This window comes from Rhodamnia argentea, chromosome 3 (genome assembly GCF_020921035.1).
Source record: "Rhodamnia argentea isolate NSW1041297 chromosome 3, ASM2092103v1, whole genome shotgun sequence".
NCBI lineage: Eukaryota > Viridiplantae > Streptophyta > Magnoliopsida > Myrtales > Myrtaceae > Rhodamnia > Rhodamnia argentea.
Window position 1 is genome coordinate 26,283,391 of NC_063152.1, and position 71,921 is coordinate 26,355,311.

Consider the following 71,921-nt stretch of genomic DNA (forward strand, 5'->3'; position numbering starts at 1 on the left):
CTTTATGTGCTTAATATATAGTGCAAAGGGAAGTGGCACTAAAATCTTCTGGATCTTGCCATTAGTTTGATTCACATATTCCCATTTTTCTTCCCTATTTTCATTTAATTGCGAGAGGTGTTACGTATTCTCGGACAGTTCTCATGCACCGGATTAAATTGACCTATCCGGTTCAATAAAGGACAAGCAATCCGCACCAGTCACACCGTGAGATTCTCACGGGATTACACCTTGGGCATAGACCCCGAGTGATCGCACCAAGTAATCAAACACGAAACCTCACGCTTCTTGAAACTCAACGATCCTAGTTGCTTTATTACTCGATCAACACTTTTAGGTCTCAACTTTTATTTTTTTTTTACTATTTTATCATGTAGACTCCCGCAAATTGAAATCTTAATTATGGGGCAAGAAACGGGTTTATTCGATATCCTAGAAATAGTTAGAAAGCACACGATGGATCGTCAAGAATGTTTTTGGTAAGCAAACATTATGATAGTAACCAACTTACAATGATATAAGCAAATTATGACTTTCATCTTTTTGATAAATGGTTGAGGAAGTGAGCCCTCCATTCTTATTCGTAATGATTAATTAATTATTCTTCTACAAAAATGGCAATTAATCCTAGAGAGAAAGATTTTTTTTTTTTTTTAGTGATTTTTCAGTTTGCCAGCTAAAGAAAAAAGGAAAAGATTAACTAAGAAAGGGGGAGGTGGGGAACAGTCCTAGTGCGCTTGTGAATGCGTATCTTATAATTGTGATTTGGCCCGAATTAGAAATTAAAATGGCCTTGAAAAGTTGACCGACTGACAATGTCAAGGTACAGTGGTACCAAATTGAAAAATTGCCGGCCCAATTTTTTAAATAATTCTCGGTCGGATGCTGATGCATGTGGGACATATGTGATCATAGGTTTGAGCCAAGTGTTAGGTGCTTGTCTCGCGAGAATCACAGTAATTTTGTAATTAATTAAACTCTATGATCATTCTGATTAATTGGGAATTATGATTTATATGCACCTTTCTAAATTAGGTGAAAATTGTTCGAGTTCGTGTTAGGAGCTTGTCTCGTGGCCACCTTCCACGTTCTTTCGTCTGTCTTCTGTTGGCGATACAAGATTATCCAGATCCGAGGAAGCTCTTGATGATTTTCTTTCGTTTAATTCCGTCAACCAATTAGCATTTAAAAATTATATTTTTAGGAAGTTTAATAAGATGGTCAATGTAGGAGGTCTCATTTTGCATCTCCATGCTTTGCACGCATTACGAGCGTAACTTTCTCCACATTCTCTTGTCTCACTTTCATTTTGTTCCGCATGACTTTTCGAGAGTAATAATCTCGTACATAGTAAATAAATAAAAATCAAGCTCTTAGAACGCCTCTCCTGATAAATTTCCTATTGCACAAAGTTTTGTAAGTAAAAACATTGAAAAGGAATCTTTCTTGGGAAAAGGAATTATTTCGAATTATTTTTATTCTCTGGGTTTGGAATGGCTTTTTTTAGTGTAATCATCTGTTAAGAAGTAAATCAAATGAAAATCAAGCTATTAAAACACATAAATTACACACATTTTTCTCGATTATGAGAACTTCGATAATTAAGTTGCACGTGATTTTTCTTTTATTTTTCCTGAATACCGATGGCAGTATCCACTATTTGGTTAACCACTCGGACTAAATGATTATCGAGTGTTTCACTTGATTTCAATTACAATTACTAAACTATCAACATTACACAAAGGTTAATTTTCTTAAGGAACAAAACTTCATTGTTTAGTTCAAACATTGTGCATACACTATCAGCAGCTATTTTATAATAGATGTGCTTTGAGAAATTGCTGAGATATGGACCTTACTTACAATTGTTCTAAAACTTGGAGTCATGGTAAGTTTTCAACTTCCGGATGGAATTACATAGTTGGATACTTTAGACTTAGACCAAAATCTAGCCTATGTGCGAAGGAGAGTATTGAAATGTTTAAATATTAAGCTTCACATTTACCGTTTAAGTTTTTACAACAATTGACAGTGATCCTGCAAAATATCACATTTATCTAAATAACTATATTAATAACTATGAAATGAGTTAGAAAATTGGTTTGTATATGAAATGTCAACATTCCGCACTTGTTTACGATATTGTTCATGGTGCAAATTTACAGCCCAATATTAGAATAAGATTCAAGTTAAGGCATATGTTGAGATAAAATTAGAGGTGATCGGTTCCCAATCATTCCGATTTCTAAATGGTCCAATCATTGGACCGATTAATTTTTTTATGGTTTGTCGTTAATTTTCTCGTTAATAACATATTCATCGGACTACCTTTCCTAAATTGCATCGCATTGTCACTAAACATAAAAGTCATGCTAAGCATGATAAACATCTTAGGTTTAAGTTTATGTTTACATTTAAGAATTTTTTTCCAAAACATTAGTTGGTGCGGTTTTCCCCGGATCGACCATAACCGGTTCTAATTTTATGGAATGGGGAACCATACCGGAGCCTCCATAAATTGAATCAAACAGGTCCGTTCACTTTGATACAAGCGATTCTCGGATCAATCGATCCATTATGCTCATGCCCCAAATATAACAGCAAAAAACACAAAAGTCAAGTCACGTCAAGTTGAACTTGGTAAAAAAAGTGTTGCTTCAATCATTGCACAGAAGGGGAGCCTTGATTCACTTGAGTTAAAAGCAAGAACAGTTGCCCTACTGTGAATCTTGTCCCCTTGTGTGATTTTATTTAAGTTAGACGCGGCTTTTACCTCATTTTCGTTTAATTCCGAAATTATTCTCCCGTTAAAAATAAAAATCACTCGCTACTTTCTCTTTCAGAAAGTTACTACTCCACTCATACATGTTTAATTTATTATCCTTTGCAGGTCCACTCAATTAATCAATTGCTCAATTCCTTTCAAAAAAAAATCATTTTTTTCTCTCCATACGTAACTCACAAACGATCACGCAGACAGAAAGAGTGTGCCTCAATAATATTATCTTATCACTCTTCGCAATAGGCCTTTACGTGCAAGGAAATATTTAGCCGTCTGAGATTGTCAAAATAGATAATAGCCTCCACTGAATTTTTCAACTTAAGAACGGAAGGCCGCACTTGCTTAGGCTCTATAAATTACAGGTGAACAGTTCAAGTTCCGGACCATCTATACAGGCCAAAGCCCTGTGCTGCCCTTGCACGATGTTTCACGGGCCTCCGGACTGTCGAGGGCACTCTACGATCGTGCTGCCGGGATTATGAAATCCTACCAAAAGTAAAGCAAGGAAGATTGCTGCATATACTAAATTTCATAGAGCTGTATCCTCCAATTGCTTTTAAGAGCCTCATTTACTATTTGCACGCGGAATGAGATTCTTCTTTTTCCCATCTGAATTGTGCAACTTAGACAACATTATTTGTCTACCTACCTAGCTTTAAACCCTCACGTGGAGATATTCTCATTAGATTCCCTCTTCGATTTCTTTATTTGCAAATTTTACCTGTGAACGTTTCTTTTACTTCGCTACATCTTATCATAATTTTCCAAAATATAATCATTTTCTTTTAACTCGTGAACTACTCTTCTGTAATAGGAAAGTATGTGGGTCTCACTCGTTGTACATTTTACTTTGAATTAATTATATGTCGAATCCTAATAAAATTATCCCATTAACCCTAGTTGAAAAAAAAATGAATTTCTCAATGCCATAAAAAATAGAGAGAGAGAGAATATAATATCACAGTACAATGGCCGTACTCAACCCAACCCTAGAAAGAGAAAACCACCTGTACATCGATCAATCATCACATCTGTACACTCACTCCCTCTTGCCAAGTCTTTTTTTAACTTTCTTTCGAATATTTTTCGAATTTTTGTGAACTATGATCAAGAGCGTCGTCTCTCTTAAAGCATGATTCGGGCAACGTGATGATTGAACCTCGGATCCGCAGCCCTCCGCCGCCGCGAGAACTTGATCTCCTCCGCGCACCGGAGGGCTCTCTCGACCTGGTAGCCGCCGCCGGTGCCCACCTCTCTCTCCAGGTGGCAGCAGTAGCTCTCGAACACGCTCAAGTTCACGTGCAGCTTGAACCCCATCAGGAACAGAAACTCCAGCTCCAGTCTGTTGATCTCCTCGGTCCCCAGTCCCCCGACTCGTGCGAAGTAGGAGTTCCTGTAGTTCCTGTTCCAAGAAGAGAGGGAATCGAGGATCAGACATTGGTGCCCCTTTGATCATCACGTTTTTTTTGGAGAATTTAATGATTTTCCTTAAAAGGGTCGTTTGAATTTGATGATGTTAATGTCGATAACGCATCGTGCGACATTTAAGTCTCCTCAATCTTTCGTCATAATTCGAAATGATTTTCAGAAATTTAACGGAAAGTTCGATGGAAAACTCACATGTCCTCCACGTATTTGGAAGCCACCATGATCGTCGTGATGAGGAGCCTATGGACATTCCTGGCATTGATCCTGAACCCCGGGTTGGCCTGGCAGAACCGGTCTATGTACACGTACGCCACCACGTAGACCGACGGGCCGGCCCTCGTGTACCGGAAGATCCTCTCCAGGTAGCTCTGTATCGTCATGTCTGGCGCCTCGCGGCAGTCGAAGATGCCACGCGGCGTCGTCTTTGCGTCCTTGGACGGGCAGCTCCTCGCGACCCTCTCGTTCCGGGACATGGTGCGCTCGATGAGCGAGGCGAGGACCGAGACGACAAGCGGGGGGGCCTTCGAGTCCTGCCGGTAGGCGAAGGAGTAGAGGTCGGACCGGAGCGTCCTCGGTGAGATCATGGCGAGAGAGGACGAACCCATTTCTTGAAACGTATTGCCTCGTGCGTTGACGGGTTTTGAGCCTGGCCTGGGGGGAGTAAATTTGAAAATTCTTCGGCGTTGATGTTGAGATTGAGAGGATTGGAAGGCTTTGAGGGGGAACGGGGGAGTTTTATACACACAAAATAATACATCCAAGAGAAAATTAGGGTTTTTCTTTTTAAATCTTTTGGAAGGTGGGTGGAAGCAAAGATAATATTAAAGATTGTGGGAGATTGGTGTGGTGTATTGAAAGTACAGACACAACAGCTCAGCTTAGTGAATTGTATAATGCATGGGGGCTTTTAACCTTGCTTTGATTTCATTGGATTTGACCTAATTTTACTCTTTTTTTTGTTGTTTTGCTTTGTTCCATTGAGGAGGGAGACCTATGACAGCTCGCCGACAGTTTGATGTGGGGGCATTGCCTCCTCTCTTCTTCAGTGTCTCTCGGACCAATTTGAGGTTTGACTTTTCTTTTTTCTTTTTCTTTCTTTTTTCACTCTTGGATTGAGCATTGAGACTTGAGAGGTTCTTCAATCATGTAGTATTGAGCACTGTTACGTGATGTTCTTTCTTGTCATGTATGCGGCATTTTTGAAATGTGGGCAAGGTAGATTGATAAGAACTTAGTTGACTGTTTTGGGTTTAGCATCTTCATTGTAAGGTTTGGACGGCCATTTGAATCGGATCGCGTCTATTTACGAGCCATTTGGAAGAGTAAGAACGCGAATGAGACCCTGAGAAATTAGAATGAGCGGCTTCGAAGACGATCCCTCAATTTGTTGCCAAAATAATAAACTAATCAATTGCGATTTGTCACAATTGACTTGGTCTACAACTTTGGATTTCGTGATCCGTTACTTTCAAATCCCTATACGAAAGTCATGAGGAACTTTCGTGATTTGTGCAAGGGCGTTTTTACGTTGTAAATTCAGATTAGATCTTCACGAGGATGATAAACACCTTCGGCCGTAAGTAAATACTATCGGATCAAATTTAAAATGGAATTAACAATTTCTTTTTCAAAGAATTAACCAGTACCATTCTTGGGGAAGATCTTCTTGGACGATTTTTCCCCAAATAAAAACTCGCCGACACTTCTTATGGCGCTCGGAAGAGCCCCACGAGGGGACGAAGGTCCCTGGGGTGGTCTATCGGGATGGACCCGACATTAAATAATCGGACAAAATCAAACTTGCAGCAACCAGGAAAAAACAAAAACAAAAACAAAAAATATAATATAATCAAATAAATAAAAATGGAGATATGAAACGGCAATTATGGAGTAGGAGTAGGACAATGGTCTCGACATTTGTGTCGTTGAGGGGAGAGCTGAGTGACCAGTCACACGTGCACTGAGCTGACTCACTCTGATCCGTTCCAGCCGGCCTCACTCAAAATCTCTCAGATGGTAAATGAAACTTCCCTCCCAATTTCCTCCTCCGTCCGTACGGAGATTCACTGGCTCTCTCTGTCGTTTTTGTCTTTTATTCTGGCCGGCTCCGGCGGACAAATATTGAATGAGCTTTGACCTGATTGATTATGAATTTAGAGATGTCGCGGCACAACTCGAGTGCATGGCGGGCTCGCAATATATGGATATACGCCAAAACGATCTGTTAGACTCGGGTTCGTGAACCGGTTCGCAATGTGGAACTTCTTTGGCCCAAAAAAACAAGAGGGTGTAAAGGAGTACGTAGAAAATATTGTTTATGAGTACATTAACCGGTTTGAAAAGCAAAATGCGGGCGATCGTGAAACTACTGAATCGATTGGACTCACTCGATAGTACCAGCATATAGAATATATAGGACGCGCTAGATGCAATTAGCTTAGCACGTGTGAACATTGAATATCATGGGGGATCGATGTACATATATGTTGCAAGATCTATGTGATTCGAGTGTAGGAAGAGTACCAAAAAAGTCTTAAACATATTATATTGGTACAAATTCAATCCTAAACCTTTCAATTAGACCAATTTAGTCATAAATCTTTTTTGCATTTGTATTAATTCAGTCCATTCGACTAATTTTAGCCGAAAACCTCTGAAATGGATGTCTACCATTCTACATGGCACGATCGGTGCTAAGGTGGATATTTTCATATATATTTTTTTTTGTTACTTTCATTTTGGCCGGCAAGGGTCGCCGGCCAATGGGCGAGGGCCAGCAAGCCCTCGCCGGTTGTTGGCGAGGGTCGCTAACCTCGCTCAAGCCCTAGTCAAATCTGGGTAGGGCCTTCGCAATCCTGCCGGTTGTGGGTGAGGACGCGAAGGCCCTTGCCCAAGGCCTTCGCAATCTCACCGACCAAAATGAGAGAACAAAAACCAAAAAGAAAAAAATAATAATAAAATATTTTTATAATTATTAAAATATTATTAAAAATATCCACGTTAGCGTCGATCGTGCCACGTAAGATGGTCGGCGTCCACGTCGGTGATTTTCAGCCAATATTGACCTGATGGACTGAATTGACAAAAATGTAAAAGGTCTCAAATTAAAAAATTTAAGATTGGATCACTGCCAATGCAATAAACCCAAAACTTTTTTGGTATTCTTTCCATTCGTGTGCACCAAATAATCTTGTACTTACATAACAATCTCGACATCAAATCGATGTGAAAGCTATTGGTCCACCAAAGATACAAGATCTCCCATTGTTGATCCTGTATGGCATGTCGCAATTATTTGGGCATGACATAAGTATCAACGTCAAGCATAAATTATTTTTGCACCTAAATGTTGCGGTGGCTGTAGTCTCCGCCGTGCGAAAGTACTCCACGAAGATGTAATAATCGTGATACTGACGTGAAGAAGCAAGCCAATCGATTGTCAATGTAAAGAAGAAAATTAATCGGCTTTTAGCAAAGCGGTTTACGGTGGATGCGAGAACTAATTCGTTGGATTAGACTTTGTTTACCAAGCATCATCTCCAGATGAATCAACTGTTCTACTACAATTGGAGGTTAGTCGGGAAAGAACTAAAGTCTTTGCTGTCATTTACTTAGAATTCAAGACATGGATTCTGAATTAGTACAAGTGCCTTCCTAATTGCCGAAATTTAAGCAAATCAGAAGTCAATGGAACTAACTTGCATACAAGATTTTGAGAGTTTGCCTATACGATCCCTCTTCGTAATCCTGCATAATTCGAAATCGAAAATTCAAATGTAGTGTACATTCTACTTGAGAGAAGTACTTGGTATGTAAGGAGCCATTAATCGTTGGCCAGAAAAGACTGGCGTATTTGTTGCCAGAGTCATTCAGTTACCATGGTCACACCCCAAAAAAAAATAGGATGAACATCGATCGGAAGTGAGCGAGATTCGCTACCTCCGACGAACTGCCGCTTGTTGCACCCTTTCTTTTGCGACTTTCCTTCTATTCCCAAAAGTCTTCTAAATCAATGACTCGTCTGATTCAGTGAGAACAGAGAACAAAATATAAGACCCCGGAATTCAAAGGGCTTGGATTTTTTAATTGAGTTTTTTCTTTCCCATGTCGAAACAAAATTTTAAGCAGATGATTTCGAAATTGAAATTAAGTTAGACCAGATGAATTTCGAAAGAAAAAGGATATTTATTGATTAATATGTTGGATTAACTGGTGTCAATAAAAGAGGTTAGAATGTGTGACTAAGTGAATGCACTTGAAGAAGAGTCGGTACATGGTCGACTTCATTTTGCACATGCAACATTGCAATGTACCAGTGCACGGTACAGCTCCTATCCTCCACGGGGTTCACGTTTACATTCTTTGGAACTACTTAAAAACAGCAAAATTGCATAACAACCGCGTTGAAAAGAATTGGCTCTGGAATAAGTAAAGAGTTTGTCCTACAATGTACAAAGGTCAAGTACAAGATCCCTGTATAGACCGACAAACAAATAGACAAGGTCTATACAGAGAAGAGTGAGGTAGAAAAAACGAAACTACGGCTACAAATTTACAGTCAGTGTGCGCTGTCAGATATCCAACCAGAGCCTACGCTCTCGTCCACAGTTTTCGGACCCCCGCATGATCTCGCAACGGATTCAAAAAGCTTCTCAATCTCAGGAGCACAGCGTATGAAGGATCGGATCCAAAAGTTGTATCGCGGATTCTGCAAATGGTAGATTGAACGCTTTAATGAACCATGTAAATGGCATCTCACTTCCAGCAACATTAGCAAAAACACGGTTTACCTTGATGAGTTCGATAAAGGTTATAAGAAGACCCCAGGGATGAGGGCGGTTCACAATCAGGCGTTCAAACAAAACTCTCGTAATCTGCTCTTGGACAATCTCTTGCTACAAGACACCAGTATACCAAAAACCCCAATTAAGCAAATGAAAGATTGGATACTAGAGAAAGGCGCAAGGAATAATGATATGGTAAGACTCGATATAAAACAAATTGTTTTGACTGTATGAACCAACACCAATGAAAACCACATGGAAATTAATGTCTCAAGCAGTATAACATTTCGAACAATCATTAATGTTTTATACAGACAAAGGCGGAAGCATTCAAAGCTGAAAGGTAAAAGCCAGCATAGATATTACAGCACCTATGCCGTTGGTTGTGAGAAACCATAGAGGGTGAAATGTCATAATTCTACCTTAAAATGGTATAAGATCTCACGTCCATTATATAGACCTATTTCAGCAAAGAAAATTTACGAATGTCGAAAAACTTCTTCCGAAAGTGAAATTCAAGATTGCAGCTAAAATCACAACAGAGAGACAAGACTATCAAAGTATAGCAACTCATACAAACTATAAGCCTGTGACCCCAAAAAGACAGCTATTAACTATATGCCAACCAAGCATCTTCTCATCATTGTGATTCTTGGTATTCTTAAGAACAATGTGTCAGTCCAAAATAATAAAAAAAGATGGAAGCTATGTGCTTCACTATTTTTCTCTTGCTCGGGAAGAACTCTTGCAAACATCAAACATATTCTACCAACTACAATGACATTTTAACACGAAACACCACCCAAAGTAAGGAAATCAGTAGCACTGCAATTACCTGATTCGCTTCTGCAAATAAGTAGAGGAGGACAAAAGAGAAGTAGTGTGTATGGGTATTTGGGTAACGCAGTTGATTAGCAATTGCATTTAGAAAGAGATAGCGTCCTTCAGTATCCAACTCCAGTATTAGGGTCTGAAAAATATCCAGTGCTGCACCGATCAGGAAAACAGCCAGCGAAGCAGGATTTACTGATGTTTGTGCATGCGGACTCCTCGACTGTAGCTGTTGAATGGCCTGAAATATAGATATAGAAGCCAACAGCCATATGTTACAAAGCAATTGAGAAGGGGCGCTATAATATTCTAGATATATAATTCAAAAGAACTGTTAAACACATAACTCCACACTCCAGATAGAGAATGAACATTGGACAAATACAAATGGGAACATGATGAAAACATCATAAAAAAAATTGGGCGTTATTTTATCCCCAAAGGCTTTATTTTATTACCAAAATCTTTCTGCATAATGGGGCAAAAAAATAAATGATGTTTTATTCCTAAAATATAGTGATGTCCTCGCCTTAACACCATTATGTTAGCCCTCCCATGTTTAAGACAGAAGACATAGATGGAATAAACAACTGGCCATTTCTATAAAAAGAAGTAAATTTCACCCAAGATAATAAAGGGAACAATTCACCGTCAACTACTAAAATAGAATCATTGTAAGCAAGGGTGGTTTAAGTATCTGGAGAAAGACATTCTTCAGCCACATTTCCATTCGATACAAAAACGAGCAGAGGACACACTTTTGGGGAAACTTTAGAAGCAAGAATGAATATGGAAACGTGGGTACTCTATTTCCATCTTCGTAGATAGAACTGAATTGATTTTGGTAGTTTCCAGGTTTTCCCTTCGACTGAAACTGAGGACTAGCATAGGAGAAAGAAAAAGGCCTCAACTAATCTCAATCTACAGTGTCTTCATTCTCCAATTCTAGGTCCGCATGTCTCACTAGTCTCAAGCTTCACCAAGCACCAGACTCCCAACAGCTAAACATCAATGACATTTCAAATTGCGTCTTCTTATTTTATAATCGAAAAGCTTCGCGGTTTTTTTTCCCCCTCTTTTGAATCAATTCTTTTACAACTTTCAAGGAAGTTTCCTTTCAACTACCGAACTGTAACCGAATAATAAGAAAAAGATACCAAAATTTACGAAGGGAACACTAGATAAAAGGCAATTATAATATGTCTGTCACTGAAATGGGCATAATTAGTGCGTCAATTAATCACTTGCATCTATAAGGGGTGATTATTTAGCCAACAAAGTAACTTGTCCTTTTAACTTTACTACCAAAAATTTACATGTTAGGTAGCGTGGTTAGTCTTACTTGTGAAATTTATTATAGTCGGCGAAATACTCTATAGTTTAGTGCTTTCATCGATAAGGATGAACTGATAGCCGATAAATTAAAAATACATGAGCTATTATAAGAAGGTTGAGGTTTGACATGAAATTAAATAAATGTGATGTAAATTGGTAGCTAACAAATTCTAACCATTTTTATTCCCCTGGAAAATTCTCATTTTCACAAAAGAATGTTATAAAGGAACGATAGCTCTGTACAACATAGTCTAGAGATTGTTAGGGTGTCTCGAGAAACCAAGAGGCCCCCCAAAATCCCCAAATAACAGGAAATCCACTTAACACCAGAGGAAGTTACCTGCATCCCAACATAAAGAACAAGAGAATTCATCAACGGCACGTCATATCTGGTGCCAGAGACTGAGGCTTCACTTGGTGGAAGCAGTAATCTCTGCTTCAGATCAGTCAACAATGGTGATCCTTGAGGCCTTGTCTGCTTAAAGTACACAACAGTTTGATATGTCATATAGGAGAAGGTACTCAAAAAAGTAAAAAAAGCATAGTTCATGTGAAATTTCCAATTTCCGTGCTGTATGCTACACTTCCACAAAGAAAACCTCCAAATCCTACTCCAATAGGCAGGCCAGTATGAAAAAGAAAATCGTGCATGTATACCTTCAGATACTCATCAATATCAGCCTTCATCTGCTTTGCTTTTACAGAAGCATCAACTTCAGAAAGGATGCGAGGTGATTGAGTGATCTCAGCAAGCAAATCAATCTACGAATGCAGAACAGATCTTAGTTTTAATATCCGTAACCTACGAGAAGTCATAAGGAATATCAACAATAGACACCTTTAAGTTGGGAGTAGATGGATCCGGAAGCCTCATATTGCGAGGAAATGCGCTAAGGATGATATTTCGCATTTGGATGCAGCTAGGAGGAATCACATCACAAAATGTAAAATGATAATCACAAAGGAACTCTGGAAAATCATGAAGCAGCACAAGCAGCACTCTAAGCGTTCCCTTATACAGAAAATGAACCTGTGCGTGTAAAGGGGAACAGGAATATTAGAATTGTTAATTGCCCATCAAGCAGGTTATATGAGTACCATAAAGATGACAAATTAAAAATGACAAAGATTTAGCCCACCGGCAAACCAAGTACAACATTCCTCAAGCATGGCTCCATGTACTGAAACAAGTCAACCAGCAGCCGCTGGAAGTAAGGCCAACCTTTCTGAGAGTTCCCTGAGAGAATCTTCGGCATAAAACTCCTGTGACTAACCAGTTCAAGCCATGCAAAGCTGCAAAGAGCATGCAAGTATAGTCAATGATCCGCATTGGAAGTTATTTGGCAAACAATGATCCGCATGAAAAAAATTCACTAAACACTCAGAGAAACTCCACAACTCAAAAATTTCTGGCACAAATGGGTAGATAATGACTCTTGATTCTTGGAACCAAAGACCGTGAGCAAATGTCTTTTAACATGCCAAACTGTTTTGTTTTAGTACTGCTGGTATTTGCAACTCATCTGGCCTAGTCAACAACTTGTAGTCGTGGAAATCAGTTGCTAGTACAGGAACAGTACCCCATGGGCACCACGTTTTATCAGCTTTATTTAGAAAGTGTTCATTTACTGGGCCAGCAGCGGTACATGGAATCAGTTGCTAGTACAGGAACAGTACCCCATGGGTACCATATTTTTTCAGCTTTAATTAATAGGTGTTCATTCCTTGGGCCAGCAGCCGTACAAGGGTGGTTGTTTGTAGCCAAAGGCAAGTACTGGTCATAGCCACAATTTCTTGACCTGCACATAAGTGCGACCCAAAGCAAGAAACTTTGAATCATGTCAATGCACGAAGCACAAGTTCTGGGTCAGTGCAAAACCACTAAGCTGTTGAAATAATCGCTCATTTCGAAAACCAAAAGTCCCAAATGATACATTTGAACATCAAAACTTGCAGCATATTCCACTATACACAATGGTGCCATGAAACAAAATCACTAGTTTTCTCCTCAACACACCTGCTAATTATCGTTATACCTAATGAGATAACACTATCCACTTTGTGCCCAACTAAGTTATATTCAATGGACCTAATTGCCTGATTGAATCATTTAATGTGTCCGCTCAAAGATACTTTGATGAAATTCTACAGAAAGCAACAATTGATCGTCTAGACGCAATCAAGCAAAAAAAAAAAAGATGCACAACGATTTCCCCATTTGCAAGCCTTGGAAGTGGTATCATGCTAACCTGAAAGCTGGAACTTTCAGAGGCTGCAAAGCATGGAATGCATTCGCAAACGCTGTCAAAATCTGCATCATCCACTAAATGTTAAGTCAATTAGTTGGGAGCATAATCCATCAAAAAATACCCTTTGATACCTGAAAATGTGCACTATCAATAGCAGGATCTTGGGAATTGAAGTCTAGCAGCCAATTGATAAACAATCTGAAATACGGTCTCGGATTAAAAGAAGTTTTCTTCTCCTCCGCATCCTTTTGGATATATCTAACGGTAACAGCCAGTATCTACAACAAAGCAAATCTTTTTATCATTAACGAAAGGGGATGTAAAGAGAATTTGCATCTAGTGCCAAATTATAAACTGCAGCTACATATATAAAAATGTCTCACCCGTGAAAAAAGTGCATGCTTGCTGGATCCTTGGTCCATGGGACAATACTTTCGAAAAAACACAGGAAGAAATTAAAGAAAAAATTACAATTGGTCAACCAAAACAAGAAATGGAAATACTATGACCACATAGAGCTTGAATTACCTTAACAGCTGAAAAGACAAGTTTTGCATATGTGTCGATTGCAAGGAATGAAAGATTATGTACTTGCTGAGGTGACTGTGTAGTGCTTGAATTGATCACTTCAGAAGAAACGCAATGAGACACAGCAATATGCTACATTAGGAAATAAAAGCCATTGGTAAGTAAAAGGATTGCAACTCGTTTATCAATCCAAATTTTTATGTAGTTTCAAAGTTGTCACCGTTAGAGCACGGAAAAACCGATCTGTCATGTCATCAACTTTAAGAAGTCCACTTTGATATAACTGTATGAAATAATGTGAACAAGCAGCATCATTTGAACCAGGAAGTTCACATATCCTGTACCATTCTGCAAATCGCAAGGATGCCTGCAGACCATTCAACAGCAAGTTTGTCAGAAATTGTTGGTGTAGCTAGAGATTAATGAATGAAAAGTGTAAGCCCGGCAAATGTCACGCATTGTCCACTCCCAACAAATACAGAATACTTGTAGCCAAACTTTCCAGACACATCTAAGACTGCTCGACCCAGTCAGATAATGTGTCTCCTTATCCAAGCACTAAAAATGAATACATAAAGAACAAAGAAAGCCGCTGGCTGCCTCCAATAACCTTTTTTTTTAATCAAAACCTCCAATACCTTGAGTAAGGTTACATAAAGACACAAGTTGCCTCCCTAGCTGATGACTTTCCTAACAGTGTATTTTCATTAGCTGACTTCGTATGAATCAGCATTTAAACCTAGAACTCTGATTTTACTCCCCCTCTGTAAAACATTTAATCGGCAGGTGCACAATGATCTGTTTACCTGCTCACCAAAGCCAGCAGGATCGGGCTCCACAGCATCAACAGTGTTGTACTCATCTCTACCAATGGCGGTAGGGCCAGGAGCCTATTTCAACATAAAGAATTGAGACAACAGATTACAAGAGATCACAACAAGCAAAGATTATCATGGCAATTCCGCCAACCTTTTTGTCCTTAAATTGCTTGGTCTTATCCTCCTTTCCAATAGTGACACTAGCAAAGACATTTGCATTAGCGCCAGGATTCTTCAAAACCTCAACCAGCTGCTGTAATGACTCAGGCATTCCAGGCTTTGTCGCAAGCTACAAAACAAGATTCATCACACAACAGGAAATATAAGACAGAAATAACTCACAAAGAAAATGGAACAAACCTTTGCCAATGCTTCAACAAGACTATGGAGCTCAGAAACAACACTAGATTCTTCAATTGCTAGAGTTTGCAGAAGAGAAACAGCAAACTCTGTAGCCACCTCTGCAGATTCAAACATGGGCTAGTGAGTTGAAATTGCTACAGGATAGAACCCAAATTAAAACGAATCTTAATACTACATACTATTCCTGCCCCCATCTATCAGCTTTGCCATGTGAACATTGTACTCAGCGAGGTTTAGCAATTCACTATGGATCAGTCCCAGAATAATATCTTTATTGAACTTCCGCTCCTCATCTGAGTATATTACCTATAACAAGACAACGATTAAGTAATTACCCTCAGCTTGAAGGTAGGAGTCCACAGACCATCCCATCATTAGACTAAATCTAAGAAGAATGCGGGGAGTAATGAAATAGAGAGAAGGAGGACATAATCCATGAAAGACACACTATCTACAACAAAACAATACACGGAAGGTTTAGCCAAAAAACAAAAACAAAAAAAAAAAAAAATCTCTTCATACATCACAAAAAAAGTTGGAACTGCATTAAATCCAAGACAGAAAAGGGATCATAGTCCTGGCCAGTTGTCCATGTCAAAGCTAACACCACACTCTAGCAAGTTTCCAATGCCAACTACTCCATAGCACTACATAGTAAAAATATCTATCACAAGAAGATACAAATGTGATAAATAGGTATATATCATTTAAATGTTCGACAGAGGGGGAGTTTGATGCCAGTGCAATCCTCCACAAGAAAACCAAGCAAAGCTTGAAGCTTCACCAGTGACTCTGAATGCAACAATACAAGCATCTCAAAGAACCAAAAGTCTGGAGATTACAGCCCGCAAATCACATGCTTTATTCATAAAAAAACGAAATTCTACTCTGCATTAAGTTGAACTAGACATGGTAAGACAGCAGAAGGAATATAAGAGAAAAAGATAAAGCACCAGAATCACATCATAGAAGCATTTCAATGCTTGTATGACATTAAGGAAAACAATGTTGCACATTCAAAGTATTCCAAACTGATAAAAGTACCCAAAATTAACAAAAACAAAACACACATTCATACCCAGCTTGTAACCTCCTTAACCACAAGTTTACAAACATCTCTGATGGCAGCCAAAATTGCAAGATGAGCACTGACAAGAAAGTCATTTGATGGGTTCTCATACAAACCCTTGAAAACCTGCATAGTATCCAGCATGAGCCAACGAGCAAGATAGGAAGCAAAAGAACATTCAAAGGTGATTCTGCGTATAAGAATGCTCATCATAGAACGTAAAAACCTTTTGAGCTACTGCCAAAGCAGCCTCATCTCGACCTCTGCAGCGTAGTATGATCTCAGGAACTTCAGCAATTATTCTCTACAACAAATCACAATAGCATCGATAATTATTTCCTCTATCAAATATATGTCCATGAGACTAGTGCACAAATACTTCAATAAATATTTGAAACCTTTATTTGAAACAGGTTAGAATCTTTTTTTTTCTATCTTAACCAATGCTGAATCAATGACCAATGTAATATATAATATCTAAAGTAAGTAGAATTCTTTGGATTTTTAGAAAGAAACAAAGAAACAACTTTGATCAAAATTCCATATTTTTTTGACTGCTCAGAAAAGTCCTGCAAATATTATTTTGAACTTGGATTAGTGATCATTTTTGTATCTTTTTTGGGGGAATATGAATAGGGAAGAGAGGTAGGATCATTATATTTATATGAAAAAAAGAAAAGGCAAATCTAATTGACCGTGAGAGCCAAATGAACTGAAAGATTCATGCTCGGTTTGGAAGAGTTTATGGAAGTTTTGAAATGAATGGAAAGATAATCTACTTTCATTAAACGGTTTATTAGATAATAAAAAACAGAGGATCTTGAATACTATTCGAAATTCAGAAGAATTATGCGGAAAAAGGTGGGGTGAGGGGCCATTGAACAGCTGGAACAAGCCCAAGCACGTATGCGGAAACTGGAAGTGGAAGCAATAGATGTAGAAAAACATACAATGAAGAGGAGCCACTTCAAAAATTCAGTGAAGAATAATTAACACGGTAATAAAAACTACATCTAACATACTGCCTAGCAGAGCCACATATCACTATCAGAGGCAAGTGCAAGACATACAGAATAAACTCAGACCACACATGCACACAGGAGGAGGAAACAATGACTTTGAATATACCTTATTGCAAACCACAAGAGTTCCACATAAATAAGGAAAAATATGCGACAACAAAGAATACAATGAAAACAACACCAGAAGAATAATACCTGAACTTCTACATCTCTAGCATCATTAGTCATCAAATCTTCCAACTGGAATTAAAACAGACAATTGTCAAAGAGCCACAACTATGATACACAAAAGTATGAAGAACTTACAGGAAGTTAGGAGGAGAAAATCTGTGTATAGTTCTTCAGGTATTAAGGTAAGATTGGGGTTTAAGAGCATACTCATATACAAGAACCACTTCAATAGGACGAAATAGAAAATTAACAAAGCAACTAATTGACAGTTATTATCTGCAGGAAAAGGAATACCATATCTCTCCCTTCCAAAGATAAAAACCAAAACTGAAAATGATTTCTTTTTTTATGACCAAATCCATATTTTTTACTAGACAGATGTGCAATCCGTAATTTGAATAGTTGTAGCAAAGGAGACATTAAGAAGTCCATTTGCACGCAATCCAAGACACCAAGATTATATCCAGTCCATATGGATACAGTTTACATTGATTTTAGTGGTGGTTGTCCCTGAGAAGCCAGTTTTAAAGGAAAATCCAATGCTTGGTTAAACTGCATTCAGTTTATTCTCCATCCTCCATCCCCAAAAAAACAGAGTTATGATGCTCTTAATTAATCAGCCAAATGCTTCAAGGAAGTTTGTCAAAGTGGGGGAAAAGCACAAACTACAGAACAGAATTATTCAGAACCTTCTGTGCAACTATTTGGTATTTGTCTAATGCATCCCTTGGCTGCAATGAAGGTTCTGATATGCTATTTCCAATGCGCTCAGAAGGCACAGGTGAGGGCAATGGCTGTGGAGGAACAGTGTCCTTGCAAAGTTCAAGAAACCACAGCTCAGCAACAAAACTTATCTATGTTATAAAAGTATCAAAACAAAAGAAATAGTCTAACTTTCATAGCACTGGAGGTTTCTTCTGAATTCAATTCAGACACAGATGCAGACAAAGGCAGTGCAGCAGTAACTGCATTTTTGTCAGAACTATGAGTAGCCCCATCCACTGTGCCAATTTGAGTTGAGGACACACTGAAATCACAGAAAAAGCAATTAGCCAGAAAACCTGAATCCTAAACTTCAATTTTAGTGAAACCATGCATGTAAATCCGTCCCAAGAAAAAAAGGAGGAACCTGAGAAATGGAGCTGAATTAGCTTCTATTCCTTCAGAAGGAAGATCCAATTGACGAGAAACTGCTTCAGCTCCGGAGTTCATGTAGGATGGAGCATAGCCAGATAATTGTCCAGACACAATATCATATGTAGTAGAAGGTAGAGAACCTCCAGATGAAGCTGAATGTCCTGAAGGCAGTGAATGTGAACTTTGATTCGAATGGTTTTGCCAGGGAAGCCTATCAAAGTCCTGAAATGGAACAGTTGCAAAGAGATGCTCAAAAAGGCATAATCCAACCCCTAATCATGGCTTATCAAAAAAACCCAAGAGTGGTACCTCATAAACCCGTTGTTGAGATAGGGACAAATGACCAGGCTTGGGGCGGAGAGCCTCCGGGAGAATGCCCATTGAACCTTGAGCAAATACAGGGGCTTCAAAATATGCTGGAGCAACACCCTCCCTATGTTTCTTTAGGTTAAGTTGTTGAGAGATTTCACCATCGATGGTTTGAATTGCCTACAAAAAACACAGAACCCACATCTTCGTGACAATGCAAAGGAGAGAACCAAAAAGCACTTATCTCAAACATGTTATGGACCGTCAGGTATCCAAATGGGTTAAACATTTGCATCTGCACTATGTACTTTCAACTCCCCCACAATAGTATGATTCATCTCAATCCTACCGCCACTATTTACATTTAGTTACACACCGGTGCAAGAACCCTGCACATGCAAGTCCTAGACAAATCTTGACTGGCAAAAAGAACTGTTTAAGTGTTTGAACCGTAATTGATTCTAAGTCCGTCTGGAAAACGAAGTTTTAAGACAAACAATATCCCAAAATAAATCAGTAAAGCATATCCCTCTAATGTCAATTCTGCAAGAGATGCATAACTTGTGCTGTCCTACTTCTATAGACGGATTTGCATGCTCAAACGTTAATTATAATCTGTCATATGAAACACACGCTAGATACAATTATATCACCACACCAACTTAAAACATGTAATATTGAAAAGCAAGGGGATAAAAGTTACAGATGCATGAAGAGCTTCCCACTAAAGCTGCACAGCAAAAAACCTATTGATAACATAGAATGTGCAATCCACTCACACTTAAAGATGCAAAGAAAGCAAACACATGTTAGTCCATTAATCTCACCAAACATTAATTATCATCTAAGTTAAAGCAAAAACAACACAAAAAGCGGACACTTGAACCAACCAAATACTTGTCTTAACGCTATTGGACATACAAGAGCTGAATCCCAAACTTGATAGATATTTCATAAGCTTCACATGTAAATTTACTAATGCATAGTCTATCTAAATTATGTGCACCGTCAGTAAATATCATGCCAATCATCTTATGCTCGGTTATCATTGTTTTCAAAAAAAAAAGCGAATATGGAGGGGGAGAAAACAATAAGGTATAAGCTAATAAGAATTGGATTTCTAACCTTATCAGCTGCAGCCCGTTCAATGACTGCACAACCAAGGTCAAGATTATCATTGGTTGCCAGTTGAACAGCCTGGTCAAGAAGTTCGGCAGATATATTCAAGGCCTGAAGCGAATTTTTTAGCTGATTTGATATTGAAGCACGCAACGGTTCCTGCTGTCAAAAGGCAGATCACAGAGGTTACTCTTTGGAGAAGAAAGTATTCAGCTCTTCTGAAATAAAAAAATGAGAACGTAGTCCACTTAACTTCTACAATCAACAACAGTACCTTGCATGTCACATGAGCTAGACTTCCAGCAAGGCTGGCGACCATTTTTCGCGCTGCTTTATAGATTCTTGTCTCATCTGACTCCAGAGCATAATCCTATCATCCCATCCAATAAATTGAACCACAATATGTTTACTCAACATAAAAAAAGAATTATTTCCAACCAGAATGACTAATTAGACATTGTGGACTCCCAAGAGCAAACATATCCCCAGGCCCAGCACCCTGCCATAACTAGAGCATTTTTCGTTCTACTCATTAATAAGTTAAAAATCACAGGATACCAAGGGATACCACCCATAAGAAACAAAGGGTGACAATTATTTCTATGTAAATCTAAAAATCAGAAGCTGTGCCTACTAAAATTTTCCGAAAATCGATCCAAGATTTCTAGTTTGTAAATGCCCAAAGATTTCTCTCTCCACTATTATTAAACAAACTGAAGGTATAGCAGATACAAACTGATGTGAGAACATAATATGTAATGCAACAGTTATAGAATTGCCCCAATTATGATTCAACATGGCATGTGCAATAGTAACGGCTTCAAAAATAATAATAATAAGGCAATCAGGTGACCACATAATTGTATAGAAGTCAAAGGCAGAAGTGTTAAGTGTGATTGATGGTAAGCAAGTTCCTGTAATGATCTAAAACAGGTTAGACAGAATTAAGGCTAAGTAGGCTGTTACTGAAGAGTTGAGCCATGGTACTGGCCAAAATCCAAATGGTAGTGCGATGGTAGGGATGTTTTAAGAATGAATTATTATCATATCCACATGAAAACTGTTTTGGCTGATATTTAGCCGCTCTGGACAATTTTACCATATCAAAAATTCCCAAATTATCTAATTATAAAGGGGACACAATGAAAACACATCCGACAGAGTACAAGGTCAACATTCAAAGAAATTTTGAAAAATCAGAGCCTTAAAATAACACCTTTAAAACAAGTTCCTTTGTTGTTTGAGTTGCTATGGAAACACTACGTTGCACAATCCCAGGTACTATCTCCTTGATAGCTCTGTCCATTGCTATCGGAACCACCCTGCAATACGTACAAAATAATTTATTCAGCAATATTCAAAGATATACATTTGGAACATTATGGATTCATATTTCAAGGGAGCTCATGGATGAATAGCTGGGTGTATCAATGGGTGTTCATGTACAGAAGTCACGTGCCCGACTATGTGTGCATGTGCAGGTACATAAATATATAGTCACGATTTTCTTAAAAACAGGAGGGTTGAAAGAGAGAGATACATGTAATATTAAATGTGTGAAGGGATTACAACAGCAACATTACCTCTGGAAATGCAAATGCAAGCCAAGACCAGTTAACTTTTGGTTGATGATAACATGAGTTCCAATGTTAAGAATTGGAGAAGGCAGCTGAAAATGACAGGAAACTGGAGTTGTTAATAACATAACACCAGTTATTTGTTAATAAACATAACACCAGCTATCATCCACAACTGAAATAGCAAAAATGCACAGCCACCTGACTGACAGAGAATGTTGACTGGGACTGGGCAGCCTGTAAGAGTCCTTGAGCAGAGGGGAGTTGATCAGACAAACCTAAAGCTGCTAACTTTTCATCCTCGATCAGTGCACCAGATGATAGTTGAAGAGGAGCAGCAAACTGAAGATCCGCATCATGTCAAATTACGAAATACACGTACAATTTCGTATCCCAACCAGATAATAATACTATTAATACCTGAGACAATAAGTGTGTATGGCCACTAGAATCAGATGGACTAGCAATCTTCAGAGGTAATTCCACTTGATTTATTGGTGATATAATTCCAGATTTAACATCCGCAAGAATCTGTGGTTGGGTTGCGGCAACATCTTTGTTTGAAAAATCAGGGTTTCCTTCAACTTCTCTTATACGATCCTTCAGAAGTGACGTAGGTGTCATGTCCTTCAAATCCACCCCAAGATTTTTGAACAGGACCTATGGTCAAAAAGGCTACGTAAGAAGAGAACTAGCATCTTATTTCAGGCTAGACAAAATGGAAAGACAAGATTTTTCCAGTCCAACTTTGTCTAACATGGTTTTGATGTACCTCAATATCAAATTTGAGGTTCATTTTCAAGTTCGGCATCAGATAAATTTCAGCTAGTAATCCAAGAATCCCCATGGTCCAAGGATTAGGTGGTTGGTAGGCTAGACTGTTTTGGCAGGGCTCAAGAACCTGCAGAAAGAGTAGAGTTAGCAATGAAAAGTCAAGGGCAGAGGTAATATCCCCCACAGGAGCAGATTGAAAATCCTACCTTTGAAGTAAATGGGATAACTGCAATCATTTTACCCTTCTCATATGCCTGCAAAAAGTAAGTATTTAAATAATTTAAAACACAAATCCTTAAAGGGTTGCATCTCATAATCGGAAACAGAAAGAGACGAACAGAAGACATAATGCAATTAAACCAAAGAATAAAGTCAAAAAAAAAAAAAAAACAATGCATAAGACATTAAAAGCCAATGAACAAAGAAATTTGCCCGAAGCACAAGCACCTCAATAATCAATGATTTGGGATCTATTTCGCGAGCCCTTAAAACTTGATTCCTGCCAATGGTTAATTTCCCAAGCCAGCTACCCAAGTTCTTCAATAGTGAGCGCTCTTCTGAACTTGATTTTATAAGCTCAGATCCTAGAAGGACCTAGAAAGCAAAAAATCCTGTGTCATCCCACTTGTAGTATCCATCAAATGCAGAACCAACCAAATTAGTGGCAACAAACCTTGCAGTTCTCATAAGTTGCTTGAACAATCTCTTTATTTAAGGCCTTTGAATTGATTTTGTCCAAAAACTTCAAGTAAAGGTCATGAAAATTTGGTTCAATGCTTGCTCTGCCACAAAAATTAGAAAAAAGTAAGGCATGACTAATATAAATGGAGACAAACCCTTCATGATATCTCAGGATTACTACACACACAGATGTTACAAAAAGAGACCGAGAAAAAATATCGGAAGACAAAAATCCTTGAAATAAAAGGATTTTTTCAATTTCAGGATGGGGTATGGAGGCTGTTAAGATGGTTAGGTGTCTCTGAGGAACAGAATAGAAGGAAGAATGCATGCAACTAGACTTCCTCAGTATAAGATTCAAGGCATGAAAATATATTGGTGCATGCAAAAAATGCTTAAACGTGCACTCAGTTGTTTAAACTTCAAACCTTTTCATGACCATGTACTGCGCAAACCATGGGTAGAACTGCTCTTTAAGAATTTCAGTCAACTCTTTTGCTTTAGCTTCAATATTCGCCACTGAAATGTTGTTGATAATGAATGATATCTTGTCTTGAACTTCTGATGCTGGAGCCTGCATACATTAAGTAAACACAAAGAAACAGATTTAGTGGACAAATGATCCTAATCACCAAGCTAACCTAATTAACTAAGCACATAAATGAGAGTAAGCAGTAACTCAAATACACAACCCAAGTAGACTCTGACAATCAGCACTCATATATCAAGTCATCAAGATATAAGCCAGTGAAATCAATCAGAAGAAAATACAACAGAAAATTAAACTGCTCACAACATATTTTGTGCCCCAGGCATACAAGGTATTATGATCAATGGGAAAGTAGGTGCTTTAATTTTGGCAAGAGACAGCTAAATCAGGTTGAGATCGCAAACACATTTTCAAAACTAGCATGACTGAATGTTCTCTGATACAACACAGGGATCCAACAATTTTCATATATACTTATAAGAGCTAATTCAAGGGGACAAACTAAATAGTTTGATGTAAGCCACAGTATATACCATTTGACAATCAAAATAACGTAAATTAACTTCTGACACAAATCATTACATTCCAACATCATTTGTAGGACCACGTGTGCATGTGAAGGCCACATTCCAAAGCAGTGGCCATCTTACAAAGCCTCATGCTTTTCTACAAAAAAATAAATGCTGTTGAAGAAAGAATTTTCAATATAACACCCAGAAGTCAGTGATCTTTGCCGTTGCCTTCAGACATGATCGACTAATTGTCTAGACCATCAAAAACGTATTGACTCAACAGAATACAAAAACTTTAAATCGCACTACGCACAGAAATCATCTTTTTCCGTAAGATTACTTGGAAGACATCACAAGACTATGAGAGGGAGCAACAGTTCCAGGAAAAAGGAGCATAAAATGATGTCAATTCACGTGGCTTTTCTGACACTGAAGAATCTCCCACTTGTACGAACGAAATTAGATGCTTTAACTTTTGAGTGTGCAACACTATGCAATCTTGACCACAGAAGCATTCCCAAGATTTCAGTCAACACTATGATGAAAAAGCAGTCTGGAAGATGGGGACAGGAGAAGTACCTCTATAGGAGTATCTCGTTTCTCAGCAGCAGCAATGAGTGTCTCAATGTTCAAAGCAGAGCCAAATCCTACATCAAAATAAGTCACAAGTTTAACATACTCATCAAGAGTTCAAATAAATCCCTCAAATAACAATGTACATGGCCTTGTAGGAGTGTAGATAAGGTGATTATTCCCCTCATACATCTTTTCATGCTTTTTCTGTATAACCGAGCTCAATGAGAAAGCACAAAATTTATTAGCCCATCAGAAAGAAGTTCTTATTTCACTGAGATGGTCCATTGACTTTCTACCAGAGGCGTAAGCACAATGTGGAATGCTGCGTGCCCTAGACAGAACATATGGACATTAGTTTCCATCTGTTAACCAAACAATGGCCTACTCGCTAAGAATATATTTAAGTGCGCTCAATGTGAAGAATCAACATCAATTTTGACTTCGCAAGGGCCAAGAAGTGATCCTCGTTGTGCATCTTGATCCAATGGATCGTTTCCATGTCCATTCTTGAATGAAGCACTTGTACAAGTCACTCAGACATCAGACATACAATAACAAGTGCAATTTATACAGTAGTAGTAGGAACCTACGGGCGGAAGCAGCAGCCCTTGAAGGACGAACAAAACCAGGTGATGAAGACAATGTTACAGCAGTACTCCCTGCATTCTGGGTCTGCAACTTACAAAAGCAATTCGGACTTAGATGTCAGCAATGGACATCAACGGAAGGGAAGGTAAAATGCAGCCATGGCCCAGTAGCAAGCATACCTTCTGGATATTTGAAGATTCACCTAACGTGCTAGATGGAGGTCTCCCTGCCGCAGGTACCACAGGTTTCACCTCCATTACTGAAGATGCATGAGTCCTATGCCTGTCGTCCAGGGGTGCTTCCTGTCTGTGTTGAAGCTGGAATGGTGAAGGAAGTTGCTGTCCAGCAAGAACGCCCGAAGTGCTATTCACCTGCAACATTAAACCAAACCTTTGAGGACAAACTCGATAAGTTCATCCAATAAAATTGTCAGATAATGTTAAGTACATTAAACAAAAACGCAATTTCAGAAGACACGGAAAATGTGGAAGCAGCTTCAACGGGCTCTAACAGACCAGTTCAGGATTTTATAAGAACATCACCAAACTTCATATCAAAGGGAAAAAAAAGGAAAGAACACACTTTATGCTCTAACATAAGATGTCCTAAGATAAAACTCAATATGACCTGCTGCTTCAATGAAATGGCTTGATTACAACAAAAAGGACATTGCCCCCATACTTCACAATAGAAGCATCAGCAATCTCACAGGTATGAGAGTAATCCCAATTGCATAGGTCTGTATTGGTTTTGTGACATCGTGCTCACATTAGAGAATCACAGTTTCCAATAAGGATGATACAGCCACAGCCAGGTGCATGCTTTTCACAGATGATAAAACAGACGTAGGCAGAAACTTTAACGGGAATAAATGTGAAGAAGTCAACTAGAACAATGAAGGAATTGAATCCTATGGCTTTGGTCAAAGTGACTCAAATAAGCACTGTTTAGAGAACAACTCCAGTAAGGTGACGGTACCAACAGACAAAAGAACAAAGAGGTACATGGAACATATCCCTGACGAAATTAATGAAAATGATAATGCCATTAACTAGGGTGCTTGGAATAGGAGGCTTATCATGCCATGAGTCATCTCAAATCTACTCCCAACATACAAACAAAAAATTATTCCAGTGAGAACCCCCCCTCCAGTCTAAAAAACTTTAATTCTAATCCCAAAAGAAATTATGATTTCCATGCATGCAACATGCCAAAAAACAACCACCGTTCTGACCTCCATATTTGCAGCGCCATATTGAGGTGGACCATGATGAACACTAGCAGGATTATTGTCTCCATCAGGATCTGAATGACCTGATGATATTCGCGCAAGAGTTCTCTCAATAAAAGCAACAACATCTGAGTGAGTGCCCCGAAGATGAGATATTTGTAGAATATGATTGCAATACTGTGGCCATTCAATTAATCGATCCACAAACTGCTCCAATGCCTTGGTTCCAAATACAAACATCTGCGTGCAGCCAGGCACATCAGTGCAGAAATAAATAAGTGGAACTATTTTTCTCAAATAGACAATACGAACCTTTGAATCTGGAGGCTTACGAAGCGCATCTAAAACACAACGTAGGGCAATCCCGAGCGTCAGATGAGTTACAAGTTGGTGCTTGATGACAGAGCCTGGGCAAGGTTTAGAATAGCAGTGTAAGGAAACAGTTGAACAAGAAGAAAAAGGCAGATTCTCAAATTAACTGAAAGCCAAAACACCCAAACTGCATACAAAAACTGTAAGGAAAGGTCAACAAAAACTGTAAGGAAAGGTCAATTTACTTTAAGTGTGCAACCATTATTCTTTTCAGATCGACATAACTACTTCTGAACTGTTTAGAATTATGGAAAATACCAGCAGAATTCTCAGCCGCAACACAAATATGAAGGTAGAGCAGGACTAACAGACAAACACCAAAAAAAAAAAAATTATACAGTACATCTTACCAACGTCTTCATTAAGAAATGAAAGGATTCCTCAGCAATTTCCAGTCAAAAAATTTCTAGTAGTCATTAAAGCAAAACAAAAAAGTCCTTATAACAGATCATGTTATGATGAGATAATTCCACTTGCAATTATTTGGAGAACTTCTAGTTCGCTTAACATTAGAATTTCCTAGTCCAATGTCCATATCTGCTCAAATACCAAAACAGCAAAATACACCCACATTTCACAAGAATATCAAAGTAATTTTTTACCAATAAAGATTCTGAATTAGCAATATTTCCAAAGGCTTGCCTAATCTATCAAGTTTTTTTACAATTATGCGAATAATTCTGCCCCCAAATATTAATTCCAATTCTGATTCTACCCCAGTAACCCTACTGTCTGCACTCGGCTAATCTGGGCCATTCAGTGCTAATGAGACTGCTAAAAGAGAATTCTCAAGGCCCCCGATGTAGCATTGACTGCTTCACCAATAGCTCTATGATGCACACATAATCATACAAAGAGCCATATCAGCATAAGAAACAGAGAAAGGCATGACTAAGAACCTCAGCAGTGGGTTCGTACCAGGAACCCAAACCATATCCTCTCATTCACCAGATGAACTTGACAGAATTTATCCTCATATATTGTTTGTTAATGAGGTTCAGTATGTCTCCATTCCATAGTCTTTTTAACATTAAAAGTAGTTATAACGGAAAATGAAACCATGTGTATAGTTAGTGCGATATCATTGTCATGTCAGGTCAGCTGCCGCTGCCAGCATCTACCGGTCATACTAGCTAACAGTGTGATGACATTCACACAGACAACTTTTGAGGTGAGGATTATTGTCACTTCACTTGAAGACTGCCAAGCAATTAAGCGAGCCTCTATATATTAGGAGAAAACAACACCTATATACAAATTTATGCAACACAAGCACTCTCATGTGCATTAAGTAATTTCTAAATAGTAGGAGATAGTCATCAAAGATATGCTTGACACCAATGAAGGGTACTGCGCAACACAGGTAAGCATCTCTAGTCCTACAATGGATTGCACCCGACAATGATAGCATATATTTTTGTACCACAGAAAATTTTACACATAAGAGGTCCTTTCCACAAGACAAATAGACGGACAGAGGATTTACATACACATCCGTGGATCAAAATATCTAGATCGAACGAGAAAAGAATAGCAAATGAACGAATTAATTGATTGATATTTATTTAAACAAATAAAAAAAATGAAAAATAAAACATAAAGTATGGATCCTCCCCTATCAACATAGCAACTAAGAAGAATGGAAAGGGCAAAAAACCTCCATCTCATTCATATTTTGGATACCCATCCAACCACTTAAGAATGTAGAAGTTACCGAATCCAGGAAATTTTCTCCATGGAAGTTATCATCAGACATAATTATAAATCAAATTTTCAGTATTTTCATAAATATGCACTCTAATTTCACACTTTGAGTACATAAGCAGGCCAACAGACGGGAAATATACATATGGCAAGCCAAGTGCTGGAAGAATGCATTATCTATTGATCCAGGAGGTCCTATTCATGAGACTTGGATATAACAAGCTCAAATAAATAGTTCATATTATAGGTAAAAGAAACAAATGACTACTGTAACGGTGTACTAAAACAGATATCAGGGATTCAAAATGGGGAGCAGGTGTGCATCATGGCTTCAAAGAGAACAGGTGAGACAGCCATCAACAATAATTGCCACAATGACACTCACCAAACAGTACAGCAGCAATTTTAAGTTGCATTTCTGGATACTTGGGAAAAAACTTATATTCCTCAAATAGGTTGGCGATCATGCACTCAAAAATAGCTTGCTCCCTGCAGTTATCAAAGTAGCTCAAATCAATTTTTGCAGGATTAATATGAAGCCAACATTTGAACATTATATGAAAAGTGTCAAAAGAGAGACTCCAAAATATTTTATCGACCTGATTATCAACAACTCATAAAGCAACTACATGACTTTGACCGCGTTAATAAATATACCAAGAAACAATCAGCTTCATGCTTTTGCTTTCCTTGCATTCTCGAATCAAAGTGATATCTCTCAATGTTAACCTATCTAATACTATTCAATCCTTAACAACATAAATGGATAGCACATCATAAGCTTAGATCTACCCACAATACCGATGATGAAATAGCTTTTAGATTATTACAGAATGTCATGATTGACAAGTTGTTCCTGACTTATAACCGTTCGCAGGATATATTGGTCTTAACAGGAAACACATCATACTCTAACCAATAACATTGTAAAAGTCTTAGCCAGTGTTAAGTGAGACTCTTTCCTAGCCAGGATCCAATCCAATTTAGTCGGTACGCAACTAAGCAAGTCTACATCACATAATTTTATCTTTCTATCACTAACTTTCATGCTTGACAGAGTTGAAGAATAGTTGCATTATTGGTATGCATCAAAATGGTGCGCAGTAAAATTAGCATCATATACATTTGAATGACTTATGCTATTTCTTCCACGCTGATTAAGTTTCATAAGTAACTTCTTTGAGAAAAAGGTCCAATAGAAGTAGTATATGATGACCAGACTAGACGACAGCGTACCTTTTCACAGAAGATTCCTTGAACCGAGTCAGCATTTGAACCATGGCATCAATCATTAACTGGCCAGAAAACATTTGCTGGAAATATGAATTTGCTTCTGCCTCTATGTCCTCAGCATATTCCTCAGAGGACGCTGAATCTGCAGTCCCACCATTTTGAAGCCTCATAGTTGAGGTTGTAAGTGCTATACGCAATTTCTCCAATTCCTCCAAATGTTGGTGGGATGAGATCGAGCTCGCATGAGCCACAAGCGTCTGCAAAATGATAGTAACGAGATTGAATATTACTAAGAGATAAATTTACACATAATTAACTCATATGTCCGACATATAGCAAAAGCACCTTGAAGAAGATAGGAGTTGCATCCAGATAGAGATTCAAAAGACCGCCAGAATGCAGAGAGCCCTTGGCGGTAATATCCACTGATTCACCAGATTCCATAAGCTTCAGGAATTGAAGACACTCCTAGACAATTATATATGTATGCATCTCAGAGAACAATAGCAGCTCTTCGGATTTAAAATTCGAAACTAGAAATACATTATAGCATCACAGCATCACTTTCTAGAACAATCACTACCACTTCACAGCTAGGGGAAACAAACTACTACCTCAAAGAAAATGTGCTTGTAAGTACTCAGATTATTGTTCAACCAACTTTCAAGGTCTATGAGTTCCTTTCGTGAAGCAAGGGCAGCCAGTCTGATGCCAAAGGAAGAAGGAATCATCTCTAGAACTTGGGAAAGTATCTGGCATCATTAGCAAGCCATGTATCAGTGCAACAGATAAAGGAGCAAAAGTCAGAACAAAAACAAGTTTCTCTGTCAACATAAAAGAGAAACAAAAAAAGCAAACAGAAGAAAATGAGCCCAATCAACTCAACACGTCTACCATCTCTCCAACTATAAAGTTGGGACATATGGGACCATTTTCATATCAGTTAAAAAGAGGTCCACAATCTAATGCAAAATGAAGGCAAGAACTGTCGGGTATCTGAACAATATAATGCATAAAAAAATCCTAGAGGGTAGATCAGTAAAAACTTCCGGCTGTATCTTACCTTAAGCTCTTCGCAGATGTCCAGTATTCTAGTCATGCAGTCTGGATCAAGACTTGCAGCATCAACAAACCCCCTCAACACAAGAATTGGGTTAACGTGCCAGAGGTAAAGGATCATGCCAACACCCCCCATGTTTTTCATTATCATGGGAAAAACGGCAAGGGAGATTTCAGACTGCAGGAGATTATATACAGTCTGCAAGCACGAGAAAACATATATTAATCTTCAGGTAGATTATACCAAGACAAATGATGAAAATGTCAATGCACTTCCAATTGCGGAGGGAGTACATTAATATGTGCCATTGCAAGAAGCAAGACTTCTGGACAGTATTTAAGAGGGTATTCAAGAATAGCGTGAACAGGTCCAGCGTAACCAGCCTCAGCAATTTGACACAACACATCTAGGAGGTCAAGGCACAACCAAGCATGATTTGCATGTCCAAGCTGGAGTTTATGACCATTTATCGCATCAACATAAGCCTACACAGAATTTAACATATAATTAGAACCAAATAAACAAGAAAGAGAAGAATTACAAGTTCTATAGCACATACCAGCTGCCTCCCAGAATGTGCAAAGGTAAATACTTCAGGAGGAGCTGACACAGCATATTTTAAGAATGATATCTGGCCCTCAACATTCTTCCAGATAGAACCACATATGGCCTTGAGAGGAAAAGGATCCTGCACAACCCAAGTTCAAGATTCCATAAACTTCAGGAAATATATTGTTAGAGCTCATTATAGAACTTCATGTTAGCAAAATAACTTTGAAAAACCAGCCAAGACAGGCAAACACACCTGACAAGCACATCGATAAATAGACATGAAGAAAGAAAATGCTTCCTCATTAGGCAAGTAGAATCCTTCATGATCCAGGTTTTCAATTACTGATGCCCAATTGATTCCAGGCGCCTGTATTCAAAGAAGTGCTTCTAAGAATGCACTGTAAGCATACCATTAAAGCCAATGATTGAATCAGAAATGTCAAACTCACAAGCTGCTTGATTGAATCTACAAGAATATCAATGTTCCAAGAGCTTGGAGATGGAAGATCAGACCAACTGCTGTTGCCAAGTGCCATAGCAAAACTCGAAGCTGTGCCATGATTATCTTCCAAACCAATATGAGTACGGGCGATAGTACCAATTATTCTAGAGAGAGTGACTTCGGTTAGAGGAGAAAACAGAGATAAGGTCTCTTTACACTGCAAGTCATTAACTGTGCAGCCATAACCTAACTCCCTCATGACATCTCCCATGCCAATCTCCTTCTCCATTTCCGCCAAGATAGCATCAAAATCATCTTCTTTGCAATCATACAGTAGATCCAAGCTCCTACAGCAGAAAAGTATTAAGCAGATGAAACATTCTAGTTCAACAAAATCAAGACAACAAGTTGAGTATAACTGGCACCTCATTGTATTGACATCACGCAATTCATCTGAAAGTAAAGGGGTTAAAATGAATGAGGCAACATCTTTAGGCTGCACCAGAGACAACATCTGCATGAAAGAATCTACATGCTTGCATAGGTCTTCTGAGTGCTGAAGGAACAGAATAACTCCCTGGATCTGCTCAGCAGCTTTCAAAGAAGCCGGATTTGCAGACAATTCCTCAATCTGAGCCATACAAAAGTTCTTCCCTGGGAATCATGTCAAATTGTGCCATTGTTCAGCAATAAAACATTGCGTTAAATAAAAACTTACAAAGACAACTCATTTAAGAGTGAAACTTACCACACTTCCTAATTTCAAGATTTTCAGAACTTGACAAAGCAAGACCAATGCTAATTTTTTCACACAGGGATAAGCATAATGTATCAGAAAGATTCTCCAGAAAAGCTTCACTCAGCACTCCACTTTTTAATGAAAGACAAAAGACCGTGCTAAAGTTCGGCTTCTCCAAGATGTACTTGAAAATTGACACTAAAGCAGCTTTCGCATGCGCGTTCAACTCTGCCCAGTGAAGATTCAGGTAATCCAGGCAGGTTTGGAGCAGTAAAATGCTTCCTTCAACGCCATAGCCAAGAAACTGCAGGGAGTACAAAAATGGTGTCAGAAAGAAATGATGCATGCACAAGCCAACAAATTAGTAATGTTCCCCCGCCTGAAGTAGAATGAAGACTTAATGACCATATTGGTGACAGCTGTTATCGATGGTTAAATGAGATGATTTTGGCTCATTTGGCAAGAAAGAAACAGGAGAGCCTGTCGAGGAGAAGACTCCTCTTCGGACCCTTTTATAGATGAGTGGATATGTACTCATGTACTCTTCACTTTTAGCATAGTGGAAAAGTTCAATATGAGTTTTTATTGGTAAAAAGAAGAACTTTAGCGCACTAGGAGTGCAAACACAAATTCCAAAAAGCATAAAAACTAAAGTCACATACAAAAGAGCTCTCAAAAACAAAAGGCAGCTCAATTGCAGGACAGATCATCAACTATATGGACGAAGGCATTTACATCCTTATGCAAGTTTCCACTCTACCAAAAGTGTAAAACTTTAAGCCAATTTCCAATAAAAAAAGAACTGGAAGATCACGCCATCAAAATCAATCTTGCTCCATTCTTCCAAATCAACCAAAGAAAAGAGAGAGGAATTTAGGTACTTTTTCTTTTCTTGTTGCACTGGCAGTGAATACCCTGCCAAGCCCAAATTTCAGGATTATAGAACCTCCGATAACCCTAGATAATCTAGTGCAAGCATAGAAAGCAGTCCAAACCATACTCGTCCAAGAGCAATGAATAAGGAGATGCCATACGGTATCAGCCTCCTTTTTGAAGAGGAAACAGCTACTAAGCAGTACTTTGCCTCTCTGTTGTAGGTTATCTAAAATAAAGATTCATTGCGAAATTGCTTCCCAATCAAAAAGAAGAAAGAAACTTGTCAGAACCCTCACTTTTCAAACTGCTCTCCCACTCCAGTCTACCACTAAAAGCCTTTCTATATGGCAGCTTGTACTAAAACTTCCAATTAGATTCCATCTCTTCCAATGGTCCACACTAAAATCCTCAGAATCAGTAAAATAATACTAAACATAAAATAAAAAAAAAAACAAAAACAAAAACTCCAAGCCCCAATCTTGAGCTTGCTTCACGAAATTGATATCCCAAATGATCACACCGTCGTTTAAGCGATAACAATCCAGCATGAAAGCCTCCTGTCCCTAGCGATGTCAAACAAATTGGAACCAATCTTTTATTGCCACGTCCCCACACCAAACGTCAATCAAAAACTGTATCTTATTTCCGTTACATACTTTAAGTGAAGTAAGAAAAAGGAACTCACTCCAATCCTCTCTAATCCTCCTCCACACACCAGTGCCATGTGAAGCTCTCCTATCCTTAGTGATCCGGCCTGCCTTTTTAAGGCCACATTTTGCAACCGCTACTTCACATTAAAGATGTTAATTTTCGGCACTAACAGCCAAAGCCATTTACTGAGAGGAGCTTTCTTGAATAGCAAAGGGAGCTCATGGCTAAACCAGTCTCACTTGTCTGCCTGCTTTCCAATCTACCCAATGGAACTTGCGAGCCTCCTCAGTGGGAAAGCTCAATATCATACTTATAGCTTACTGGAAATAATAGAAATGGTCGTTTGTTCCTAAGTTTTGTATACAGGAGACATCCCTTCAAAGTCGTTTGTAAAGGGTGGTACTCCCTTGGTAACTACTTCAATAGTATTTGTTCGGCCTTCAAAAGAAAGAAGGGGGAACAAGAGGTTTAGTAGGTGTTTGATCTGATTTTTACCATGACTTTTGGCTTCTTCTTTTTTACTTTTAGAGGATGAATTTGGACTTTAAAAATGTTTTAACTTTATGCTATCATTGAAGTCACCCCAAACCTGTTCAATATTTTAAGATTAAAATATATGTTTTGGGGGGGAGTTCTCCCGTAGCTCATTTGGTTAGCTTAATGCCAAACCAAACAGCCTGCACTTTTTATCATCCTATGCTAAAGCAAATGGGACAATTTTCTCTTTGACTACCTGGAATATAGACAAATTCCCATCTGCTAAGAGGAAGAACTATTCCAGCCACTAGTTATTGCTTAAAAAAAAAAAACACTCGATTTTATACAATTTACTGGGGCAACATGTTAAAACACGTCACTGGAGATGCATGCAGGAATTATTTTTAGCATGGAAAATGGGTGCTATCTACTCTTTTTTACTTGAGAATGTTATTAAGTGCTTCTTGGTTAAGAAAGGAAGTTTTGGTTACAGAAGTTATAAGTAATAACAGATGGATGCAGTCAGCTGGATGCTATTGAGGCCAATTACAGGGACTTTAACCTGATCAACCCCCCTAGGATAGAGTTAAGACATTCTGCTTCTATAAATGGTAAAAACTCTACTGCAGCCAATTCAGAATTGTTGAAAAATAGAGGCCCTACAATTTATTGGAAAATAATAATTTGGTTTACTACGGTCAGGGTTAGGTTGTCTCAAGCACAGAAAGAGACCTCTGGAATACCATGTTCAATCGTTTTGTTTAAATGTAAGATGAGATGTCAAGAGGAAGATAGGACTTGCACCAAGACCTCTTGAATCTTGGTGAGTTAGAGCACCAATAAACAAAGCCTTTGTTTACTTCGGGTAATGAAAGTGATCTGAAGGAGCCACCCTCTATAGATGGAAAACAAGCTCAGCATGTTGTTTAGGATAGGGAACTTAGAAGGAATGTTACTACTTTATCTTAAGGCTGCTAATGATTTCTATGGTACCCCAAGGATGCTAGATAAGAAACTGAGCCTTACAACCTTGGAAGACAGTCTTATGATCTTTAAAATTTTCCTCCTCATCTATTCCATTATGCTCTGGCAACCAGCACTGATACCAAAGTTTCCGATCAATCTTCAGCATCACACAATCCTGTGAGCCATAAATGATAAACTATCCACCATACCCCCATGAGAACTCAGCGACAAATCAAGTGTTTATTAGAAAGGAAAAAAAAAACATTAGAGCGACAATTGTAGAAATCAACGATCCAATAAAAGGAAGTCAACCAAAATTTGATAGATCAGCCACCCAAAGTTGGGGTTCTTCTATGAAAATAACCCAACCTGACAAATACAGAAGTTCTCCACATGTATCCTAGCTAAGCCCCGAATAAGCAAAACCACCCTAACAACCCCCCAAAAAAAAAAAAAAAAAAACAACGGACGGGACCCCAAAAAGCATACAAGAACCAAAGTAATGTTCAATGTAAACTTACAGAATCAGCTAATCTAAATAGCTCGAATCATCACAAAAACAACAGTGCAGGTAGCAGAGAAGCTAGGGTTACCGACCACAATCAGCACAGACGCCAATGCTACTCCCTAAATTATACGGGAAATTGAGAGACAGGGAAGGCCTGAGCTTTACGCAGGCAGAGACTAGGCTTGATATAGAGAGAGACAGAGAGAGACAGAGACAGAGACAGAGACCTGGTAGAGCTCGCGCAAGACGGAGTCGAGGTTGGATTCGTCGACGCTTTCGAGCAGGAAACGAATCTGATTCGAGACGATGTCCGAGAACTTCAGCATGGTTGAGCGTGGATCGCGAGTCGCTAGGGTTTTAGAGTGCGCGCACGGAGGCACGAGAGAGAGAGAGAGAGAGAGAGAGAGAGAGAGATTTGTGGTGAGATTACGGAGAAGACGAAGACGAGAGAGTGAGACTCCGATTGCGCCCATCAAGAGTGATAATAGAGGAGTCGTCAGTGGGAGGTGACGGGCGGGTGACGGACGGGTCATTTTAGGTAGGCGAAAGTTGCCTCTAGCTCAGCCACGTGGCCATACAAGTGAAATGGTCTTCCGGCCCAAGGAAAACGCCCTAATCGTTTTGGCGTAATTACCATACAAACCCTGATTTCAACCCCAAAATTTCACACCAAAACTTCCATTTTGTTCACACCAATTGCAGTTATCTTCATCCTGCAGAAAATGGGTTAAGGAGGGTAGAATTGCAATCTCTGAAAAAATTTAGCTCTATTACAAATTCAAAAATCGAGAGGTATAAGCTATTTGAAAGGGCGAGAATGCTTTGGTTACGGTTATATCTTAAGTAATTTGATGATCAGACTCGATCTTTAATATATCCTTGTGCATGTTCGACAACTGTTTAATTACTATAAATTCAGAAGAAAAAAAATGGCACTTAATGAGATTAAGCATGTTTGATTGGTTAAGTCAAACGACGTCTTAATGAAATAAGTGCAGAACGCGTTACTTCATTCATTGCGTAGAAAATGTACTCCGTGTCATTTAGAGTCTTGCCGTAAAACCACGTAATGATCGCAATTCCATTCCCAGTAAGAAAGCTAATATTACTCGAGGCTGAATTTTGAATTATTATCAAATTGCTTTTCATTTTTACTTACAATATTCAAAATCGTTCATGCTTAAAATTTGACGGTGACGTGTTTAATAATCTAATCACTTGATGAAAATTCAAGCTCCAACGCTTAATGAGATCCAAGAATGTTTGCTAGCCTCAAACAGAACCGACTCAAAATGGCTCGATAAAATAAAATATCCAGTTAATTTGGTAAATCGAATAAGCCCTCGACGAAAATATCTCGAATGGTTCGAAAATCCAATTGACCATAAAATTGAGAGTTTACCAACACCGCCATATATTTACCGGCACTCGTGCATTTTTCAAGGTAGAGTCTGCCTTATTATATCTTATGCCAATGCCGTGAATTACCGTGTATTTATTATACTTATCAAGTGCCGTAATTTTATTGAACGGGCCAACAAACTCAATTACGTCAGAGAACTTTGCAAAGCTCACATCCGCGAACGAGTTAGGACGTGTCTCGTGGCGTCATATTGAAGTTTTCTCTCCGTATTTAAACGGGGTTCCGTTTAGCATCGAAAGAGCAGATCGAATGAAGAGAGATCCAGCTTGTGTAACCGCAAAGACGATCACCGAGCCCATCCCAAAGGGGCCCCGTTGCTTCTTCTGACACCTCGTCTTGTCGCAAGCCGTTCCCCATCAATCAAGCCCATGCCAAAAGCCCGTCGGGAGTTTGGGCCGTAAATTAGTCCGCCACGAGCCAAGGCCCCTTTCCGAATCGCTCCTACAATCAAGTGCTTGAGCACCTGGCTATAATCCTCGTTAAATTATAATTTTGTGAGTAAAGTCAGGTAGCCTCGCAAATTAATTAGGTTCAAAATTGACAATTCGACACTATTTATCTACACACGAGACTCGCAAACACCGGGCAATATTAGGCCCAACAGGAACCTGATATATTCGACTGGCTTTCCTTCGGAAAAGCAAAGAAACCGAATAAAAAAGAGAGAAAATAAAAATAGGAAAAAGAGGATGGGCACGTGATGCGCAACGATACACGGCGAGTCCTTCACTCCCTCACATGGGGAACGATGCGGCGTCATCCCGTAACCAACCGCGCCTGCCCCGTCAGCAGACCCCGAAGTCGCGGGGGTGACCGTAGGCTTGCCCCCCTCCTCCCCCTGGCCCTTGGTGGCGGTGGTGCTGCTGCTGCTGCTGCGGCTGCGCCTGCCGCGCCTCCTTCTGCCGCCGCAGCTCCATCACCTTCCGGTGCGAGTTCGAGTGCTGAGTCAGCACGAACGTCAGGCTCGCCGCCGGCCTGTACTCCGACACCAGCCGCCCCGACTTGTACCGCACCCCGCACGCGTTGCACAGCGTCTTCGGCCCCAGCGGCCCCGCCCTCCACTGCGGCGTCTTCTCAGACGCGCAGTGCGCGCACCGCCTCGCTCCTCCTTCCCCCTCCACTAGCCCCGCGCCGTCGGTCGGTGGCAAGCGGATCCGGCTCGGAGCCGCCCGGGAAGCCCCGGGCTGCCTCGAGCGCTTGCTCCGCGGCCTGCTCCCGGAGACCGCAGCGTCCGGAGAGGGCGGATGGGGTCCCGTATAAAGAGTCCTCCGGGATGTCGGCGAACGAGTCGTCGACGAACCGGGAGAGCCACTCCAGCTCGGCCGCGTAGTCGCTCTGCACAGAGGAAAAGCAGTATAAGCGAATGCTCTGAACGGAACGCACAAAAAGCAATCAGTCGAAATCGCGAAAACCGTCTCCAGAGTGAAGCGGCTCTCAGCAAGACGCTCAAAGCGAAAATAATCCAAACGGACACCCAAAATGTGCAATTAATCTAGGCGAGATTCCGGCGAATTTGACTGAAACTATGAACGCGAAACAGAAGGTCGCGATTTCAATTTGTCTTTTCCCGAGCGAAACGAGGAAACAGTTTCGTGCCGACGTCGAGCGACTTCACGACCGATCGCGAACTCCAAAATGAAAAAAAAAAATCTCGTAAAAACCAAAAATCCACGACAGCAAAGCTTACGGGGACGCAGAGCTCGTGAGCGAAGTCGGTGGAGAAGGGAGGGAAGACGGCCGAGGAAGGCGGGGAAGAAGAGGAGGAGGAGGAGGAGGTGGAGGAGGAGTCGGCGCGGAGGCGGTGGGCGGAGGAGGGGGAGGGGAGGTCCGGCGGGGGAGGGAGGAGGTGGTCGGAGGGGGAGGAGAAGAGGTCGTCGTTGGAGAGGTCGAGGAGGTCATCGATGGGGAAGGCGTCGACCGGCGCGGAGAGCCCGTGCAGGTCCATCATGAAGCTTCGCAGGGGGGGAGCGACAGCGAGAGCGAGAGCGACAGAGATGGGCTTGTAGACAAGAGAGAGAGATATGGTACGGTGGAGAGGGTGAGGCTTGTGGGAGGGAGGGGGATATATTGAGGAAGGGTGGGGACATGGGAACGTGCGAAGAGGATTATATCAAATGGGATACGGAGCTGGCCTTTTCCCCTTTCATTTCTTAAAGAAAATTACAGTTTTGATCCCCTGAATTTCACTTTTTTCAGCGATTTCGTCCTTGAGGTTGGTGCAATAAATAAGTACATGTATATATGCAGACCATAAATACTGGTTATGGGCATTAAAGGAAAAAGCGAAGAAGAAACAATGGAAGGACGAAACCATTCGCTCAAAAAAAATAAATAAATAAAAAGAACGGATAGTTATAGAAATGATACCTAAACTTTGACGTCAATGTCGCCCTTGAACTTTTAATCTATTCCGCTTTGCAATATGATTACTTCTTCTTATATAAAGTCCTCTGCAAACGGCCCGATCAACGTCCGTGCCTTACAATATCAACAATCCAGTAATTTACAACATAGGGCAACATGTACGAAAAACACCGACTTTTCTAATGGGTACTATTGAAGGATTCCGCGTTGTTTGCCTATTGGATTACAATGGGTATTGTATTCACGCAATCTCCCTCACTATATTTTCAACTGGACACTCGAAACATCATCCCCGTGACATGGACTTGCTCGGAAGCATTTTGTAATTGCGGAGTCTCGGCTTGGATGGTTCTACAACTCGGTCCCAAAAATCCATTTCTCGCTATTCTACCAGCCATTAGATTAAAGACCGGATTCAATCGATTCTCGAAACATTTTCAAGTGTTCCACCGTTACGACACTTTTAAATAGTGATCGGTACCATACATTGCAATTTTTTTTTATCTGAAAAAAAAAAGGGTAAAGGTTTAATGGCCTCAACGGTGCCGATGGAAAAGGTGGTGGTCATGTGGAGGTTACGTTGCTTATGTTGACTATTGCAGGAGAGGCAGAGGAGAATCGAGTCAAAGGGTGATGGAAGCCTGCATTTCACGAGGAAATGCACCTCTTCTTATTGCAGATTTGCTGGGGCTGGCCTTTTTTGTCCACCTTATAGTAATGTTTCGCCAAGGCCAAGCTAATCTCTTTTTCAACCTAAAAAAAAAGGGCTAATCTCTTTAGGATCGGTGCGGCTAGCGGCTAGCGGCGACGGAAACAGACTAGGCGGGTCGAGACTAGAGCGATTTTCGGCACGGCCCAAACGGACCGAACTAGACTTTACTTGGCTCGGTACGTTGGGCGGGCCTAGAATATTTTGTTCATTTAATTTTCATATGTGTTATCAATGTCAAAACTCAGCACACACAATTGTCAAGTAACAAACGCAAAATTGCGCTTGAAATTCACAGATTTCATCTACACAAGTAAAATCGGTATAATATCGATCTTGATGTACCGGGACTTTTAACGAGCCATTTGAAGTTCGATGATTTAACTTATTATTCTTTATGACTCAATGGAGGTTTAGAAACAATAAATCACTAACTTTCAAATTTGAAATCGTTTTGTTTTATACGTTTAGATATATGTTTAAAACATTTTGGGCCTGGCCAAGCCGGATTGGGTGGGACCCGAGCATCTTAGGCTTGAAAGCTCTGGCCGAATTTACCAATGAGTAGTTGGAGACCCGCCCCCGCCTTACTCGGGCTCGAAAATTGGAACCGGTTTAATCCCTCCACATAACATTGAGCCGACACATCGTACGCATTCCGTTATCGAGTGTTCCGAGACACGTATTAAGTAACCAATTGAGAAATTTTACAGTTTCTGATGCTCCGATTGTCCCTTGTCACACGTAAATAATATTTCGAAGGCGGACTAGTTCTCGTTCGATGCCCTCGTTAAGTGTTTTGGAAAAAAAGCTAGTAGCTGGCACAAAGTTGTAGCGAAGTGGACAAAGCGACCGTCGGGGACGACAAAAGTGCGAGGCGGTGAGCGAGCGCACATGTCAGGAAGCGTAAAGCGGGGCGGGCGTACTGCCCCGGTAGGACCCGGGTCAGGGAAGATTGCAAAATCGTACCCGCCTTTGTACTTTTTTGTTCTTTCCGTCCCTAGTTTTTTTTTTCTCAAATATCCTGCATTCCTGCCCCACTTCCTTCTTCAATTTTCATTTTTCCCTTCCTTGGCCATTAATTGATGCTCATTTATTTTATGACTGAGGTTATCTTTGTATAATTGGAGTTACACTACGTAAACGATATCGACCTACTTCTTAGTTCTTCGTCTCTAATTATAAAAAAAAAAAAAAACCCGTCTTGCCGGTCTTTGATTATAATTTAGTTCAACTTGCGAGTAATTATAGCGTTCTAAAGAAACTCGTATTAAAAGTGAAACAAAAGACAAACTCAAGTCGGTTCTCTCTCTTCATTGCTTTCTCTCTCCACCTCACGTTTACCCATCGCCTTGTTAGCTCTCTTCTCCCATTAGGTCGCCATGGCCTCACATCGACCCGAAATTCGAGGTTTTAGGTCGTGGACCTAGGCAATCTCAAACAAAAGATGATGTTTGGTCGCCGGTCTTAGATTAGTCTTGATTTGTAATTGCTTTGGCTAGATTGGCCGGCTTGAGCTCAACCTGAATGTAAGAACCTTTGCTCCATAGCTCCTTAGCTCAACCCGAAATCCAAGGATTGAAGCCTGTATTGCTTGCCCAAGCTCACTTATCTCAACAAATTAATCAAACCTTATTCGATGGATATGTCTAAGATCGTTCTCCAGGTTCACTCATAGGATGAGCTATCACTAAACTCACCTTCATGTAATTACTTAGTCTCTTAGAATAACAAGCAATGGTTTATTATAATTTCATATGGTATTAGAGCAAAAAGTCTTGAATACAAATCATTCAAGGCCTTAATTACACCTCCCCGTTTGTGTGTTTCCACCCTTCAATTTTTGCCAAAGTTCAGCCTAAGCAGGTAGAGAGGGGAAGTGCTAAAGTATCCGAAGAATGATTGGTAGAAAATACCAACCCAATAACATAAATCGTAGTGGAGAGAGCGACCACATACATATAAAGAACATATAAACCATGTTGTCAAGCGATGTGTGATATTTCAACACCCCACCTCATATGCAAGTCGGATTTGGAGCGGCGCGTGGAATTTGACTAATGGGTGAACGCATATGCGAAATGATAGAAACCTCGCTCCTAGGCCAGTTAGAAAATGCAATCAAAAAATTTAAAGTTAAGCTTCATTCTCGGGCAGTGTATGATAGTTCAACAATGATTACTTTTACATTTGCCTAACAAATTAAGAAACTTTTCAAATAGTTATTGATGCTCCCACTGTCACCAGTCTTTTGGTTGGCAGGGACAAATGAAGTAATTCCTGAAAAAAAAAAGGACCACTTTTCACGGGGTTCTTAAACAAATAGTGTAGCCGACACGGCACATGATCTCCGTGGATAGGGAGCGACGCCTCCCTTTTCATGAAGAGGGTCACTTCCCACAAGGAAAAACAAAAGGACATCGACTAAGTTTCGGGCGGAGTTGATCAAAAACATTGCAATTTCACATGACATTACCAGTTTTTTTTTTTTCTTTTTATGACAATCAGGTGATGTCTCGATTCAGTTTTTGCACGAGAATTTACATTCGCCGCCTCGATTCCATCAAAGATCATCCATCGATAGTCGATTTTATTGGGGTTCTTTCTTCGATAACAACGGAGATGTCGCCATGTATCATTATCGGGTAATGTTGCTTGTGTCTACTTCAAGAAATTTTCGAGCAATTTTGCTCTTATATGTTTTTATGGCTAATAGCAAATTATGCAATAATTTCGTTTGCACGATATCCGTAAGCTTTAATATATCGCGATAACAATTCAACGATCCAATTGAAAATTTTCCCAAATAACAATACATAAAAAAGGATTTTATCCCCTTCATTTCTTTCCAAGAAAACGACACAAATGATCTTTCAACGTTTGGCCAATGTACAATGTGGTCATTGAATTTCATCCCAATGTGTAGTATGGTCCCCGAATTTTTAAATTATCCAATGTGATCCATAAACTTTTGGTACATGTTTAATTTAGTCATTGAACTATAAGAAAATATTCACCGTTACTCATGAACTTGAATTAATGAAAGGACAACATTAAATATTTTCATATAATTCGGGGACTAAATTGGATATGTATCGAAATTTCGGGGACTACATTGAACAAATTAAAGTTTAGAGGACTACATTATATCTTGAACCAAAATTTAGGGACCATCTATGTCATTTTTCCCTTTTTTCCCTGATTTTTAAAAAAATATAAATATAAATAAAATGTGAGTATATTTATTGGGCAGAATTTGCCGACGGGGTGAAAATTGAAGTGGAGAGGTGAGAAATGGTGCCAGAGAATAATGAAAGATTTGAGAAGATCGATGGAGGGTTTTCCCTTTGGGCATTGGTTGGAGGTGGAGACCTCTTGAATCACGTGACTCCTTGACAGAGAAACTTTGGCGATCCCGAAGAGAGCAGCACGTGCGCTGCCCATGTGACCCCGCGACCCGGATTTGTATTAAAACGCTGCGCTCATCAGAGCCGCAGGCACGCGGGATTAAGCATAATCCGCGGCATCCATCCATCTTTTCTTGTTAATAATTTTTAAGGTTCCTACTTTTTTAGATAACATCTGTTCTTTTTTGTTCCCTCCATAATGAAACAAACTCATCGAAATTGCCGACTAACCCATGCTTCGCACTTGAAAAAAAAGAGGAGGTCTCGAATTCAATCCCTACTTGGTGCAACTGCTCGGGGATCGAAGTGCGATTTCTCGCTAATCCTCTAGTCCTGCTGTCGACAACCCGCCTTCATTGGACTAGAGAGGACGTATTAGTTTGGTGCGCGAAAGCTAAGTCCAAATACCACCTCCCGATTATATATTATGTGGAAAAACACAAAAAAAAAAAGGTTACAAGTACGAAAATCCCGATTTATCACGTTTATCCTACGCTTTGTTTTCTTCAATATCTAGACAAATCCAAACCGTTGATAACATTGCATTCATAAATCCATGATCGATACCTATTGAGGCACCACGAGAATCACCAAGGCGGCTTGACGATTTTCATGTACGATTACTTCTTATTCTCGCTCTCCCGCGTTCAATCTATGTCTTAATGTATAATCCATCTCAATCCAAGTATCGATCTTGACATATATCCGGTCATCGTATATCATCATTGGTCAAGTTCAATGCAGTGGAGGTAAGAGACAGTATATCAAATCTCTCACCATCTCCAGTTTTCTTGTGTCTAAAAATTCGAGTATTAGCCTACTGCTAGGTCGAGTCGAGCTCAAAGACACTCCTAATTAAAAGCCGATAGGCAAACTCCATTTGTGTATTCTTTTTGCAAGCATGTGCTAGAACCGCCACTCTCTCCTAAATCAAAAGGTGACCACAGTTTGAGGAGACCACAAAAAAAAAAAAAAAAAACAAGGACCGACACGTTCTCTTAAGTCCTATCGGATGCACCAACGTTGACCGGATTATTTGTTTTTCCCTCGAATTTGAATTGACAGAAATTAAGTGAAAAGGTTGGGAAACAAGACGCACGTGCGAGGCATTTAATGGGCCGTGTCGGTGAGAATGGGCTGCGGGCCCATGATCACAAGGGGGAGACAAGTACAATCAATGAGACATCACTAGCCGCACATGGCTCGCCTCTCCCCGAGCAGACAACTCCATCAGGCAAAAACCCCGGGACATTGCATCTTGCTCACAATGGCACTTTGACGTCCCGAGTTCAAGAACCGGACCGGACCAATCAGTTTGGAAAAGGGTACCTGGCGATTTCTCAGTATGATTTTTATGATCGATTCATCTAGATACGGGATACCACATTAAGTGGATATCGGATACGATCGTGAGAATGATGTATCACACGCGTCAAACATTCAAAGGATCGGATGACTCAATTATGATGATTTCTGTTTGTTGAATAGAATTGCTCGGCCAATAAATCGAGAAGCTCCAATCAATCAAACAACGACTCCTCACGGCGTGACCAATTCGGGGTGGGGATATATAAGGAAATACCATATATGGGTGGACACGTGAACGTGATGGAACGAAAGAGCTTGTAATTTCGACGTGATGAGAAAGCATCATTCGCATTAAAGGGACCATGTTGGGAGAAGTTTTTAGGTGCTCATGGAGGACCGCGGTATCCATCCGCCCAATTGATCGCGAGGTGATTTTTGTCTCGTGACTACCTAGAATTTCTTCCTTTCTTCTTGTAAAGACGATATCATCGACTCTCAATAACTATGTTCTTATCATGGTGATCGATAAAATAACACCACGTCGAGACGCGATTTCGCCGACAGATAAAGCGCTTTCTTGTCCTATGGAGACCGGACTCCTTGTCCTAAAGAAAGAAACTGGGGCTCCTCCGGGCCAGCCCGGGAATCCAGCAATTCGATTCCACGTTGCGTGGAGGCTAATCAAGAAAATTAGGGGGTCAATGCAATAATCAAAGAGGCCACGTGAGACCGTACGATGATCAGCAGAGGCAATTGCACGTGCGTGGCTTAGCATCATCACGTGCCTCTGCGAACAATCGGTGCTACTCAATTTGCATGCATGTGCATGCAGCTACTTGCTTTTGCTCGGTTGATTGATGGAAGTTTAAAAAATTTTCAAGTAAATAGCTATTTTGAAAAATTTTAAAAATTTTGAAAAAATAATAAAAAAAGAATAGATTGATGAAATTAGATTTTAATATTAATCTTTTTGCTCATACTTTTAGATAGTTAAACTCAAATGCTAGCAAAAATCATGAAAACGAAAAAGGGAAAAAAAAAAAAAAAAATTAGGATTTGGATCAAATGGCATCGTTTTAGTGCTTTACTTAACATTAGAGCTGCCTATGAAAAAGAAAATCATAAAAATAGCCACATCAACAATTTTCATTAGTCAAGTTAGACTAAGTTAATAAAAAATTTGTTGATTGCATCAATTTGACAAGTTTTGTGACTCGATTGTACATTTTTCAATTGCACATGAGTAGCAAGTTTTAGAATTTCTTGTGCACTTATCCCTTGATTTCAAAAATGTCAATAGGTAAGCTTCAATCCAAGAACTTTTTACAAGGAGAAAAGTCGAGTCCTACCTTTTTTTTTTGGGGGGGGGGGGTCAAAGGAGTCCTACTTTAAACTTTTGACCTTTTACAAATTTACATAACTCACACTTTTATTTTTATTGAATCCGGAACACTTAAAACCAATTGAGATTCTCAAAAATTGACATGTAGAGCTGTATATAATTTTTGTTCTTCAAAATTTTCCAAACCTTACATGATATAAAGTTCAAGATTTTTATTTTGAAGAGGAAGACATAAATAAGATATTAGAAGTAATGGAAAATAAAGTTGTTAACGGTTTGGTTTGGTTCTCCATGAAAGCCGATCCGAATCGAACCGTTAGTATGAATGGCTAAATCGAACCGTATCGAATCTCGATCAGAGCCGAATCGAAAAAAAATTTGGTTCAGGGTTTTTTTTTTAGGGTTATATATTATAGGAGTAATTTTAACCCCCCCCCCACAAACCCACCCTCTGTGATTTGATGATCTCCGAGAATGTCACTGAAAGGATTTGCACTTCCTGAAGATTTCAACTTGACATGTTAGGACTGAGAAATAAAGACAAGTAGGAGATAAAATATAAGACATTAAATTAAAACAAAAAAAGAAGCAACCCGAACTGTGATGATTTTTAGATGATCTCCGAGAATGTCACTGCACATTTAAAACTTTTTGTGACACAAAAAGGATTCGCACTTCCTGAAGATTTCGACTTGCACATGTTCCATAGTGCAATTGCTGAGGAAATAAAGAAGGACAAATAGGAGAGAAAATATAAGACATTAAAGATATTAAAACAAAAAAACAGGACAATCTCATGAAATATCCGACTTGTTCTTAAATAATGTTCTCTACTCAAAAAAAAGGAAAAAATTATTAGTTTTTCTAACCCCTATACAAACCAGAAAATAAAACAACGAAACAGAAACAAGAACGGTTCCGAACCTTAAAAGCGAAGAAAATGCAATTTATACGGGCGCCTTGGGTTTTATGTACAGAAAAGTTTGGGGTAAAGTGTTAAGTAAAGTTTTTTTTTGTCACAAAAAATTTGGGTAAATGTTCTGGTTTTGGGTTTTTTTCTCTTTTTTTTTTTTCCTTTTGGGGTTTGGTTTGGATGACACGTCATTATCCCGAATTAATATTTCGACTCAAAATAGAAACCAAAATATATTCAATTGGCAAGGAAAAGCCAAATAAGCCGAAAAAAATAGAGAGAAGGAAATAATGGAAAGAAAAATAACATAGAAAGGTCGCCCCTTCAGTGGACCTCCAAGTCGAGCGGGGGACGGTAGGCTTGGCCTCCTCCTCCTCCGTGGTGGTGGTTCTGCTGCCGCTGCGCCTCCTCTGCTGATGCAGCTCCATCACCTTCCGCTTTCGGTGCGAGTTCGAGTGCTGAGTCAACACGAACGTCGGGCTTGCCGCCGGCCTGTACTCCAGCACCAGCCGCCGCAAGTTGTACTGCCCCCGCACGCGTTGCACAAGCTCTTTTGCCCCAGTGGCCCCCTCTTCTCCAACGCGCAGTGCGTGCACCGCCGCCTCGCTCCTACCCCACCTCCTTCGGCCTCCGTGAACCCCTCTCCCTCGTTCGGAGCTGCCGGGGAAGTCTCGGATAGCCTCGAGCGCTTGTTCCTTAGCTTGCTGCCAGAGAGCGCAGCCTTCCCGTGCGAGTTCGAGTGCTGTGTCAGCAAGAATTTTGGGCTTGCCGCTGGCATGTACTCCGGCACCAGCCGCCCTGACTTGCACCGCACTCCCCGAACGCGTTGCACAGTGCCTTCGGCGCCAGTGGCCCAGCCCTCCACTAGGGCGTATTCTCCGACGCGCAGTGCGTGCACCGCCGCCTTGCTCCTCCCCTGCCTCCTTCGGCCTCCGCAGGCCCCTCTCCCTCGATCTTTGGTGACTGGGTGCCGGTCGGAGCCGCCCGAGAAGTCCCTGGCAGCCTCGAGCGCTTGCTCTGTGGCCTGCTGTCGGAGAGCGGAGCCTTCCTGTGCGAGTTCGAGTGCTGAGTGGTCAAGAACGTCAGGCTCACCGCCATCCTGTACTCCGGCACCAGCCGGCTCAACCTGTACCGCACCCCGCACACGTTGCACAGCGTCTTCGGCCCCAGTGGCCCCGCCCTCCACTGCGGCATCTTCTCCGACGTGCAGTGCGCACACCGCCACCTCGCTCCTCCCTCGCCTCCTTTGGCTTTGGCCTCTGAGGGCCCCGGTCCCTCGTTTGGAGCCGCTGGGGAAGTCCCGGTCAGCCTAGAGCGCTTGCTCGGTCGTCTGCTGCTGGAGAATGCGACGTCTAGGAGGGCAGAGAGCGTACCCGTGTGGGAGTTTGCTGGAATGTCGATGAAAGACTCCTCAGCTCCCCTCGAGTGCCGCTCCAGCTCCATCGCATCGTCGATCTGCACATAGGAAAAGCATCAGGAATCGCAGCGCAAAGCAGGAACTAAGAGCAATCAGTTGAAATTTTAAAAAATCGTCTCCAAAAATGAAGCAGCTAAAGCTTGGAGATACACTAAATCTTATATATTACTGTCTTGTGCAATTCCAATTGACAATGGCAATCATCACCTGGGTCACATAAGAAGATCCTTGATCAAGAAACACAACGAATTCTTGCTTCATCATTCTCTCAAAATTCAGTTTAGCTCGATCCACCGTTTGTCGCTCTCATCGCAAATCTTCCAGCAGTTTTTCCCTTTTCCACTTCAAGTCCTCCATCTGGTTTTCCATTTCGTGGTAATTTGCGGGAAGACCGGATGCACCCGACGTTGCTGGAAATCTCACATCCACATCCTCCCTTAAATTTGATAGCAGGGACAAGGGGACAAAAGCAGATCCTGAGTTTACTCTTAAGCTAGGAGAAACAACAGAGTCTCCAAAAATCATAGACCTTCTTCCAAGTCTAACTATTTATGCTTGGAAGTATTAACTGACAGCCGGACCTAAAGGCGTACTCAACTTAATTCTTCGGATAATCATGGTCAAGAATCGAGCAAGAACAGGGCTTCCGTATCTATGAGAACACAAATGATTACAGATGAGCTGATGCAACCAAAGAAGCCAACATCAACATCAGGAAACCAGGCGGGCATTCCCCATTCGGTAATCTGGGCTTTACGAGATCGAGCCTTCTTCGTGGATCATCAGCTACAAAATCTTCCAACATATGGTCTGCCCAAATTAAACGAAATAAATTCCACACCATTCATCAAGACGGATAAGAACGACACCTTATGTCTTATAAGCAGATGGCGAGGAATCTCCCATCTAAAATCCTCCCGATGGAAGAACCAAGCCCATGAAGACCAGCACTTTTATCTATACTGCCGTCTTTATCATATGATTCTAGAGCCTTAACGCCTTCTCGAGTCTTGCAAACAAATGGCAAGCATGGTCTCCGCTCCTAAATACTCGGAGAGAAGCCTAAACCCCAGTCAAGAAGAGACGAATCGAGATTAGAACAAGATCGTGAACTAAAACAACGCAAAGTTCAATCTAGGAAATGCACCAACGAGTCAGAGATTATTAGAAATTGTAAGTTTGAACTACACCACTTGCTTCAACCGAAAAACATAAAAAAACTACACCACTTGCAGCCATATCTCATGAGCATTCACAAGACACAGCTCGCTGCTTCTATTTCAACAATCTACGTATTGGTCTCAACACATCAACAAATGCAGTGACTTCTAATAAATAAATAAAAAAACAAATGATTCAATTATTTCCGACAAAAGGAGTTTCGGTTCTAATTTCTAGCTACCGAGGACAAAGTATACAAACCTGCTAAGATTTTCCTCATCTACTTTGCCTGAAGTAGCAACTATGCCAATGACATCCTTGGATAAATCAAGAGTGAAAGCCTGAGTGCCATGACGAGTTTTGTGCCGGCACAAAATTGCGGCGGCAGATTTATCATGCTTCAGTATTTGTTCAGTTGCTTCCTCCTCGCCTCCATTGAAAAAGCTATCATCTTCAGCTCTAGATGGGGGCAGAAGAATGATACTTCCCAAGGAGTACTGAGAAATGACAAGTCCGCACTAAACGTGTCAGAAGATGCCTTAATAATCAAAGAAGTGGGCACTGCACTTCCCTTTTCCTTTAACTAAATCTATGACCTCACTCCACTTCATGATGTGCATACTATGCTAACTCGGCACGGATGTATGGGGCGCGTCTTCAAGGTTTTGACTTCTGATCTATTTTTACTAATGCTCTGTATGATAAGTGACCTTATTGCAAGGAAAGAAGCCCAGATTTCAACCTTCGTTTAAAAAGGTCTCCAAGGTGTAATAGCCATTCACGCTGCAAGCATCAGATTTCGGATAGCATACCTTCCTTATCAAGAGTAGAGCCATCTAACATGTTTTTTTCCGAGCCTTTAGAGATCCTCTGTTGTCCTCGTGCTGTTTGATTTTTAGACCGAGAGACCGTAGATCATCCTTGAAGGCTTTGTAGAAACACAGGTGATTAGCTGGATTGAACAGTTCAATTTAAAATAAGTCCTCATCCCTGTTTTTTTTTTTTTTTTGGTAAAGGTTCTCATCCCTGTGCTGATATGCACAAAAGTCAATATGGGTAAAAATCATGGTGCCTAATAGCCTAAAATGTGGATGAATGTTTGACTTGTATGACTCTCCAAGAAACACTAGTCACATTTCAAATTACAAACCTTAGAATTGTCGATCAGCGTATCTGCCTGTACACTTCGTTGTTCGCATCAGTAGATCCTCCATTCTGATCAATAACCAGAGATACCAATGAGTCTTGGCCAGCTAATGCTGTTGTGTTGACGGAAAGCTGCAAAGAGGTGGACATCATCAATTAATCCCCCTGCATAGGCAAACGAACGAGATGAAGAAGGCAGGTCGTGAGATATGGAGTAAACTTGCGCTGTAAGTATCAAAATGAGTATATAACCATCGCTCGTACAAAGAGAAATTCCGGAAGACAGTGTAAGATTTGAGTAAAAACGTTTGAACTCTTCTTACTTCAGATTGTCAATGGTCCAGTAACAAGTAACAAAATATGTGCTTGAATAGAAAGCTTCTCATGTACAAGAGAAGCCAAAGAACAAAACTTTTGATACCTGAAATTGCAACAAACTAACTTTCTCATGTCGCGACCTAAAAATTCAAAAATTTCAATTTTAGGTTAATGGATTACCAAATTAATTAATTAAATTAACTAACCTAACTCTCTCAAGTTCAACCAAATTGTGACTTTTGGTTCAAGTGATTATCTTGCAAAAGATTTTTAATTTTTTAGAGCCACCACTAATCATTTTTTTGTAGATTGATTAGAAACTTTTGTAAATTAGTGGGAGAACTAATTACTTCTACGAACCAGGTAGGGACTTGGTTACATTAATTTTCAATTAATGCCCTTCCAGTACCAATGTCATGAAAAATGCTTAATTTGGCAATTTTGATGAATTCTAACTTGGAGTTGAAAGGTGTAATTTTTTTGAATTTTCTTTTTATGATTTTTTTTTGTGTTTGTGATGTATTTTTGAAATTAAAAATTAAGGGAAAACGAGAGTGAATTGGTTCAAGATTATCTTAAAGTTTTTGAATTTTATTTGTATTAAGCCCAAAAAAATTTAAGAGAATCTCTTAACCCTAAGCCTACATCTTTTAAAGATTGAAATGGATTTGAAAATATTTTTATTCAAAGATGCAATCTATTAGATAGGATTTCTAGAAAATCCTATCTTTCTAAAGATGATGAGATGTGGTTTTTAAGGAACCATTTCTTGCTATATCCTTTTTTTTAAAAAAATATTCTAAAATTTTGTGAGAGGAATTAAAGATGAGCCATGAAGATTTCTTTTTAAAAATTTTTTGAATTTTTATTTTTATTTTTTGTGATTTTCAGTTTTTATGAATGATAAATTCAAGTTGCGAATCTTTTAGTAGTTATCGCAAATGCTTTCGAATTGAGTTTAGATCTGAAGCCTTGTAGATCGATCCTAAAATTTGAAATACCAAATGTGGAAATAAAGACTTATTTCCATGTGTGCGGTTGTGGACTAGGCGATCACATTTTAAAAAGATTTTAATATCTTCAGTATCTTGGATATATTCAATTTTTTTTTTTTTGAATTAACAAGATTATCACCAAGACTCCAAAAATATCTCAATCAAATCACAATTTTCAAAAATCAAATCACAATTTTCAAATTAGGGAAGCAATACCACAAGATATATTCAAGAATATTCAATGTTTGATTTTAACGTGCAATTTCCAAACTAGGCAAGTCACATATCGCAACATCCTGAAATTTTCGAAAAGATATGCTAATATGTACAAGATATGTAAAATTTGCAAGAAAATATTGAATTTAGAAATTTTCCTTATCTCGCGAAAATTGCTTTCTAAATTTGAATTGGCGAATTGGCTCGAGATCACGGTGGCGGGACGCTTGCGGATGAACCAGCGGAGGACGCTCGTTCAACGGGTGAGCTCGCGGTTGTTTGCGACTAGTCGGCGAACGAGATAACTTGTAATGCTCATGGATCGTGGCCGCTTGCGGGGTATTGCTTCGTTCTCCAGTAACCTACAAGGAAGAAAAACGACAAAAAGGAACCTCTCCACGTTTCCTGTCCTTTTCTTATATGTATTGGCTTAACACACCGAAAAATTGGTGTTGTGGACACCTCGTGGCAGCCAATTCCTCGGGTAGAGCTCGTGCAAAGTGAAGCACGAAACACCAGCAACCTCCAAACTTTTTTCGATATTCCTTCTACAGGCTTCTCGGTCTGGGACATGGGAGTCTCAGCTCATGCATCGGTTCACTGAAATCACCACCCAACTAACCGCCTTCCACACAGCAGAAGTTTGCGATCTTTGTTTGGGAATTAAGCCCTACATACTGACACAATACTTCCCCACCTTCCTCCGGTATATCACTGGCAGTCCCAACGTCGGGTGGTCGACGATGGACGAGTAACAAGAGTGACAACTCGCGTCGGTTCACAGGATCGATAGGCGCTTGAATCGCGAACAAGGGGTAGTCGGTCTCGAGAATATTGGCAGTGTCGATGAAAGTGACCACACTTTGACCAGCTCTGGGACGCCCACAAGAACCCAAATCCACGTGTGGAAAACCACCAAGGTCGTCTTGGGACGCGTTGAAGCAACTAGCCGCAGGGGGAGCGCCGTTACGCAACATCGCGGAGAAGTAATTCGTAGCGGAACTACGAGAGGCTTAGCGAGGACGGAAAATTCTCTTGAAAAATTATCCTCCATCCTCTGTGCAAAACCTCCCTTTTGTCCTCTTCTCCCCAACTTTTCTCTCGTGTGTTTTCCTTTGACCGTGTACCAAATTTTTGTGTGGCCTCCCTCAAACCCTAGGCATAATGCTTGTATTTATAGATAAAAGAGTTGCAAGCTTCGGGCCTAAAGTTTCTTAATTTTTGCAAAATAAACTCGGGCTCAAAATGTGACTCGAATTAAGTCCCAAAGGGCTAAATTGCATCAAATTAGTCTAGTTTTTCTCTGAAAATTTCGGCACGTATTCCTCTATATTGACAAAGATTTGTGATGAGTTCTAGTCCAAACCGCTTGTCAATTCAAGCTGATTTTGACACCGCCGATCCAAAACAATGCTGATGTAATGCATGAATGCCAAAAAATGATTTAATCATTTTTTTTGTGAGAACTAAAAGATTAGCTCTAATTTTCTATGCAAAAAATGATTAAAAGAATTAGTCAAAATTTATGTGTCAACATATCTGAATTGAAAGTTTGATAAAAAGCATGAAGCTTATAGGTGTCAACACATCTGTGCATAACCCCCCTTTTGTCCTCTTCTCCCCAACTTTTCTCTCGTGTGTTTTCCTTTGGCAGTGTACCATATTTTTGTGTGGCCTCCCTCAAATTCTAGGCATAACGCTTGTATTTATAGACAAAAGTGTTGCAAGCTTAGGGCATAAAATTTCTTAATTTTTGCAAAATAAACTCGAGCTCAAATTGTGATTCGAATTAAGTCCCAAAGGGCTAAATTGCATCAAATTAGTTTGGTTTTTCTCTGAAAATTTTGGCACGTATTCCTCTATATTTGACAAAGATTTGTGATGAGTTCTAGTCCAAACCGCTTGTCAATTCAAGCTGATTCCGACACCGCCGATCCAAAACAATGCTGATGCAATGCATGAATGCTACAAAATGATTTAATTATTTTTTTTGTGAGAACTAAAAGATTAGCTCTAATTTTCTATGCAAAAAATGATTGAAAGGATTGGTCAAAATTTAGGTGTCAACACATTTGAATCAAAAATTCGATAAAAAGCGTGGAGCTTATAGGTGTGAACACATCTGTGCATAACTCCCCTTTTGTCCTCTTCTCCCCAACTTTTCTCTCGTGTGTTTTCCTTTGGCAGTGTACCAAATTTTTGTGTGGCCTCCCTCAAATTCTAGGCATAACGCTTGTATTTATAGATAAAAGTATTGCAAGCTTAGGGGCATAAAATTTCTTAATTTTTGCAAAATAAACTCTAGCTCAAATTGTGACTCGAATTAAGTCCCAAAGGGCTAAATTGCATCAAATTAGTTTAGTTTTTCTCTGAAAATTTTGGCACGTATTCCTCTATATTTGACAAAGATTTGTGATGAGTTCTAGTCCAAACCGCTTGTCAATTCAAGCTAATTCCGACACCACCGATCCAAAACAATGCTGATGCAATGCATGAATGCTACAAAATGATTTAATTATTTTTTTTGTGAGAACTAAAAGATTAGCTCTAATTTTCTATGCAAAAAATGATTGAAATGATTAGTCAAAATTTAGGTGTCAACACATTTGAATCGAAAGTTCGATAAAAAGCATGGAGCTTATAGGAGTTTGCAAATACAGCTTGTGCTGAAAGTAGAGGTACGAAATTCACCCATATCAAATTAAATTGGCAACAAAAAATCTAGGCAACAAGTTAAATTGGCAATGTTCAAACTTTAAAGTGATCTTCCTAATCAATGAATCTAACTGGCTAATTAATGTTATATGTTTTATACCCATATTCAAACCAATTGGTTAAAAACATATTAAGCATCCCCATCAAGCTCCTAATTTTTCTTTTTTCTGTCGAAATTAGATATACTTTAGCAACTGCATTTCTCTCCGAAATTCACCCGAAACACCATACAAGCTCGAAAGCTTTGAAATTTCACAAACAATGTACCACAATTCTCCCAAGTAATCAACCAAATTGTCTATTCCAGACACACATTACCAATCACGACTCCAATTTTCGACCAATGGCAGGGAAATCGAATATATACGAAATCACCCACGTCCAGCTCCACCGAGATCGTATCAACGTCAAACCCCTTTAAATTCTAAAGCTTTTCTTTTGTTTGTTTCTTGTCGCCCCTCCTTTGTCAAAGTTCCACACGACGAGTGTAAAAGATAATCGCGGACAAGAGCATACGACATAAGCAAGCACAAAGAAAGCGCGAGGAAATCTGAGGAGTGGAGGACAGAGATTGGAGAATGGATTTGACGGGCCTGAGAAGGAGACTCAAGGGACACTGGACGGGCTTGAGAAGCAAATCTTTCTCTCGTCTCCTTCAATGGCTTCCTGTCGTGTAATGGACCTTTTGCTAGTGCAGCGACAAAGAAGACGCTACTACTGTTTGGAATTGGGAAGGTTCACTTCGGCGTCCTGGATGAGACCGACAGTGTGGTTGAGATGATGATTGATGATTTCTTCTTCTTTTTACCTTTTCTTCTTTGGGATAATATCAACTAGATTCACTGAGCAGTTGCAGAGCATCTGGTGGATTTCTTTAGGGTTTACCTTTTTTTTTGGTCAAATATATTTTGAGGGTTTACCCTTTTTTTGTGGCAGAATATTTTGAGGGTTTACTTTTCTTTTCTTTTCTTTCGAAATTGAGGGTTTTCTTGAAGTTCTCGATTTACGAGGTCATTGATTCACACAGATCGGTTCGTGAAGATTTGCGTTAGCTTGTTGAGGTGGACGTGCGTGTGGTTGGATTTTGAAAATGTATTTTGGAGAAATGCAAATAGCATTTTGAAAAAAATCTTTCGAAAAGCAACTTTGAGCTAAGTAATATTTAATTAAAAAAAATTGCAAAAGGGTTTTGCTACATTATTTTTTTAATTAAAAAAATCAAACCCTACAGGCCGCTTGGGGTTGGGCAACCCCCGGCAATGGTTGCTTGGGTCGCGCAACCCCTGGCTAAGAGGCTTGAGGTCTCGCAACCTCTAGTGGGTTTGGTTGAGCTTTCCCAAAGCCCCTTAGAGAAAATGCAGAGCATTTGGCAATCATTCTCAAGAGGCTTTGAGATGAAAGTTGGCATTGAAAATGATGAAAGCTCATTGCAGGTAGGGACTAGCTTTGAGCTTTCAGCATTTGGTAGTGGTGGGCTTTCTTGGTGCGGGCCCTCCCGTGCCCATACCAAATCGCGACAGCAGTATTTTCAAAGAAAATTTCATCGATTGATCATCGATCGGGTTCGACCTTAGTGGGGTCGTGTGACATGTGCAACGTGTGCATGCAAAAAGGAGTCGCCACCGGCCATTTTTGTAAGATTGGCCGAATACCTCACCGAACGATTGGGAGAGATCGTTCGGTTCGATGAAACTAGAGATTTTGGGTTCGGAAACTTGGTTACGTCCATATTTTCCATCAACGGAATTTCGGTACCTAACGTCGAGTGATTATCCTAACTATGATTTCATGCATGCATAATTTTCGAATGAGGTAAGCCTAAATCTAGGTATCATGCAAATCAGAAAGACTAATCCTATTAATCACAATCAATAAAGTATGTGCACAACCAAGGATCCAAAAGTGACATCAAGATAAGTCAAGGCATCCCTAGTATAGCCCTAAAGGCTTTGAAAAAATATCATTAAGGATTAGGATTGATTTGGGAAAAATCGGGGACGATTCGCCAAAAAAGGCAAAATCGTCAATTTGGAAGGATCGGGGGGTCAAGAACACTAAAATAGGTTTGGCTAGTTGATTGTGGTCATTTCCTATTTTTTGGGATTTTTTTTTTAATTTTCTGATTTTTTAATGAGTTTCTATTTTCTATTTTTATTTTTATTTTTAGTTTTATTTTTATTTGTATTTTTTTCTAATTTTTATTTTAAAAAAATTATGAGGATCAGGCCGACCCGACCTGTGCCTCAAGGGCACCCGATCCAAATTGTAAGGGTTCCGAGTCGGCCTAAACGACAACATTTTAAGAAAAGAAAACATTTTTTGACCTTTTTTTTTTATGGAATTTCGCTCAATCAACGGAGCACTTTTCGGGCAAATATCTTGGCCCTTGAAAATAATTAATGAAAACCGATCACATCATGGGAAACTTGGAAGAAAGGGGTTTTCAAAATGATGGACGTCTTGAGAAAAATATGGCCGAGTGCTTCGTAACGACGTTACCCACTTGATGACCAACACCTAGAAAAATAAACCCCCCTAACCTTGCAGCACATTAGGGCATTTTCAGAGGAAATTATTTTAGTGTTCAAATTAAATCAAGGGACATTGATCACACCCCATAAAAATATGTATGATCTAGTTTCCAAAACAACCGACGGCTCTGGAAATGACCAACCGAGCGCGTCGTATTGGCATCGCGAAGACAGCTTATCGCAAGCCCAACACAACAAAAAATCGAGCCTCATTTTGCAGTTCACCGAGGCAACTTTGAAGGCAAATATCTCGGTGCACATAAACAATAAACATAAGATATTAATGCCACATGAAATTAGATTAAACAAGGTTTCTGACGCACTTGGCGGCTCATAAAAATTCCACCCGAGCGCACTATACTAAGGACGCAAACATGCAAACCCGCAACTTCCTGACAAAAATTTCAAGCCTCACTTTGAAGTTCACTGAAGCGATTTTGAAAGATCATAACTTAATCCATAGAGATAATCAAACCAAACCCGAGGTATCAACGCGGAGTGCTACACACAGATAGCATAATCAATCAAAGAACGACCTCAAAAGCTCGAGAAATCATCAAGAAAAGCAACCTCAAAATGGCGAGTTCGCACTATTCCAACACAAATTTTTTCAAAATCCAGAATTAGTTCATGGTAGCAAATTTGGAGGATAATAACTCACACCTCGATTATAACTAACAGGGAAGCAATATACTAATACGAAGAGCTACAAACCAAGAACAATATGAAATGAGAATCGCCCTTAAAGCACGTAAGACCAGAGAGAAAATCACCTCAAAATTCGGGGGTTTGCATTGACTAAAACTCCAACACTTTGAAAAAATTTTCAGATCTGGAAAAGCATAGTTCATAAAGGCGACTTTAGAGGGACATAACTCATATCTTGACCACAACTAGAGGACAAATGATATATCAACATGAAGAACTGCACAAGAGGAAGGGATTAAGCTAAGAATGACCCATAGGGCACGTAAAACGGGAAAGAAAAATGACCCCAAAATAAAAAGTTCGAATTGTTTTTAGCTTAAGACAAGGCAAATGGCTGGTCAACAAGCCATGTTCTCGAGCTCATATCTCAATATCCACACATCACCAGTAGCAAAACTAAGTATCAATACGAAAAACTACACACATAAAACGCAATAAGACTAAGAACAGTAAAAAAAAATCACGAGAATGCATTGAAAAAGGAGCTCAAATTAGCGTATTTGAACAACGACGGACATTTCATCGAACATGTGACATGTAACACAAAAAATACTAATCCGGGGCATTGTGAGCAAAACCAAAGCATGCAATCATTCAAGGGACATGTAATAAGCATATAGGCATGCATAGGAGTGGCTAGTTTGGCCCCATTCGACCCAAAAGTCGAATGAAACCAAACCGGGAAAAAATATAACAACTAGCAGGGGGCCAATGGTAAAGGGGTATTCGGACTACCTTTTCGGGCGGATCCGGCGATGATAGGTGGTGGAAACGGGTTTGGTGGATAGGTGGCATGTCGGGGAAGCTCAGCTGAGTGATAGTGTTTCCTCAAGCTCCTTCACTCACTTTATTTTTGCCTTTGAAGACCCTTTGTTAAGCAACCCGAAGCTCAGCCATGGCCGACCCTTTCTCTCACAAATTCGGCCAAAAATCGTGGAACCCGAACCTCCATAGCCCCCCTCTTGTTTTATAGACTCGGCCCCCGTCCTTTTGCGCACATTTCCTCTTTATACGTGGCCAATTTTGGCAGAAATTCCCCTAATGGCCTTTTTTGTCGTTTTTCATTATATCGAGAGCCAGCCGCCCAAATTCATACCATTTTTGTACGAATGCCGCGTCCACAAGACACCAAATGATGATAAGAACATTTTGAAGTAAGGTTGGGAGGATTACGTAGCGTGGGTGTCGCGAAACGGCTGCGAATTTGGTCAAGATTCGACTAGTTTGGGAGGCAGGTTGCAACTTCGGGCAGTGGCTAAGAAGGGCTTGGATATCCTGGCTCCGGCGATGAGAGGTTTCAAAAATAGGTTTAATGGAATCGGGATTGAGTTGGCTTCAATGACCAAGTGATTGTGTCGCTAATCATGCCATTTTTCTTTGTCAATTTTGTCAATTTCCTCCCGAGGGTCATGCTGTAGACGCAATGGGGTTGAGGTTAAAGATAATGAACAAGAACCAGGTCGGTGGGTCGGATCCGCCCGGCCCCGCCGACCCGATTTCCCGAAAATAGCTGAATTAAGCCCCAAAACAATCTTTTTTCATGAAATTAAACCTGAAATTGGGTTCTAAATTTTTTTTTCATCTAAGAGAGATCTTCTTGAGATTAGAAAGTTTGATTTAGAGCAAAAACCCCAATTTTTAAATTCTACCCGAAAATGATTTTTGTAAAAACCAAAGCCTAAACGGCAATATCGACCCAAGCCACCCCCACTAATGGATGTAGAATGATGAAAAATATAGGATAGTGGACTTATATTTTCATGGGTACCCATAGAAAAATATTAATTCCATTTTGAGCGAAACCAGGGACTAAATTGAAAAATATTTGTGCATTTAGGTCCTTTTGATCAAAATTGAGCAATTCCGTGAGTATTTAGACCAAAATTAAATATGAGCTATTATAAGCAAATGTCATGACTCAAAAAATGTGAAAATAAAAATTAAAAAGGCTCGAAACGTAATTTTTAGGCTTAATTTTGGGGTTATATTTATGAAGGATCATGTGATCCCGGACTGAATTTTTAAAATTTTACATCTCAGATATGAAAAGGGAATTAAAATAAAAATATTGACTATTTTTTTACATTTTCTTGACTATGAATACTATGTTTGCTGATTTTCGGCTATTTTTTATAATAAAGATAAATCCGAAAAAATGTCAAAAATTACGAAAAATATTTTTTGTTCAAAATTGGTTCTTGAGGCTAGGCCAAGGCTTCCAAAGTTGATTTTATAATTTTATGAATTGTTTTATTTTTTAAATTAATCTTTAAAAAATAAAATGATAAAAAATTTGGTGTCAACACTTGGGCCATGTGACCCCCGCGAAGGACACTTAGGGTCGAGCGACCTAGGCAGCCATCACCTAGATCGGGCCACCCCAGGCCTCATTGCTAGGGTGGTGCTACCCCGGTGATGGCCACCTAGGGTCAAGTGGCCTAAGCGATCATCGCCGGAGGTCGCTCGACCCCTGGCGGCCTCAACCGACGACTGCGTGCCTTTGCCTTAGGTTTGATTGTCCTTTTTTAATTATATTTTATTTAAAAATAAATTTAGCAAGAAAGCCCATTTAAAAAATTTTCTTGCCAAACACTAGCTAGGCCAAAGTTGCTTTTCAAATTATTTTTTATCAAACGCTATTTATATTTCTCCAAAGCTCCTTATGCTAAAGGTATTTACATTCCTCCAAAAGCCCATTTGCAAAGCCGTACCAAACCCACCCATCGTCGGCTCTCGTCGGCCACCTCTCGCAAAGAAGATGACCATTCGTAATTTTAAGTGGGCAATTTTCATATCAAGATTTATATTGATAGTCTATGTTTCATTATACTATTCGTAATTACCATCAATATTAGCTAACTAAACAAATAAAACATAATTTTTAAGGTATATTTATATATGAATAGGGAGGGACAAGCCATACACTAGGAAGCATGGACACTCTTTGGGTGGCTCTACATCAGTGTTGGATGCGTGTCGGACACGAGTTCAACAAGTGGTCAACGTGTGTTAGACTTTCATTACGTGATGAATTTTATCGGACACGTAGCGAAACACAAGAGGTCAATTTTGAAAATTTTTAATAGTTTATGGGTAAAATCAGGAATCTATCAAAACCTAAAAGCTTCCACTTAATCACCCCAATTCCACAAACCTAATGGTGGAATGTGCATTGATTGTTTTTTTTTCCCTCTCCCCAAGTTTTTATGGGTTATTAGAATAGAAATGAGTTGAATTTGTCAGTTCAAAACAATGATGATACTAACAAGTGATTGATTAATGTTTGCATCACGTGTCGATGTTGGTGCTATTTAGCTCTACACTATCAGAATCCCTGTCACCCATTTCTTGTGGGGGAGAATTTGACCTGTTTGAGTCAGGCCCTGCAATCATTGCAACCTCTTAAATTTGAATATGAGACTATAGATATTCAGAACGATAGCCCCAAACCAAGAAACCCTAAAATCCCTGTCTTAGCCTTACGAATGCTAAATCCAAAAAGGGTCTTCTTTATGATTTGTATGAATAATTTTAGTTTATTAGGCCAAATTAATTTTTTGAATACCAAAAATTTTAAACTGGTACACTTATAACAAATTTACATTTCCGTTAGTTTTTATTAAATTTTACCGTCAACTTGCTGAGTTTGATGACACGTGACAGTTGACGGATGTATCATTTTGAGACTTTTACTCTTTATTTGTCACATGTGTATCAATTTAGAATTTTTTATGATAATAACGCAAATTAATGGAAACTATCGGAGAGTAAATTTATCATTAGTATGTAGTTTGAAATTTTTGGTGGTCAAAAAATTATTTTAGGATAAATTTGTTACCTGTATACTAGTTTGATGTTTTTAGAGGGCAAAAAATTAATTTGTGATAAATTTTTCTTAAGTCTATTAATTTAAAAATTTTCGTGATACTGACCCTTATTTTAAAGCGCCTTTTGGTTATGTGTATTTCTCAAGTCTAATCGTAATCGCCTGTTCTTTCCATCATCTTCAATTGTCTTTTCTTGATTTGATTGCGGAGGTTAAGCTTGGTTAGTGGTCTATTATGTCATGCTGATATTCCTAGTGGTCGCAATCATCAAAGCAATTCACTCCTAGTCGTATGTTGATATGTTGAATTTTGAGGCCAATTTCAAATTATTTAGATAGTTATGGAGCAGTGAGTAAACAGATTAGATTAAGTGAGATAAAAGCATATGTGGATTGGACAACCACCAAATCGATCCTCAAATTGTCGCGAGATGCTTACGAGGTTCAACTTCGTGTTTTGAAATAATCGCAAATCACGAAAAACTCATTTAAGATCCATTATCATGATTAATTCGTGAAGGGTCTTGTTCTAATGGGGGACGGATCGAAGAAGATTATGTAGGCATAATTATTATCTAGAAGTGGAACATACCATTCACGAAAACAAAGGATGAGTTCATGCTTTGCGAAAACTTTAAATTGAGAAGCTGTATGAATAATCGGTCTATAAATAAATTGACCATAATAATCCATAGAGATCATTAGAATATATATTATTGCCATCATATTGTTAATTCGACAAATCAAATCAATAAAATCAGCCTATCACGTAGTTTCTGCTTTTTAGTCCAATCAGAACTATAAGAAAGCTTTCTTTATCTTTATGGATAAATGAATCATTCTCAAATGCAGTTGGGAAACTTTACCAAAGAATTGGTTAAAAAGATCGAAAAGATTGGATCGTGGGAATAGATTTGATACCAATAGGGACTACCCATTTCAGTTGTTGTGTTCCTGTACGAGGGTTGATATACCGCTCTTGTTGTTAATAGGATTCACGAGTGCAATAAATCATTTATATTATTAAATTACAAAGTATCGATTGATGCATTCGAAAATTATCCAGTATGATAAGTATAAGTTGAGCATGTAGCATGTCATAAAATCAAAATAGAATTATCTTATGCTATCACTCTTAATGCTAATCATGAGTTTAATACTCCATTAATATCGTGATATTATCGGACAAATTATGCAGTTTTATCTAAGTATTTAATAATCAATTGATGGCTACGATTCAAAGTTAATCATGCAGTAAGTTATTTTTATCAATCATATGAAATGCAGTAGTGTCCGATGTAAACAGAAACTCCAATAAATCAAACCTTTGAAGGTGTCCTGAGGAAGAGTCCAGATGATAACACGAGGCCAGAGAAAGAACCCCACCCAAAAGAAAAGAAAAAGAAGAAGCTCTCCTCATTTCACGAATCTCCAAAATTGTACGTGCAAATCTGGAGGGAGACCCCACAGCCTCTGCTTCCCTTGATATCTTGTGGGTGCCCCCAAAGATCGTTGCGACACACATGCAGTGCGGGCCTGGGCCCTCTCCTATAAGAGGCTGGGGATGCATTTTTCTGGGCCCTACACACAAAAATAAAATAAAATAAAATTGGAAACTTTTCCCCCCGTAAAATCACGTGCACTTTTCATCCATAAACTAATTCTTGAAAATCTACAATTTGCATCTCCAGACAAAATATACCAAGCTGAAAAGAACTCTCTCTCTCTCTCTCTCTGCCATCATCGTCGAGCTCGACATTGGCAGGGCTCGCCCTGGTTTAGGTTTCTTGGCATGGCGGGTGGCGATGCTGTGCGACAGGTAGGTGGCTCTACTAAGGGCAGTGGTGGGGGTCACGGGCGGGGTCGGGGAGGAGGGGCAGCACTTGGATTGTGTTAGGGTTTCGACTAAGGGTATGTGGATTTTGTTTTGTGGTGGGTGAGTTTGGAATGGTGGGAGGGGTAAATCTAGAAGGACAACGGTAAATTCATAAATAGCAATGAGGAGGGATTTGTGAAAATCATCTTAAAATTGCATATATGGGTTTTCTTTGGTCATCATTCTAAACACGCAAATAAAAGCTTTTACGCATATATGGATTTTCCAATGATCTCGTCTCGGCTATCATATTTGCTCAGAAAAAGTTACCAGCTTGAAAATTACATATATGATGGCAATTTTACATGTGCAAATTGTACAAAATTCATAGGACTTCGAGATAGTAAAGCAGGTGCCTAACCTCAAATATATGTTTTGCAAACAAAGTATGTGGCCTTGATCCAAGCAAGAAAAGAGGATTATGTCTCGAAGGTGAAGTCCATGCTTGTGGTCCAACCAGTTAATAAATGAATAATATAACTCAATTTGAGCTTCATTTGTTTCGTAAAAAATTAATGATCTTAAAAATACTTTCTTAAAATTGATCTCTTGAAATAATAAGTTAGCAGCAAAAAAATATCTTTATTATCTATAATAATTTATGTCTAAATATATTTATGGACGTTGACTATATATTTTTTTAAATAATTTATTTTTCACGAAATAAATGATCTGTTAATGATAAAGTTAGGACCGATTCTTTTGTCATCTTATAATTTGATCTGCCCTAGTGTGAAAGTAAAGCAAGTGGTTAGCTGCAGCTATTGCCAACCAAACCAGCCTAAAGCCTCTTCTAAATGTCTCCATCATCCATCATAACTTTCGTTTTTGCTGTCCCACCACGCAATATCAAATCCTAGGACATTCAAACTCTAAACTATGTGTACTTTGATGTATTTATTTTAATTATTTTTGTGACACCAAAAATTTTAAATTTGTATATGCGTGACGCATGTACCTTCCATCATGATTTCGTCAATGGATAACATTAAAAATGGCAATGTAGACGCCGAAAGGCGATTGACGTTAACATGACACTCACGTGACTTAAATGAAATAAAAACGGTGTTGTTTTGATTGGAAAATCATCTGAATGAGCCTTGACGGAGGATAAACGTGTCGTATAGTTACAAGTTTGAGGTTTTTTACGCCACAAAAAAATTTCAAAGAAAATATATCGCATTGAGCGTAGTTTGAGGTATTTTATGATACAAAAAAATCAGGATAAATATATCGTATTGGGCATGGTTTGGAGTTTTTTATGTTACAAAAAAAAAATTCATGATAAATGTGTCATGATGAGCATAGTCTGTAATTTTTTTATGGGTTTTTCCCTTGAATGAGTGAACTTTGTTTCCGACCAAAAAGGAAATCATTGAATTTTTGGGTTAGATCTCGCTACGACTATAGAATTCATTTTGACCGTTGACAACGGTGCAATTTCATAATTTCAGTGTTATTTGAGTTACAATTAATCCTGCTTTATTAAGGTATCGCGATGATGAAATGGCGCATTTAAGCAGCCTTGTTAACTTCATTGGTGGTCACCATTGCCATGAATAAGGGAAAATTATCCAATCAATCAAAAACTTATAAACTCATTATATGTAGCCATTTCAGTCAATTTCAATCATAAACATTCCATTTTGTCAATTTGGTCTTAAAAATTTGTGTGCAAGATTCCAATGTGGCCATTTCGGTCAATTTTGCCGAAAAGCATTGGCTTGGCGATTTGTTCATCGCTTGCCGTCCTACTTGGCGTACCACCGAGTTAGCAATTTTCGGAGAAAATCGATCGAAATGACTACATTGAAATATCACGCGAAGGTTTAAGATTAAATTCGCAAAAGTAGAAAGTTAGGATGTGTTTGTTTGGGTGAAAATGTTTTCTGGGAATCGGTTTTCTAGACTTTCACCTGTCCGGTTCGCCGAAAATTACTTAGTCAACGGAAAATTCATGCATAAGACTAAGAAAGTGAATTCTTGAATCTAAAGAGGTGAAAACAACTTATGGAATTGCTCATCTCGAATATATATATATATATATATATATATATATATAATATATGTATTCAATTTTTATTTTTTATTTTCATATAATTCTTTTTTCTTTTACTTCTTCCTCGGTTGGTGGTCTGCCATGGCGGACTGGCAAGGCTTGGTTTGGATGAACTCGTCCTCTCATGTGGCAGGCCGATAGCATTGTTGATCGTCTCTATGGCCGGCATCGACAGACAAAGAAAAGAAAAGAAATTAGAATTAAAAAAAATAAAACATTGAAAAAAAAAAATTTAAATTCAAAATTTTCTTTTGCTTTAAATAAAGTCATGAAATTGAAATCATTTTCTAAATATGATCCAAATAAAGAAAAACATTTTCGATCACATATGACCAAGCATAGGAAAACTAACTATTTTCCTGGAAAATGCTAGTATTTTCCTTTATCATGGAGTTTTCCCCTAACCAAACGCATCCTTAGAACTGAATTGTTTCTCCTCTATGAATAAATAATGTGTGGTTCCCTAACGGTCAATTGTGCAATTGTGCTTTAACCAAATTTATTTAAGTCGCATATATTTTTTTCCATATAATCGCTAAGAAAGATCCAAGCTCTAGGGGCGAAACAATCTCATCCTAGGAAAGCCCAATTTCATCGTTGGGAGTTCTAGCGACGCAATATTTTGCCGGTCGCCACAGTTCGTTGCTACATATTATAGCAACAAATTGTAGCAAAATTGCTCCCTAGAAGTGAATTTGTAGCGACTAAACTCATTTGACCAAAATCCATGGAGATATAGGCCAAACATTTTCTGAAAACTTGACTAGTGACTCATATTTTCATTATCGACAACAAATTTATGTCTAAACATTTTTTTAAGCAATGAAAATATGTTTCTTCCATTCGTTATCGTAAGCGATACAAGCAATCATTCTTAGTAAAACGCTTTTCAAATCATTGATTTTTCGTGAAATAAACAGAGTCAAAATTTCACGTTTTCATCTTCAGATTTCCTAGCGTTAAAATTTGATTTTACCCGCTATTAGTTACCCGTTACACTTGAGCGACGAAGTACAAGATTTACATTTTGTCGTAGACATGTGAATTTGTCGTAGTGAACATGTTTTTCTGGTTTTCCGACGAATCTTGACGTTAATGATTTGGCATATCCATCTTTATTGTACGTCCGTGCATGCACGCACATATAAAGAAATAGGCACATAATATTAGCGGTCCACAACAGTCGCAAATAATAAAAAATCACAACCCAATAAAACCGAATTAATTTTATTGAGTTGACTAGGATCCACTAGTTTAGTGCTCCCGGTTAACCTAATCAAACGTTATCATCTCTTGGTACTCATCAGCCATTGAAAGGAAATTAAAAAAATTACGATAAAATCGTACACATGAGAAAGTGAAATATCCTTGTCAACTTTATGTCAAATTCAAAAAGTCAGATCACCTTCGTTTGTCCCATGTCAAACCTTGAACGGGGAAAAAGAAGATGAAAAAGAGAGATACCCGATGCCACCAAGTTGCTGCACGAGAATTTCAACCGTTCGGAACAAGATATGCTCGATAAATATGTTAATTTCAGCACCAAGCTAGAGAGAATTTTTGACACATTATTCAATAAGTAATTTACATGTGGATTGATCAAGGAAAGTTGTTAGGGATGTCCAAGTGACGAGATCGGTCGATTATCGACTACGCTTGTCTCGTATCGAAAGAGTACGACCCGCCAACAGTCAACTTGAGTGTATCCCGATAATTATATAACGCGAGAAAAGTGCAACTTGATTACATCTTAAAAGTCTTTGTATTGAAAAAACGCGATTCCCGATCGGTATGAATATTTTCAATTCCTATTCTAAGATAGATACACAAGTTATTGAGATTTTCACTCGGCTTTTCTAAGAGAGTATTTATCTTAGTGATCTCGTCAAGTCTTCTCTTCTGCACGGTGGATCAATTCTTTGGAAAATTTTTGTTTGTTAAGTCTGGCGAGGAACTTTTCTGTTTTGAGTTCGAATGAAATGTTTTGGGTAAAAGAGAGAGAGAGGAAAAGAGCGAGCAAGTATGAAGAAAGAAAGAAAGAAAAATATAAGTGTTAACATAAGGGCCATGTCATCTCCACGTTGGGCTTATTTTTCTTAAGAAAAGTCAAGTAAGAATTAAAATTTTATTTAAAATGCCACATAGGACTTATCATCGAAATTTATATCGAAAGCACTTAAGTGATCATTTTTCCTCCGATATGGTACTAAAGTGATCCAGCGAAATATTTTGATACTAAAATGAGTGTTGTATAAAAGTTATAACATTTTTAATGCCCTTTTCCCCATTTCTTGATTCAACCATTATGACATACATAAGAGCTTTCCACGTTCCGATTCATAATATATACATATATATATATATATATTAACAAGCATGATTCAGCAGTTAAATAAATGAAACCTTCAGATATATAAAAGTATTTTCTCTTTAACAACGCTAGAGATTCGAACTTTCAAGTTGCATAATTCTTACAGCATAAGCGGCCATGTTTTTAAATTCAATCTGCTCAATCAACTCCTCCGGATTAGATGCTCAACATGGTCAAGTTACTCAAACAATTAACGTAATCTAGTCAAATCTCTAGATAATTGAAGTTTAGTCAAAAGCATAATCAACAATTTTCCCTCTCTCTCTCTCTCTCTCTGGTTAAACTATATTTATTCTTTTCGTACATCCCTTGAGAGTTGATGTCAAGTAGCGGAAGAGGTTTTGTTGTTTTGTCATAAATGGACAAGGCAGATGCAGTGGGAGATAAGACCTTATCATCTGTACTTTCACAAATCTTTCACCCGCCACTTCTCTCTAGGGCCTAATATTTTACATCAGTCCTCCGCTCTGGTAGATAAATAAGTTACAAATTATGAAAATCATTCGATATTTTCATAAATGTGAATAAACCCGACCCAAAAGTATATAGGCCGACCGGTATCATCTTATGTCCGAAAAACGCTGTCGTATTGATACAACGTATTTAGTACTTAAAGAAACACTGAATTCGAGCAATTTCAAGTATTTAAAGAAATATTGTCCATTTAATGGCATCATAGTAAGAATTCCCCCCGTTCATCAGGTGGGTTGAAATCTTTTTAACCCGATTAAGACATTGCAAATAAATTTTCCCAACTACCCATCTGCCACGCCTTTGTCTTCTTCACCTCTCCTTTTCTTTTTGTTACTTTCCAAAGGGAAAAGAAAGAAAAAAGAAAGGAATTTGAGAAGCTGATGATGTGATCACATTGGAATATCAACCGTAAATGTTATGAATGGCAAAAAATAATAATAATAATAATAAAAGTAATAGCGAGACTAATCTCTGATCTTAAGCCCGGCATTCCACTGTGACTACTGAGACCCAAAAAGAAAAAAAAAATCCACCAAACAATAATAGAGGCCTAGATATATTAAAAAGCCTTCAATGAGTTCGAAGCAATGGCAGCTTTAGGTACTATAAATCCCATGGACGAAAGCAATCCCAAAGTGCGCATTGATTTCTCTCGTCTTAAGGCAAAATTCAATGGAGAACCAAACTCTGATAGAGACACCACATGCCTTAGGGGAGACCCTCTTTTGTCATCACCAGCCACCCTATATCATAGTCATGCTACATCCACATTTGTACAATGATCCACCCTACTAAATTAATATGGCAAACATTACTCGAAATTATTAATTAAAACTAATACGCTAGGTGTTACTTAAATAATAAGCATTGGTTTACAATTAGTCGAAAATTAATCCCATTTGATCTTACCTGTTTGCTCAAATGTTAAATTACGAGTCAGTTCGAAGAAGACAAGACAACATAGAATGGAAGAAGAACTGGATTATGATTACGAAAACTCGGGCGGTTCACTTGGGTTGTTCTGGATTTACATTGTTTTTTTCCAAAGAAAACAACATAATGGAAGAACCACAGTAGATCAAACAGTGGTCTCACCAAAGAAACAAAGAGAAATCACACAAAGGACACTTGGAGAGCAAACTTATGTTGAGGCCTTCTATAGAAATATACTGCTATATGTGTAAGCGACTTAGGTAATTTACATTTTGAGGGTTGAGAAATCTATGGTTCGTAGTTCCCACTAGCACATGACATCCTTGAGAAGCTTGTACCTGCGGGTGGCGGTCCGCGGGGAGGGGTTCTTCCCCTTGTCGGTAGCGGCGGCGGCGGCGGGGGCGGTACCGTCCTCGCCATCATGCTGCTTGATCATCCGGTCGCCGGAGTACTCGGACTTCGGGCCGCCCGTGTTGACGTTTGCAGCCCCGGATCTCCGCGATGGAACCCCGTGTGTCCGCGCGCTTCTCTGCTCGCTCTGGCACCAGTCGCACTGTGCGATCGGCTCGGAGATTTCGCCATAATAGCTGCTGCAGTACCTGCGGGACACCAAAGTTCGTGTTCGTGCGTATCATCTCACATTTCCAAGCACAATCATAGATAATCGAAGATAGAGAAGTTCCCTGATGTAATCATCGTCGATCAAACATATACAGATTTGGTTATTATTGCAACTAAGTTATTCTAGCTAGACCCGTACCCAAGAATAGTATGGAGTTTAAGAGTTTCTGTTCATCGTCTTCTGGGTCATGAACTAGAGGAAGCATGCGAATGAGATATATGCTCATAATACTAGAATCATGTGTCGCAGACCCCCGCCGCTGCTGGCGGCTGACGGGGAGGCGGTTCAAGGTGGCGTTTGGTAAGAACTTCAGTGACGGGTACCCATCAAACATGGATGTGAACATGGGGGATGGCCATGCATGGATCAGGTGCGCCACATACATACATGGATGCGTGCACATCAGAGACACTTTCATGATGATGATGATGACCGGAGTCCGTACGAGTGTTGAAAGCGGTTGCGGCACTTGCTGCAGCGGAAGAGCTTGTCCGGGAACCCGACGTCGCCGCACATGCAGCACACGACTTGAAGATCCACCATGGTCGACCGCCCACCCCCAAAGATCAGCTCGAAGGAAACATGTATCTGCACAGAAGAGAGAGAGAGAGAGAGAGAGAGGGAGAAAGACAGACAGAGAGAGGAAGACGACGACGAGGGGAGAGAGAGAGAGAGAGAGAAATGGTATATGAAGAAGATGAGTGGCTTTGGGTCTTACTCCATGAATCTTAATGTGATGCATGCGCATACAAAATCCGTGGAATGTGTGTTACAGGTAGGCCACAGGTTGCTTTGCAGTCGTTTTCAGTCGAGACTCGGAGAGAGAGAGAGAGACGCGAGCCCTAATTTTTTTATTCAGAATAATAAAAACTTTCATATTATTCTCACCATTGAAATGACACTTGTGCCCCGCCACGGGGCTCCGACCGTTTCTTATTTTATCCTACTTTTCCTAACTTAATAGTCTTTTTCTTCTTACTTTCACACGAATATATTAAAAAAGGGTTGTCCTCATCCAGATTTTTGGCTTCTCTTTTTTTTTTTTTTTTTTTGTGTTTGTGGTACACGTAATTGGAAGTACACAGCCATCACAATAAAACGTGGTAAGAGCGCCTCCTCGTTGGGTGCGACAG

At 39.4% G+C, this 71,921-nt stretch overlaps 4 protein-coding genes and 1 pseudogene across 14 annotated transcripts; all 5 read right to left on the reverse strand.

Annotated features, from left to right (window-relative positions):
* Positions 1–3,685: 3,685 nt before the first annotated feature.
* On the reverse strand, positions 3,686–4,927 carry LOC115727411 (cyclin-U2-1-like). The gene is made up of 2 exons (XM_030657623.2): positions 4,403–4,927; positions 3,686–4,184 (listed from the first exon to the last, which is right to left on the reverse strand). The coding sequence occupies exons 1-2, from the start codon at positions 4,813–4,815 to the stop codon at positions 3,908–3,910; spliced, it is 690 nt and encodes a 229-aa protein (XP_030513483.2). The 5' UTR covers positions 4,816–4,927; the 3' UTR covers positions 3,686–3,907.
* Positions 4,928–8,492: 3,565 nt separating this feature from the next.
* Positions 8,493–36,354, reverse strand: LOC115727412 (CCR4-NOT transcription complex subunit 1). Of its 11 annotated transcripts, none has more exons than XM_030657626.2 (51): positions 36,182–36,354; positions 32,486–32,780; positions 32,163–32,391; positions 31,745–32,084; positions 31,549–31,662; positions 31,303–31,431; positions 31,037–31,228; positions 30,747–30,941; positions 30,298–30,435; positions 30,029–30,151; positions 29,687–29,940; positions 28,836–28,939; positions 26,687–26,781; positions 26,378–26,614; positions 25,323–25,514; positions 25,146–25,227; positions 24,559–24,626; positions 23,406–23,551; positions 22,970–23,078; positions 22,744–22,890; positions 22,503–22,550; positions 22,295–22,423; positions 21,943–22,182; positions 21,724–21,864; positions 21,529–21,614; positions 21,162–21,267; positions 20,220–20,315; positions 19,952–20,104; positions 18,827–19,006; positions 18,510–18,739; positions 18,275–18,407; positions 18,070–18,192; positions 17,405–17,449; positions 16,414–16,491; positions 16,197–16,313; positions 15,298–15,424; positions 15,116–15,216; positions 14,907–15,044; positions 14,744–14,827; positions 14,158–14,304; positions 13,938–14,069; positions 13,793–13,840; positions 13,541–13,687; positions 13,410–13,471; positions 12,300–12,453; positions 11,999–12,190; positions 11,818–11,922; positions 11,501–11,635; positions 9,830–10,066; positions 9,001–9,105; positions 8,493–8,918 (listed from the first exon to the last, which is right to left on the reverse strand). In XM_030657626.2, exons 1-51 carry the CDS (start codon positions 36,278–36,280, stop codon positions 8,769–8,771), a joined length of 7,257 nt encoding a protein of 2,418 aa, XP_030513486.2. In that variant the 5' UTR covers positions 36,281–36,354; the 3' UTR covers positions 8,493–8,768. The 11 variants fall into 11 exon arrangements, with proteins under 11 accessions (XP_030513486.2, XP_048132837.1, XP_048132834.1 ...); XM_048276880.1 differs by having other exon boundaries at positions 13,410–13,483; XM_048276877.1 differs by having other exon boundaries at positions 13,410–13,483; positions 19,952–20,107; positions 21,721–21,864.
* A 1,593-nt stretch (positions 36,355–37,947) lies between these two features.
* LOC115727419 (GATA transcription factor 4-like) lies at positions 37,948–39,371 on the reverse strand. The gene is given in 3 exon segments (XM_030657636.2): positions 37,948–38,610; positions 38,612–38,712; positions 39,065–39,371. Coding segments are annotated over 3 exon segments (810 nt in total). The 5' UTR covers positions 39,326–39,371; the 3' UTR covers positions 37,948–38,162.
* A 9,732-nt stretch (positions 39,372–49,103) lies between these two features.
* On the reverse strand, positions 49,104–51,212 carry LOC115727410 (annotated as a pseudogene).
* A 19,064-nt stretch (positions 51,213–70,276) lies between these two features.
* On the reverse strand, positions 70,277–71,409 carry LOC115727416. The gene is made up of 2 exons (XM_030657634.2): positions 71,234–71,409; positions 70,277–70,765 (listed from the first exon to the last, which is right to left on the reverse strand). Exons 1-2 carry the CDS (start codon positions 71,329–71,331, stop codon positions 70,474–70,476), a joined length of 390 nt encoding a protein of 129 aa, XP_030513494.1. The 5' UTR covers positions 71,332–71,409; the 3' UTR covers positions 70,277–70,473.
* Between the last annotated feature and the right edge of the window lie 512 nt (positions 71,410–71,921).

What these genes read in the sequence shown, in the direction of transcription:
- LOC115727411 (XM_030657623.2), bottom strand. Translation starts at nt 4,815, where the DNA reads ATGGGTTCGTCCTCTCTCGCCATGATCTCACCGAGGACGCTCCGGTCC. An exon ending in TCCAAATACGTGGAGGACAT is followed by an intron (nt 4,185 to 4,402) that starts GTGAGTTTTCCA and finishes TTCTTGGAACAG; the next exon opens with GAACTACAGGAACTCCTACT.
- LOC115727412 (XM_048276872.1), bottom strand. Translation starts at nt 36,280, where the DNA reads ATGCTGAAGTTCTCGGACATCGTCTCGAATCAGATTCGTTTCCTGCTC. An exon ending in CAACTCCTATCTTCTTCAAG is followed by an intron (nt 29,941 to 30,028) that starts GTGCTTTTGCTA and finishes ATCATTTTGCAG; the next exon opens with ACGCTTGTGGCTCATGCGAG. An exon ending in AATCTTCAAATATCCAGAAG is followed by an intron (nt 25,234 to 25,322) that starts GTATGCTTGCTA and finishes TGCTTTTGTAAG; the next exon opens with TTGCAGACCCAGAATGCAGG.
- LOC115727416 (XM_030657634.2), bottom strand. Translation starts at nt 71,331, where the DNA reads ATGGTGGATCTTCAAGTCGTGTGCTGCATGTGCGGCGACGTCGGGTTC. An exon ending in CGCAACCGCTTTCAACACTC is followed by an intron (nt 70,766 to 71,233) that starts GTACGGACTCCG and finishes GGTGTCCCGCAG; the next exon opens with GTACTGCAGCAGCTATTATG.